The sequence below is a fragment of the Pseudophryne corroboree genome, chromosome 12 (genome assembly GCF_028390025.1).
Source record: "Pseudophryne corroboree isolate aPseCor3 chromosome 12, aPseCor3.hap2, whole genome shotgun sequence".
Classification (NCBI taxonomy): Eukaryota; Metazoa; Chordata; class Amphibia; order Anura; family Myobatrachidae; genus Pseudophryne; species Pseudophryne corroboree.
In genome coordinates this window covers 18,004,017-18,076,105 of record NC_086455.1, presented here as the reverse complement: position 1 = coordinate 18,076,105, position 72,089 = coordinate 18,004,017, and the positions used below count along the sequence as shown (strand labels likewise).

The window sequence follows — 72,089 nt, the reverse complement described above, 5'->3', positions numbered from 1 at the left end:
CTACACAGCGGCCAATCAGTCTGCATAGAACAGAAATGTGAGGCATGCCTCACAGTGGGGGCGTGTGTGAGCTCTGATGGGCAGCTCAGATTGGTCATGTGACCAATCCAGGAAGTGAAGAAAGGCAGACACCGCAGTTGAGCAGCATGGCAAGGGAGGAGGGAAATGGGGACCTGCAGTGCCAGCAGCAGCCACCTGTGCATAGTGACCGGGGTGAGTAGCAGCCAGCACCTGGACTGTGTGTGTGTGTGGTCAGGAATGTGTGTGTGTGTGTATGTAATCTGTAGTGAGTGCGGGGACAGGTGTGTGTATGTAATCTGTAGTGAGTGCGGGGACAGGTGTGTGTGTAATCTGTAGTGAGCGCGGGGACAGGTGTGTGTGTGTGTGTGTATGGTATATGTAGTGAGTGCGGGGACAGGACTCTGTGTGTGCGGCTACAGTAGTGAAACGTAGTGTACATATATGTTCCTCCTCTCTCTCCCCAGCTGCTGCTGACTATATAACTGATGACTGCATTGCCCTGTGTAACCTGCTGCACCAGGCCAGCTGAGTTTCTGCAGGTGAGGGGGCGATGGGGGGCACCTCACCGCACCAGTTTACTCACAACACTAGGTTGATGGCTGTGACCTGTCTATTACTGTATGTATGTTCTCCCTGTGTTTGTATGAATGTAGTGTAGAGACATAAGCGTTAAATTGTGTAGGGAGTGAGACAGGTTCCTGGCACTGAGAGCCTTCACCATTTGTGCCTCCCCAGCCTCTGACCTCACCGCACATCACTGCTATACTGGTGATGACAATGATGAAGATGATGATGAAAAATGATGAAGATGATGGCAGAGAGGCAGACACACCTGATGCGGAATATTATACCCCGATGTCCAGCCACTACATCGCAGATGATGAGTATGCAGATGAAATCAGTAGAGAAGAAGACGACAGCGATGAGGAAGATATCATTGAGGAAGATAATTACTACCCAAAGGTTAAATTTTATGTGTGGGATGGATGGCTGGATAACACCAACAAGAAAACATCTCCAGCCAAGAAAAGACCTCTTGACCCCACTAACATAGAAGAAGCTGAGCCACACATAAACGACTGTCATGAGGTTCTGGACAACACCACCCAGATAACGTCTCTAGGCTGGAGAAGGCCTTCCAGCCTAAATCTCATGAAAGTGGCCGAGCCACATACAAACATCTGCCATGAATGTCCTTACACCACCACCCAGAAAACATCTCCAGGTAAGAAAAGACCTCCTGGCCTCACTATTATAGAAGAGGTCAAGCCGCACACAAGCGCCTGCCATGAATTTCCAGACAAAGCCACCACGGGTGCTATAAATAAAAAGCCCAAATCCAATGTCAGGACCTGGATACAAAGCAAGCTGGGGAGAAGATGTAAGAAGGAAAACACTGCGAATGCCCACAGCACATAGAACAAATCCAAGAGAAATGTTTTCCAATGGATAAGAACAAAGCTGGGCAGAAAACCAAACTAACCTGCTTACAGCGAGATACTTACATCAACTCACCATCTTACAGATGTAAGGGGGTCATTCCGAGCTGATCGTAGCTGTGCTAAATTTAGCACAGCTACGATCATTCACACTGACATGCGGGGGGACGCCCAGCACAATTACTACCCAAAGGTGAAATTTTATGTGTGGGATGGATGGCTGGATAACACCAACAAGAAAACATCTCCAGCCAAGAAAAGACCTCTTGACCCCACTAACATAGAAGAAGTTGAGCCACACATAAACGACTGTCATGAGGTTCTGGACAACACCACCCAGATAACGTCTCTAGGCTGGAGAAGGCCTTCCAGCCTAAATCTCATGAAAGTGGCCGAGCCACATACAAACATCTGCCATGAATGTCCTTACACCACCACCCAGAAAACATCTCCAGGTAAGAAAAGACCTCCTGGCCTCACTATTATAGAAGAGGTCAAGCCGCACACAAGCGCCTGCCATGAATTTCCAGACAAAGCCACCACGGGTGCTATAAATAAAAAGCCCAAATCCAATGTCAGGACCTGGATACAAAGCAAGCTGGGGAGAAGATGTAAGAAGGAAAACACTGCGAATGCCCACAGCACATAGAACAAATCCAAGAGAAATGTTTTCCAATGGATAAGAACAAAGCTGGGCAGAAAACCAAACTAACCTGCTTACAGCGAGATACTTACATCAACTCACCATCTTACAGATGTAAGGGGGTCATTCCGAGCTGATCGTAGCTGTGCTAAATTTAGCACAGCTACGATCATTCACACTGACATGCGGGGGGACGCCCAGCACAATTACTACCCAAAGGTGAAATTTTATGTGTGGGATGGATGGCTGGATAACACCAACAAGAAAACATCTCCAGCCAAGAAAAGACCTCTTGACCCCACTAACATAGAAGAAGTTGAGCCACACATAAACGACTGTCATGAGGTTCTGGACAACACCACCCAGATAACGTCTCTAGGCTGGAGAAGGCCTTCCAGCCTAAATCTCATGAAAGTGGCCGAGCCACATACAAACATCTGCCATGAATGTCCTTACACCACCACCCAGAAAACATCTCCAGGTAAGAAAAGACCTCCTGGCCTCACTATTATAGAAGAGGTCAAGCCGCACACAAGCGCCTGCCATGAATTTCCAGACAAAGCCACCACGGGTGCTATAAATAAAAAGCCCAAATCCAATGTCAGGACCTGGATACAAAGCAAGCTGGGGAGAAGATGTAAGAAGGAAAACACTGCGAATGCCCACAGCACAGAGAACAAATCCAAGAGAAATGTTTTCCAATGGATAAGAACAAAGCTGGGCAGAAAACCAAACTAACCTGCTTACAGCGAGATACTTACATCAACTCACCATCTTACAGATGTAAGGGGGTCATTCCGAGCTGATCGTAGCTGTGCTAAATTTAGCACAGCTACGATCATTCACACTGACATGCGGGGGGACGCCCCACATGTCAGTGCCCCCCCCCCCCCCCCGCAGAAGTGCAAATGCATCGCACAGCAGCGATGCCTTTGCACTTCAAGAGTTGCTCCCGACCAGCGCAGCTTTAACGTGCTGGCCAGGAGCTACTCGTCACTCCCCGGCCCGCGGCGGCTGCGTGTGACATCACGCAGCTGCCGCGGCCCTCCGAGCTCCCCCTGCGCTGCCCGGACCGCGCCCCCTAAACGGCGGCTTACCGCCGCCATCCAGCTCCCTCCCGACCAGCGACCGCCTCTGCCTCTACGCAGTTCCAACCCAATCGCTGCACTGCGAGAAACTGCAGCGAGCGATCGGGTCGGAATGACCACCGTAAGTAACAACTTACCTATTATTTACCATCCTACAGTACCAACTATTTGACATAATAAAATAACATCTATATACAACTATAATATAACAACTTATAACAGCAATAAATTAAAATAAGAACTACAATCGTGTTTGAGTGTTTGTGCTTTGTGACTAGTGATGTGCACCGGAAATTTTTCGGGTTTTGTGTTTTGGTTTTGGATTCGGTTCCGCAAACGTGTTTTGGATTCCGACGCGTTTTGGCAAAACCTCCCTGAAAATTTTTTGTCAGATTCGGGTGTGTTTTGGATTCGTTTTTTTTTTACAAAAAAACCTCAAAAACAGCTTAAATCATAGAATTTGGGGGTCATTTTGATCCCATAGTATTATTAACCTCATTTTCAGTCTATTCTGAACACCTCACACCTCACAATATTATTTTTAGTCCTAAAATTTGCACCGAGGTCGCTGGATGACTAAGCTAAGCGACCCAAGTGGCCGACACAAACACCTGGCCCATCTAGGAGTAGCACTGCAGTGTCAGATAGGATGGCACTTCAAAAAAATAGTCCCCAAACAGCACATGATGAAAAGAAAAAAAGAGGTGCACCAAGGTCGCTGGATGGCTAAGCTAAGCGACACAAGTGGCCGACACAAACACCTAGCCCATCTAGGAGTGTCACTGCAGTGTCAGGCAGGATGGCACTTCCAAAAAATAGTCCCCAAACAGCACATGATGCAAAGAAAAATGAAAGAAAAAAGAGGTGCAAGATGGAATTGTCCTTGGGCCCTCCCACCCACCCTTATGTTGTATAAACAGGACATGCACACTTTAACAAACCCATCATTTCAGCGACAGGGTCTGCCACACAACTGTGACTGAAATGACTGGTTGGTTTGGGCCCCCACCAAAAAAGAAGCAATCAATCTCTCCTTGCACAAACTGGCTCTACAGAGGCAAGATATCCACCTCCTCCTCATCCTCCGATTCCTCACCCCTTTCACTGTGTACAGATTACAGATTATTAATTCGTCCCCACTGGAATCCACCAACTCAGGTCCCTGTGTACTTTCTGGAGGCAATTGCTGGTGAATGTCTCCACGGAGGAATTGATTATAATTCATTTTGATGAACATCATCTTCTCCACATTTTCTGGAAGTAACCTCGTACGCCGATTGCTGACAAGGTGAGCGGCTGCACTAAACACTCTTTCGGAGTACACACTGGAGGGGGGGCGGGCAACTTAGGTAAAATAAAGCCAGTTTCTGCAAGGGCCTACAAATTGCCTCTTTTTCCTGCCAGTATACGTATGGACTGTCTGACGTGCCTACTTGGATGCGGTCACTCATATAATCCTCCACCATTCTTTCAATGGTGACAGAATCATATGCAGTGACAGTAGACGACATGTCAGTAATCGTTGGCAGGTCCTTCAGTCCGGACCAGATGTCAGCACTCGCTCCAGACTGCCCTGCATCACCGCCAGCGGGTGGGCTCGGAATTCTTAGCCTTTTCCTCGCACCCCCAGTTGCGGGAGAATGTGAAGGAGGAGCTGTTGACGGGTCACGTTCCGCTTGACTTGACAATTTTCTCACCAGCAGGTCTTTGAACCTCTGCAGACTTGTGTCTGCCGGAAAGAGAGATACAACGTAGGTTTTAAATCTAGGATCGAGCACGGTGGCCAAAATGTAGTGCTCTGATTTCAACAGATTGACCACCCGTGAATCCTGGTTAAGCGAATTAAGGGCACCATCCACAAGTCCCACATGCCTAGCGGAATCGCTCTGTTTTAGCTCCTCCTTCAATGTCTCCAGCTTCTTCTGCAAAAGCCTGATGAGGGGAATGACCTGACTCAGGCTGGCAGTGTCTGAACTGACTTCACGTGTGGCAAGTTCAAAGGGTTGCAGAACCTTGCACAACGTTGAAATCATTCTCCACTGCGCTTGAGTCAGGTGCATTCCCCCTCCTTTGCCTATATCGTAGGCAGATGTATAGGCTTGAATGGCCTTTTGCTGCTCCTCCATCCTCTGAAGCATATAGAGGGTTGAATTCCACCTCGTTACCACCTCTTGCTTCAGATGATGGCAGGGCAGGTTCAGGACTGTTTGCTGGTGCTCCAGTCTTCGGCATGCGGTGGCTGAATGCCGAAAGTGGCCCGCAATTCTTCGGGCCACCGACAGCATCTCTTGCACGCCCCTGTCGTTTTTAAATAATTCTGTACCACCAAATTCAATGTATGTGCAAAACATGGGACGTGCTGGAATTTGCCCAGATGTAATACACGCACAATATTACTGGCGTTGTCCGATGTCACAAATCCCCAGGAGAGTCCAATTGGGGTAAGCCATTCTGCGATGATGTTCCTCAGTTTCCGTAAGAGGTTGTCAGCTGTGTGCCTCTTATGGAAAGTGGTGATACAAAGCGTAGCCTGCCTAGGAACGAGTTGGCGTTTGCGAGATGCTGCTACTGGTGCCGCCGCTGCTGTTCTTGCTGCGGGAGGCAATACATCTACCCAGTGGGCTGTCACAGTCATATAGTCCTGAGTCTGCCCTGCTCCACTTGTCCACATGTCCGTGGTTAAGTGGACATTGGGTACAACTGCATTTTTTAGGACACTGGTGACTCTTTTTCTGACGTCTGTGTACATTTTCGGTATCGCCTGCCTAGAGAAATGGAACCTAGATGATATTTGGTACCGGGGACACAGTACCTCAATCAAGTCTGTAGTTGCCTGTGAATTAACGTTGGATACCGGAAACACGTTTCTCACCGCCCAGGCTGCCAAGGCCTGAGTTATCCGCTTTGCAGAAGGATGACTGCTGTGATATTTCAACTTCCTCGCAAAGGACTGTTGGACAGTCAATTGCTTATTGGAAGTAGTACAAGTGGTCTTCCGACTTCCCCTCTGCGATGACGATCGACTCCCAGCAGCAACAACAGCAGCGCCAGCAGCAGTAGGCGTTACACTCAAGGGTGCATCAGAGGAATCCCAGGCAGGAGAGGACTTGTCAGACTTGACAGTGACATGGCTTGCAGGACTATTGGTTTTCCTGTGTAAGGAGGAAATTGACACTGAGGGAGTTGGTGGGGTGGTTTGCAGGAGCTTGGTTACAAGAGGAAGGGATTTAGTGGTCAGTGGACTGCTTCCGCTGTCATCCAAAGTTTTTGAACTTGTCAATGACTTCTGATGAATGCGCTCCAGGTGACGTATAAGGGAGGATGTTCCAAGGTGGTTAACGTCCTTACCCCTACTTATTACAGCTTGACAAAGGCGACACACGGCTTGACACCTGTTGTCCGCATTTGTGTTAAAATAATTCCACACCGAAGAGGTGATTTTTTTTGTAATTTGACCAGGCATGTCAATGGCCATATTCGTCCCATGGACAACAGGTGTCTCCCCGGGTGCCTGACTTAAACAAACCACCTCACCATCAGAATCCTCCTTGTCAATTTCCTCCTCAGCGCCAGCAACACCCATATCCTCATCCTGGTGTACTTCAACAGTGACATCTTCAATTTGACTATCAGGAACTGGACTGCGGGTGCTCCTTTCAGCACTTGCAGGGGGCGTGCAAATGGTGGAAGGCGCCACCTCTTCCCGTCCAGTGTTGGGAAGGTCAGGCATCGCAGCCGACCCAATTGGACTCTCCTTGGGGATTTGTGATTTAGAAGAACGCACAGTTCTTTGCTGTGCTTTTGCCAGCTTAAGTCTTTTCATTTTTCTAGCAAGAGGATGAGTGCTTCCATCCTCATGTGAAGCTGAACCACTAGCCATGAACATAGGCCAGGGCCTCAGCCGTTCCTTGCCACTCCGTGTCGTAAATGGCATATTGGCAAGTTTACGCTTCTCCTCAGACGCTTTTAATTTTGATTTTTGGGTCATTTTACTGAACTTTTTTTTTTTGGATTTTACATGCTCTCTACTATGACATTGGGCATCGGCCTTGGCAGACGACGTTGATGGCATTTAATCGTCTCGGCCATGACTAGTGGCAGCAGCTTCAGCACGAGGTGGAAGTGGATCTTGATCTTTCCCTATTTTACCCTCAACATTTTTGTTCTCCATTTTTTAATGTGTGGAATTATATGCCAGTATCAATAGCAATGGCCTACTACTATATATACTGCGCACATCTGAAATGCACCACAGGTATGGATGGATAGTATACAACAACTGGTGTTGAATACACCGTTGGCGCTACCACCCTTTAAACAAAAGTCACGTAGTAATCTTAGTGAATAGTCCCAAAGTGAGTCTTATGTCTCACTTGCAGTATTCCTCCTTCTAGATGTTAATTCTTCTCCAATTTCAAAATATTTCAAGATTTCCTTGTATGGAGATGTTGTTCATAAAAAGAAAAAATAGGGTTTCTGCCCTGAGGAAGAGTTATACACAACTCGAAACGCGTTGGCGGCATCCAGTGATCCACTTACCTGCATCTAGAACAATAGGAGAACTCTGCCAGGTCCAGTGGCCAGCGTTTTACGTGAAGGGAGGAGGGAGGAATTCCGGAACCTTCCATTTTTACTCTTTTCATTGCTCCATGCTGGGAGCTTGACACGGTACGGTTCCAATTTTATTATAGAGTGAAGCTGTCACTTTTAATTGGATAAGAACATTTTTATGTATTTTATAATTGAATAAATTTACCTTTGTCTAAAATACTACACTATATGCGCTATTTTTTCTTTTTATGAACAACATCTCCATACAAGGAAATCTTGAAATATTTTGAAATTGGAGAAGAATTAACATCTAGAAGGAGGAATACTGCAAGTGAGACATAAGACTCACTTTGGGACTATTCACTAAGATTACTACGTGACTTTTGTTTAAAGGGTGGTAGCGCCAACGGTGTATTCAACACCAGTTGTTGTCCACTAGCTATTTTGGTGATTGGGAGTCACCAGAATACACCTGGGCTGCTTTTGTTTCCACCAAGTGCTATTTTCTGTTCCGCTCACATATTTTCATGGATGGATAGTATACTTGACGACACAGAGGTAGGTAGAGCAGTGGCCTTCTGTACCGTACTGCTATATATTATATACTGGTGGTCAGCAAAATTATGCACTGTACTCCTACTATATACTACAATGCAGCACAGATATGGAGCGTTTTTTTCAGGCAGAGAACGTATAATACTGGTGGTCACTGGTCAGCAAAACTCTGCACTGTACTCCTCCTATATAATACTGGTGGTCCCCAGTCCCCACAATAAAGCAGTCTGAGCACAGATATATGCAGCACACTGAACACAGATATGGAGCGTTTTTCAGACAGAGAACGTATAATACTGGTGGTCACTGGTCAGCAAAACTCTGCACTGTACTCCTCCTATATAATACTGGTGGTCCCCAGTCCCCACAATAAAGCAGTGTGAGCACAGATATATGCAGCACACTGAGCACAGATATGGAGCGTTTTTCAGGCAGAGAACGTATAATACTGGTGGTCACTGGTCAGCAAAACTCTGCACTGTACTCCTCCTATATAATACTGGTGGTCCCCAGTCCCCACAATAAAGCAGTGTGAGCACAGATATATGCAGCACACTGAGCACAGATATGGAGCGTTTTTCAGGCAGAGAACGTATAATACTGGTGGTCACTGGTCAGCAAAACTCTGCACTGTACTCCTCCTATATAATACTGGTGGTCCCCAGTCCCCACAATAAAGCAGTGTGAGCACAGATATATGCAGCACACTGAGCACAGATATGGAGCGTTTTTCAGGCAGAGAACGTATAATACTGGTGGTCACTGGTCACTGGTCAGCAAAACTCTGCACTGTACTCCTCCTATATAATACTGGTGGTCCCCAGTCCCCACAATAAAGCAGTGTGAGCACAGATATATGCAGCACAGAAATAAATAAATAAATAATATATCAGTCCTTTAAGTTTATACTGTTGCACAGCCCAGAGCTCCTAATGGCAGTATTAACCATCATTGACCCTGTATTGATGTACAACACTGCACACGCACAGTCACAGCATGGGATGCAGTCATTACACTGGCTGTCGCGATCCAGGCGTACAGGAGACCGACGCCAAAATACCAACATCCTGTGATATGCCGACAGCCGGAATCCAGACCTCCGCCAGGTTTTCCCACTTGGTTGGTGGGTCCACGCCACCAACCAAGTGGGAATAGAAATTGTGGTGGGCGTAGCGAGCCACAGGGCCCGATGTGTGGTGAGCGCTGCGAGCCGGTGAGGGGACTCTCTGCCTCGCCACTGGGACTCTGGCAGACGGGATGCCTCTGCCACTTGTGTGTGCTGTACCCCACTGCGTTTATAAATATAAGCACTGTCAGTCTGCATTGTGAGTTATCATTTAAAAAAAAATATTTTTAATATTTTTTTATTTGTACAACTTGTGTTGGTGCCATACCCCTCTGCGTTCATAAATATCACAAGCACTGTAACTCTGCAGTGTGAGTTGTCATTCGTGAAAAAAAGTTAGACTTTTTTTTGGCACAACTTTTGTGTTCAATAAAGCACTCCAGGAGAGGGCAGACAGGTCGGCAAAACAGGTAGCGCAGCATCAATGTGTGAGGGCGGAGCGGGAGTGTGGAGGCGCAGTCCTGCCCCTGCTCTACAATGGCCAGATTACCTTATCGGCATTGAAGAATGGGGGCGGGTCTACAATGAGGTGATTTAGCGTAAATAGCATCATTGCCCCGCCCACTTGCATTAGGTAAGCAGCGTTGCAGGAGGTGTACGGGCAGCTGGGAGGGGCTGGCTGGTTGATGTGGGCAGGCTGCGGGAGACCTTGCCCTCCTTTCCGAGGGGGGGGGGGGGGCTGGGATTGCTTAGCGGTTTTCGTGAGCCTCCCGGTCATTCCGGGAGGCAGAATCTGCCCTAGGCATAGGCAAACTAGGCAAATGCAGCTTTTGCTGATTATAATGATATGCAGCATGCCTATATTCTGTGTGTGACTGCGGCTGTATCTGCAGCCGAAATGCTATGTTACAGTGTCTTCCTGGAAATTACTGTAACGTAGCACTTCGTATGCAGATACAGCCACAGTCACACACAGAATATAGGCATGCCGCATATCATTTTAATCAGCAGAAGCTGCTTGTGCATCCTAGTCAATAGCAATGCAAATAAGACACATTTTTAGAAAAAAAGGCGCACGATATTAGCAGAGCTGGCCTGGAGCTGCCAGGTGACTCACGCCAGGCATCTCCTACTGCATGGCATATTGAGGCAAGATGTATGAGGACACACCTGTATCCAAGCAGAGGCCACAGTGTTAGCAGCCGGGTGAGTGCTGTGTGCGGGAGGGCTAATGTGCAATAGTGTTCAGCATATGTGTAAGGGGCATTATGTGTGTCAATATGTGTATAAGGGCATTAATAATGTGCAGCATATGTGTAAGGGGCATTATGTGTATAAGGGCATTAATAAAGGTTGGAATAATGTGTAATGTGTATTATGTTTATAAGGACATTAATAATGTGTGTCATACAGTATGTTTATGGGGCATTACTGTGTGGTATTATGTGTATAAAGGCATTACTAATGTGTGGCATTATGTGTATAAGGTGCCCTACTGTGTGGCGTACCGTATAGAAAGAGCACTACTGTGTGGTCTAATGTGAATAAAGAGCAATAAGGTGTGGTGTTATGTGAATAAGGGGCAATGCAGTGTGCTGTAATGTGAATAAGGGGCTCTACTGTGGAGAGTAACGTATATATAAGGTAAAGTGGTACTACTGGGTGATGTAACATGAATAAGGGACACTCTCGCATGATATAATGTGAATAAAGTTGCACTATTGTGTGGCGTAATTTGATTTGGGGGTACTATTGTGTGGCCATGCCTCTTCCCAGCAAGAACACGTTCCTTTTTGGGCTGCGCACCGAATGTGCGCACTGTTCCTATTTAAAATATAAGGGGTAGGAGCACCAAATAGAGGACTGCTATGGTTTAGGGGTGATGGTGCTGGGAAAGGGGTGCAGGGTCAGGGGTGCAACCAGCGGTGGTGCTAGGGGGCACCAGCCAAAATCTTGCCTAGGGCATCATATTGGTTAGGGCCGGCTCTGCCAGGAGGGTAAACAAGTATGTTCTAAAGTTATTTCTCTTACCTAAGTGCCTGAATTACCTAAACTTGCTTTAGTTGCTTCTAGTGTTTGCTGTGTGCTCAGTGCCTAAATTATTGCTGTGAATTCCACCTTTGCTTTGCCGGAATCTCTGGTAATTAGTACCACTATTTCTCATTGGATTACTGTGCAAACCCAACATTCCTCTCAGCCCCGGACTACAACTTTGGTTTCTTGTTTCATACTGCTGCTTTATTATAACATACCCTCCAGCTGTACCTTTTTGGTCAGTACAGTACCGTTTTTCTCTTACGTCCTAGAGGATGCTGGGGACTCCGTAAGGACCATGGGGTATAGACGGGCTCCGCAGGAGACATGGGCACTCTAAAGACTTTAGGATAGAATAAGTGTGCACTGGCTCCTCCCTCTATGCCCCTCCTCCAGACCTCAGTTAGATCTTGTGCCCAGAGGAGACTGGGTGCACTGCAGGGGAGCTCTCCTGAGTTTCTCTGAAAAATACTTTTGTTAGGTTTTTTATTTTCAGGGAGCACTGCTGGCAACAGGCTCCCTGCATCGTGGGAGTGAGGGGAGAGACCCTGAAGGGCCCTGTGACACAGTTAAAGCCATGAATTGACTCCCTGCTTTTTCCCTGGACTCTGCTTTGTCCAATCTTTTATGTAATAAAGTCACATTTGCATTTAAAACATTCCACATGTCCAACCAATCAGGTGTCGGCGTTGCCGACGGAGACACCACAATCATCTGCTCCACCTCCTCCTTAGATGAGCCTTCCGCTTCAGACATGCCGACACACACATACCGACACCCCCACACACTCAGGGATATATCTATATGGAGACAGTTCCCCCAATAAGGCCCTTTGGAGAGACAGAGAGAGAGCATGCCAGCACACACCCAGTGCCACCGGACTGGAATAAAATCCCAGTAGTACAGCGCTTTTATAGTAGTATATATTTTTGCCTTATGTTCCCCCACAGCAAAAGAAAACACCACAGTATCAGATGCAGTCCTTTCGGTCGCATAAGTCCAGAAGAGGTCGGGGCTCTTCCTTTGAAAGTATAGGAAAGGGGATGTGACCATGCCCCCTTTATCCGTGGTCACGCCTCTTTTTATAATTTGTACCGATTTTTATGTGTAAAATGTTGGAGGGTATGCTATTTTGTACCGGTTTTCCAGCATAAAATGTTGGAGGGTATGTTATAAGGGGACTGTGTATATCTCCATTGTCGTGGATATGTATTGCAAACAAAAGGAGCCATTGTGTTACACTGTTGCTACTGCATTCTAAGCTCTGGTGCGGATCTGTGTATTCAGTACTCATTTGCATTAGTGTTCTGCTGCAATTCTGTATTTATACAACTTTTACGGTTAATGTCCATATCCATTGCCTGCATATTACTGCCTGAGATATCCTTGCTACTACTTGCTCCAGAGTCGCGAGAACACCTAGTATTCTACAGTTATACTCCTGTTAATCATTGTCCTGCCATTTTGTGTCTTTCTTTAGTTACCCCTCCAGCAAATTAACCAGCGGTCTCCTGCCAATTGTATGAGTGCCTACTGCTTGAGGCCTAAGACCAGGCAGCATTCTAAGTACCAGTGTGTACATAGGGGGTAATTCCAAGTTGATCGCAGCAGGATTTTTGTTAGCAATTGGGCAAAACCATGTGCACTGCAGGGGAGACAGATATAACATGTGCAGAGAGAGTTAGATTTGGGTGGGGTGTGTTCAATCTGCAATCTAAATTGCAGTGTAAAAATAAAGCAGCCAGTATTTACCCTGCACAGAAACAAAATAACCCACCCAAATCTAACTCTGTCTGCACATGTTATATCTGCCCCACCTGCAGTGCACATGGTTTTGCCCAACTGCTAAAAAATGTCCTGCTGCGATCAACTTGGAATTACCCCCATAATGCACTAAAGGAACAACGGACGGCTGTTGTAGGTGGAAGATCCTCATAGTGGCTCTAGGGGTCTCATGCAATTGTACTGGAATTCCGTAACAAATACAGATAATTCTGTAATGGTGGATTCCAGCGGGGATGCATTAATATTGTGTAAAGATGATGGGGGTAATTCCAAGTTGATCGCAGCAGGATTTTTGTTAGCAGTTGGCCAAAACCATGGCCCTCATTCCAAGTTGTTCGCTCGCAAGCTGCTTTTAGCAGCTTTGCACACGCTAAGCCGCCGCCTACTGGGAGTGAATCTTAGCTTAGCAAAATTGCGAACGAAAGATTCGCAATATTACGAAAAGACTTCTCTGTGCAGTTTCTGAGTAGCTCGAGACTTACTCTTCCAGTGCGATCAGTTCAGTGCTTGTCGTTCCTGGTTTGATGTCACAAACACACCCAGCGTTCGCCCAGACACTCCTCCGTTTCTCCAGCCACGCCCGCGTTTTTCCCAGAAACGGTAGCGTTTTTTCACACACTCCCATAAAACGGCCAGTTTCCGCCCAGAAACACCCACTTCCTGTCAATCACATTACGATCACCAGAACTAAGAAAAAACCTCGTAATGCCGTGAGTAAAATACCAAACTTCATAGCAAATTTACTTGGCGCAGTCGCAGTGCGAACATTGCGCATGCGCAGTTAGCGGAAAATCGATGCGATGCGAAGAAAATTACCGAGCGAACAACTCGGAATGACCACCCATGTGCACTGCAGGGGAGGCAGATTTAACATGTGCAGAGAGAGTTATAGGCCCTACACACATGCCGATATCACTGCACGATATGAACGATCTCGTTCATTAATGAACGAGATAACGTTCATATCGTGCAGTGTGGAGTCACCAGCGATGAACGATGCGCGGCCCCGCGCTCGTTCATCGCTGGTGACATGTCGGCTGTGCATGCAGGCCAATATGGACGAGATTGTCCATATTTGCCTGCACGTCTATGGAGCCAGGTGACGGGGGGAGTGAAGAAACTTCACTCCCCCCGTCACTGCCCCCCCGCCGCCGGGTCGCCCGTCGGCCATATTGGCCGTCGGGCACCTTGGCGGCACATCGCCTAATGTGTAGGGCGCCTTAGATTTGGGTATGGTGAGTTCAATCTGCAATCTAAATTGCAGTGTAAAAATAAAGCAGGCAGTATTTACCCTGCACAGAAACAAAATAACCCACCCACATCTAACTCTCTCTGCACATGTTATATCTGCCCCACCTGCAGTGCACATGGTTTTGCCCAACTGCTAAAAAATTTCCTGCTGCGATCAACTTGGAATTACCCCCGATGTGAACACTGATGAGTGTAAGTATGATAATGACAATGACGTCTATCACTGTAGCATTGACAGCACTGTTAACTTAGCTGCCTTAAGCCAATTGGTAACTTGTTTTGTGGGGGCCCAAACAAACCAAGCACTTCAGCCACAAAAGTGGCAGTCCCTGTCACTGGAGTGCTTTTATTTATCTTTTTACCCTCCAGTAGTTCACTGCTTACCTCTGTAATATTTCAGGTTATTCACTGGACTTGAATTGTTTAATGTCAATAAAACTGAACTATTACATGGTCAGTATAGGACTTTAAAAAAAAAAAACACCCTTTCTCACTGGTATCTTGTCCTACCACTCTCACCCCCGCCCCTGGGTAGTTGTTATATGGAGGCTTTTTGTGGAAAAAAAACCCCTCGACATATAACACTGAAAAACAGAACCCCCTACATATAATATTTGGGGGCATATCCAACCAGGGCCCTCATTCCGAGTTGTTCGCTCGCTAGCTGCTTTTAGCAGCATTGCACACGCTAAGCCGCCGCCCTCTGGGAGTGAATCTTAGCTTAGCAGAATTGCGAACGAAAGATTAGCAGAATTGCGAATAGAAATTTCTTAGCAGTTTCTGAGTAGCTCCAGACTTACTCCTACACTGCGATCAGTTCAGTCCTTTTCGTTCCTGGTTTGACGTCACACACACACCCAGCGTTCGGCCAGCCACTCCCCCGTTTCTTCAGACACTCCCGCGTTTTTCCCAGAAACGCCAGCGTTTTTCCACACACTCCCAGAAAAAGGCCAGTTTCCGCCCAGAAACACCCACTTCCTGTCAATCACACTACGATCAGCAGAACGATGAAAAATCTTCGTTACGCTCTGAGTAAAATACCAAACTTTTGTGCAAATTTACTTGGCACAGGTGCACTGCGAACATTGCGCATGCGCAGTTTGCGACTAATCGCTCCGTCGCGAAAAAAAATAACGAGCTAACAACTCGGAATGACCCCCCATATCCTACATGGAGCTATGTGAGGGAACATGGAGACAGCTGAAGAGATCAATCCATCCATACATAGGACCTGATACTGAGTTGCAGACAAAGTGGCTGCAGTTGCGGGTAGTCGCAGAAACCTGTCAGTGTCTTACTACTTTATGCTAATTTAAGTATCCTGTCAACTATTGCTGATGTTTGTGCGTGTGCAAACGGAAACCCGCGCTCCTTCTAGATGTTAAACTCACTGCTGCAACCATCATCATTCATACCTGTTGGATATATGTGTGTACAGGCTGAGGATGTAGCAGCGCTTCTGACACACCAGCGGATGCCTGACAACTACAAACACCCCAGTTACTTAACCAGTGGAGGGGTTTGATGGCAGATAAAGCAGGTCCTGCCGTGCTCACTGTTACACACGCTGGTAGATGGAGCGGGGTGTCATACAGCTCACAGGCAGGGTAGCGGTGCAGGATGCTGGAACACCAGTTATATCAGCAGGTAATCTCAGTCTCACTGCAGCTCCACTTTTACCAATATCAGCACTTGCACCAGCCCCAAGCGAAGTGCAGGAGGGCCGTCAATTACAGGCTTCTCTCCTTCCATATGCACGACTCAGAATCGCACAGAACTTTTGATACACGCCCAGAAGTCAGGCCGGTTCCATGCGATAGCTGCGCCACTGCCCACTTCTAGCCCTATTTCACAAAAATCCCAATCTGGCCACGTAGTAGTTTACTCAGAAAAGGAGACATGCAAAAATATGTAAATTTACTTTTGCACATGAGCTGAATACAAAAACTTGTCATTTGCATCCGTGAAGATACTCAGAATCAGCCTTAGTATTTTTCGTACCATGGGGTCAGTTTAATTATCTGCAAATTGATGTGCTGTTGCGAAAGCGTTATGAAAACGGGAGACGGCACGCTAAAATGGGATTTTATTTTGCAGCCCCTTAGGGGAGGGTGTATTAAAATAAGAATTTACTCACCGGTAATTCTATTTCTCGTAGTCCGTAGTGGATGCTGGGAACTCCGTAAGGACCATGGGGAATAGCGGGCTCCGAAGGAGGCTGGGCACTCTAGAAAGATTTATGACTACCTGGTGTGCACTGGCTCCTCCCACTATGACCCTCCTCCAAGCCTCAGTTAGGACACTGTGCCCGGACGAGCTGACATAATAAGGAAGGATTTAGAATCCCGGGTAAGACTCTTACCAGCCACACCAATCACACCGTACAACTCGTGACACTATATCCAGTTTGACAGTATGAAAACAACTGAGCCTCTCAACAGATGGCTCAACAATAACCCTTTAGTTAACAATAACTATTTACAAGTATTGCAGACAATCCGCACTTGGGATGGGCGCCCAGCATCCACTACGGACTACGAGAAATAAAATTACCGGTGAGTAAATTCTTATTTTCTCTAACGTCCTAGTGGATGCTGGGAACTCCGTAAGGACCATGGGGATTATACCAAAGCTCCCAAACGGGCGGGAGAGTGCGGATGACTCTGTAGCACCGAATGAGAGAACTCCACGTCCTCCTCAGCCAGGGTATCAAATTTGTAGAATTTTGCAAACGTGTTTGCCCCTGACCAAGTAGCTGCTCGGCAAAGTTGTAAAGCCGAGACCCCTCGGGCAGCCGCCCAAGATGAGCCCACCTTCCTTGTGGAATGGGCATTTACAGATTTTGGCTGTGGTATGCCTGCCACAGAATGTGCAAGCTGAATTGTACTACAAATCCAGCGAGCAATAGACTGCTTAGAAGCAGGAGCACCCAGCTTGTTGGGTGCATACAGGATAAACAGCGAGTCAGAGTTTCTGACTCCAGCCGTCCTGGAAACATATATTTTCAGGGCCCTGACAACGTCTAGCAACTTGGAGTCCTCCAATTCACTAGTAGCCGCCAGCACCACAATAGGCTGGTTCAGGTGAAACGCTGACACCACCTTGGGAAGAAATTGGGGACGAGTCCTCAATTCTGCCCTATCCATATGGAAAATCAGATAAGGGCTTTTACATGATAAAGCCGCCAATTCTGACACTCGCCTGGCTGAAGCCAAGGCCAATAACATGACCACTTTCCACGTGAGATATTTTAGATCCACGGTTTTTAGTGGCTCAAACCAATGTGATTTTAAGAAAACTCAACACCACGTTGAGATCCCAAGGTGCCACAGGGGGCACAAACGGGGGCTGAATATGCAGCACTCCTTTCACAATGCCTGAACTTCAGGTACTAAAGCTAATTCTTTTTGAAAGAAAATCGACAGAGCCGAGATCTGTACTTTAATGGAGCCTAGACTTAGGCCCATATTCACTCCTGCTTGCAGGAAATGTAGAAATCGACCTAGTGGAAATTCCTCTGTTGGGGCCTTTTTGGCCTCGCACCATGCAACATATTCCCGCCACATGCGGTGATAATGCTTTGCCGTAACATCTTTCCTGGCTTTAATAAGCGCAGGAATGACTTCTTCCGGAATACTTTTCCTTCAGGATCCAGCGCTCAATCGCCATGCCGTCAAACGCAGCCGCGGTAAGTCTTGGAACAGACAGGGCCCCTGCTGAAGCAGGTCCTGTCTGAGCGGCAGAGGCCATGGGTCCTCTGATATCATTTCCTGAAGTTCCGGGTACCAAGCCCTTCTTGGCCAATCCGGAACCACGAGTATCGTTCTTACTCCTCGCCATCTTATTATTCTCAGTACCTTTGGTATGAGAGGCAGAGTAGGGAACACATAAACCGACTGGTACACCCACGGTGTCACTAGAGCGTCCACAGCTATCGCCTGAGGGTCCCTTGACCTGGCGCAATATCTCTTTAGCTTTTTGTTGAGGCGGGACGCCATCATGTCCACCTGTGGCCTTTCCCAACGGTTTACCAACAGCAGGAATACTTCTGGATGAAGTCCCCACTCTCCCGGGTGTAGGTCGTGTCTGCTGAGGAAGTCTGCTTCCCAGTTGTCCACTCCCGGAATGAACACTGCTGACAGTGCTAGTACGTGATTTTCCGCCCATCGGAGAATCCTTGTGGCTTCTGCCATTGCCATCCTGCTTCTTGTGCCACCATGTCGGGTCACATGGGCGACTGCCGTGATGTTGTCTGACTGTATCAGTACCGGCTGGTTTTGAAGCAGGGGTCTTGCCTGACTTAGGGCATTGTAAATGGCCCTCAGTTCCAGAATTTATATGTAGGGAAGTCTCCTGACTTGACCATAGGCCCTGGAAGTTTCTTCCCTATGTGACTGCTCCCCAGCCTTGAAGGCTGGCATCCGTGGTCACCAGGACCCAGTCCTGTATGCCGAAACTGCAGCCCTCTAGAAGATGAGCACCCTGCATCCACCACAGTAGAGACACCCTGGTCCTTGGAGACAGGGTTATCATTTGATGCATTTGAAGATGCGATCCCGACCACTTATCTAAGAGGTCTCACGGGAAGGTCCTCGCATGGAACCCGCCGAATGGAATTGCTTCGTATGAAGCCACCATTTTTCCCAGGACTCGTGTGCAACGATGCACCGATACCCTTTTTGGTTTTAGGAGGTCTCTGACTAGAGATGACAGCTCCTTGGCTTTCTCCTGCGGGAGAAACACTTTTTTCTGTTCTGTGTCCAAAATCATCCCCAGGAACAGTAAGCGAGTGGAAGGAACCAGCTGTGACTTTGGAGTGTTCAGAATCCAGCCATGCTGTTGTAGCACCTCCTGAGATAGTGCTACTCCGACCAGTAACTGCTCCCTGGACCTTGCCTTTATAAGGAGATCATCCAAGTATGGGATAAATAAAAACTCCCTTTTTTTTTTTGAAGGAGTATCATCATTTCTGCCATTACCTTGGAAAACACCCTCGGTGCCGTGGACAGTCCAAACGGTAGTGTCTGGAATTGGTAATGGCAATCCTGTACCACAATCTGAGGTACTCCTGGTGAGGAAGGTAAATCGGGACATGCAGGTAAGCATCCTTGATGTCCAGGGATACCATGTAATCCCCCTCGTCCAGGCTTGCAATAACCGCCCTGAGCGATTCCATCTTGAACTTTGTTATGTAAGTGTTCAAGGATTTCCATTTTAAAATGGGTCTCACCGAACCGGCTGGTTTCGGTACCACAAACAGTGTGGAATAGTAACCCCGTCCTTGTTGAAGTAGGGGCACCTTGACTATCACCTGCTGGGAATACAGCTTGTGAATTGCCTCTAGCACAGCCTCCCTGCCTGAGGGAGTTGTCGGCAAGGCAGATTTGAGTAAACGGCGGGGGGGAGACGCCTCGACTTCCAGCTTGTACCCCTGAGATACTACTTGAAGGATCCAGGGATCCACCTGTGAGCGAGCCCACTGATCGCTGAAATTTTTGAGGCGGCCCTCCACCGTACCTGGCTACGCCTGTGGAGCCCCCGCGTCATGCGGTGGACTCAGAGGAAGCAGGGGAAGAATTTTGATTCTGGGGACTGGCTGCTGGTGCAGCATTTTCCCTCTTCCCTCGTTTGACCCGCCTGCTTTTTTGAAGCCGAAAGGACTGTACCTGATAATACAGTGCGTTTCTTCGGCTGTGAGGAAACCTGAGGTAAAATATTTTCATCCCAGCTGCTGTTGTGGATACGAGGTCCCAGAGACCATCCCCAACCAATTCCTCACCCTTATAAGGCTCTATGTGCCTTCAGCATCACCTGTCCAGTGTCGGGTCTCCAATACCCTCCTGACAGAATGGACATTGCAATAATTCAGGATGCCAGCCGGCAAAATATTCCTCTGTGCATCCCTCATATATAAGACGACGTCTTATGTTCGCAAAATAGTATCCCTGCTTGAAAGGGGTACAGACCACGCTGCAGCAGTCTGCAGGTCTCAGTCTAGTACCTGAGTGTGTAATTACAGACTTCAGGATAGCCTCCTGCTATTTATCAGCAGGTACCTTCAAAGTGGCCGTATCCTAAGACGGCAGTGCCACCTTTACAAACGTGTGAGCGCCTTATCCACCCTAGGGGATATCTCCCAGCGTAACTTATCCTCTGGCGGGAAAGGGTACGCCATCAGTAACTTGTTAGAAATTACCAGTTTCTTATCGGGGAAACCCACGCTTTTTCACACTTCATTCACTCATTTGATGGGGGAACAAAACACTGCTTGCTTTTTCTCCCCACACATAAAACCCTTTGTTTTTAGTGGTACTTGGGTTAATGTCAGAAATGTGTAACACATTTTATATTGCCGGGATCATGTAACGGATGTTCCTAGTGGATTGTGTATATGTCTCAACCTCGTCGACACTGGAGTCAGACTCCGTGTCGACATCTGTGTCTGCCATCTGAGGGAGCGTTGATGGCCTTTGAGACGTCTGGGCAGGCGCGGGCTGAGAAGCCGGCTGTCCCATAGCTGTTACGTCATCCAGCCTTTTATGTAAGGAGTTGACACTGTCAGTTAATACCTTCCACCTATCCATCCACTCTGGTGTCGGCCCACAGGGGCGACATCTCATTTATCGGCAACTGCTCCGCCTCCACATAAGTCTCCTCATCAAACATGTCGACACAGCCGTACCGACACACCGCACACACACAAGGAATGCTCCAATGAGGACAGGACCCACAAAAGCCCTTTGGGGGGACAGAGTGAGAGTATGCCAGCACACACCAGAGCGCTATATAATGCAGGGACTAACTGAGTTATGTCCCCTATAGCTGCTTTTATATAATTTATACTGCGCCTAAATTTAGTGCCCCCCCCCCTCTCTGTTTTAACCCTGTTCTGTAGTGTAGACTGCAGGGGAGAGCCAGGGAGCTTCCCTCCAACGGAGCTGTGAGGGAAAAATGGCGCCAGTGTGCTGAGGAGATAGGCTCCGCCCCTTTTTCGCAGCCTTTTCTCCCGCATTTTTATGGAATCTGGCAGGGGTTAATATACATCCATATAGCCCTGGGGGTTATATGTGATGTATTTTTGCCAGCCAAGGTGTTTATATTGCTGCTCAGGGCGCCCCCCCCCAGCGCCCTGCACCCATCAGTGACCGGAGTGTGTGGTGTGCATGAGGAGCAATGGCGCACAGCTGCAGTGCTGTGCGCTACCTTGGTGAAGACTGATGTCTTCTGCCGCCGTTTTTCCGGACCTCTTCTTGCTTCTGGCTCTGTAAGGGGGACGGCGGCGCGGCTCCGGGACCGAACACCAAGGACTGGGCCTGCGGTCGATCCCTCTGGAGCTAATGGTGTCCAGTAGCCTAAGAAGCCCAATCCGGCTGCAAGCAGGCGAGTTCGCTTCTTCTCCCCTTAGTCCCTCGCTGCAGTGAGCCTGTTGCCAGCAGGTCTCACTGAAAATAAAAAACCTAAATCTATACTTTCTTTCTAAGGGCTCAGGAGAGCCCCTAGTGTGCATCCAACCTCGGCCGGGCACAAGATCTAACTGAGGCTTGGAGGAGGGTCATAGTGGGAGGAGCCAGTGCACACCAGGTAGTCATAAATCTTTCTAGAGTGCCCAGCCTCCTTCGGAGCCCGCTATTCCCCATGGTCCTTACGGAGTTCCCAGCATCCACTAGGACGTTAGAGAAAATATGTGATTTCTGGGCTACTGTATATGCAGCATAGGAACGTACACCTATGCAGCACATATGGAAGCCCCAAAATATAATATAGGGCCACCCCATGCAAATGAAAGATTGCAATGATTTGGGGGGTTTAATACAAAGTACTATGATGCTGGGAGTCGCTCCACTGTCCCGCTGCGCACATTTCAGGCACATACAGCCCTCATTCACACCTCTGTGGCTGCGAGGAAATGGAACGGCGCGTTACACCGATGCTCGCGAAACTGAATTCTCCCCATAATTGTCGCCTGTCCCTATTTTCACGTGCAGTCCCGGATTTGCAAGACTGTCCCTGTTTTTCCCCCACAGCACTGACGAGTACTGCAGCACAGTTCACATGGGGATGAAATGGATGAAACGCGGTCTACGCTTATCGTCTGACATTTTACTGAAGAGTCGTATGTACAACAACAAAATGGAGTCCTTCAAAGGTCATGCTGGGGATTATAGTGCACCATGGGTCCCTAAACAAGTTGGAAGACAATCTATTGCACTGCAGCCGCTGTAGTACTAACATCCCAGCATGCCATGCCACAGTGTTGCGGTTATGTCTTGCAGGGCATGCTGGGACGTGTAGTTCACCGCAGCTTCTTGTAGTGCCACACGTTGCCTACTGCTGCCCTACAGTCTACATCATGCACTCTGGGCTGAGAATATATACAAAGAAATAGACTTTATTCAAACGAAGAACTTTTCCGGGAAAATCCGAAAACCTCGCGAGATTTCGCCTTCGCGCCCAGGCGCTGTGCGTGTTGTAACTTCGCGCCTTGAGTTGCCGTGGCAACGCTCCATGCTCTCGGCGCTCTCCGTGGCCGCCTGGCCTTTGACGTCACTAGGAGGCGGGAGCCAGGCACCAGTCCCGGATATTTCAAAAGCGCCAGGCGTGCCGTGCTGATCGCCGATCCGTGGGGAAAGAGGCGGAGAGTGAGGAGGGAGGAGAGAGCAAATCATCGCCAGCGAGGAGAGATTCAAACACAAACAACTGGATGGGCACCTTCCCCTCGCCGGACACCCGCTCCCCCGCCCAGCCGCCACAGGCCGCAAGCCGCCGCCTCCTGCTCGCCTAGTCGCGTCTACCGGCTGCCAGCCCGACCGCCCGCGCCTTTCCCGCTCTTTCCCCGACACCTCGCCGAGGCCCGCAGCAGCATGTCCCGCTCCAACAGGCAGAGGGAGTACAAGTGCGGGGACCTAGTGTTCGCCAAGATGAAGGGCTACCCCCACTGGCCGGCCCGGGTGAGTCTCCCTCCTGCTTATGGCGGGTGTAGCGGTGAGGCCCGGGCAAGATAGGTGTAGTAGTGAGGCCCGGGCTGTATTATGGGGTGTAGTAGGGAGGCCTGGGCAGGATGGGGAGGGAGAGGGGGGGTGTAGCAGGGAGGCCCGGGCAGTATTATGGGGTGTAGTAGTGAGGCCTGGGTAGGATGGGGGGTGTAGCAGGGAGGCCCGGGCAGTATTAGGGGGTGTAGTAGTGAGGCCTGGGTAGGATGGGGGGTGTAGCAGGGAGGCCCTGGCAGGATGGGGGGGTGTAGTAGGGAGGCCCTGGCAGGATGGGGGGGTGTAGTAGGGAGGCCTGGGCAGGATGGGGGGTGTAGTAGGGAGGCCAGGGCAGGATGGGGGGGGGGGGGGGGGGGGGGTGTAGTAGGGAGGCCAGGGCAGGATGGGGGGGTGTAGTAGGGAGGCCTGGGCAGGATAGGGGGTTGTAGCAGGGAGGCCCGGCAGTATTAGTGGGTGTAGCAGGGAGGCCCGGGCAGTATTAGGGGGTGTAGCAGGGAGGCCCGGGCAGTATTGGGGGGTGTAACAGGGAGGCCCGGGCAGGATGGGGGTGTGTAGTAGGGAGGCCCGGGCAGTATTAGGGGGTGTAGCAGGGAGGCCCGGGCAGTATTGGGGGGTGTAACAGGGAGGCCCGGGCAGGATGGGGGTGTGTAGTAGGGAGGTCTGGGCAGGATGGGGGGGTGTAGCAGGGAGGCCCGGGCAGTATTAGGGGGTGTAGTAGGGAGGCCTGGGCAGGATGGGGGGGTGTAGCAGGGAGGCCCGGGCAGTATTAGGGGGTGTAGTAGGGAGGCCTGGGCAGGAAGGGAGGGGTGTAGTAGGGAGGCCTGGGCAGTATTGGGGTGTAGCAGGGAGGCCCGGGCAGTATTAGGGGGTGTAGTAGTGAGGCATTTGGGGGAGGGGGGGGGGGTTGTAGTAGCAATGCATATATGTGCTGTAACTAATGCATGTCCACCATTGGTTGTATATTTGTACCATAGAAATGTTGGTATCCGGTCCTTATGTCGACCATTATTGGTCGACATGGAAAAATGTTGACATGCGGTTTTCACAATTTTTTTTTCTTCAGTTTTTGAGCGTTTTCATACTTTACGATCCACGTAGACTACAGTTGGGAACGGTAACCTGTGCCGAGCGCAGCGGAGCCAGTCATCTTGCCCAAAGCATGCGGGGGGACGCGGTGCACTAATTGGGCTTCCCGGTCACTTTATGAAGTAAACGACTTTAAAAAAAACTCATGATGACCTTTTTCCATGTCGACTTTGTTCAGGTCGACCTAGTCACTGTCCTTGCTATGATCCACACCCGAAAATATTCACGACCTCCAGGTCTTCTGTGTATGTACTGTAGCAAGTGTATGGCCTCCAGTACTTGTGTTTATGGGTTGGGTATGGAATACCGATCCCGGCATCCTGACTGGTCGGAATCCAGACAGTGGCGATGCACTAAGGGAACTGTAACCATCCCTCTCTACAGCCTAATACTAGCCCGCCCCTCGCGCAGCCTAAACCTATTACCCCTTTCACAATGCTAAAAAGTAACCAGAGTTATTACATGTGAACGTGCAGCAACCCAGGTTTTTGTGCAATGTGAGAGGGGCCAGGGAGAAATGACCCGGTATTTCAACTCTGGATTAAAACAGGATTTTACGTGGGTTGAAGTGCAGGGTCGATGGACCCGTTCACTGTATAGGAAAGCCGGCGCATCTGGTCTGTAAGCACCGCCTCCAGGAGGCGTTGCGGCTGACGTCACCAACTTGGCAATATGCCGGTTAGGGCCGCCCGTCTGAAAGGGGTCTCTAGCAGTCACACCCGGGAAGGAGCTGTGTACAGGTCCCGGGTCTTTGCGGTGTGGAAGGGGTGTCCCCGGCATACTTACATATAAGATTCAGGATGTTGGGATTCCAGCGCCGATTACATCCTGTAGCTAAAGCATGGCCTCTGTTAATGTTATATATGTACTGTAACTAGTTCATGGACTACAGTACTTATTTCTTGTGTATACTGTGTTGTAGCTAATGCATGGCATCCAATCCATTCTATTTACTGAAGGTCTTACATGGGCTCCATTACTTTGTATGTACTCTAGCTGATACACACCCTCCATTGCTAGTATTTGTGCTTTCTCTGCACATGTGCTTCTAGACATAGGCGTAAGGCACCGTTGCCCTCCGTTCTGATATAATTGAGGTTTAAGATAGTATAGATCTTATCTGCTATACCTTTGGTCACATATGGAAGGTAGGCGGACAGGCCGAGGCAGTACAGCGCTTTATAATGTCACTTGGCTGCTGCTGATATTTATTGAGGTGATTAGTGGGATTGTAGTGGAATGTATTGATGGTTATAAATAGCTAGGTATGTATATATGTGTAGCTGGGTCGTCTGGTGATTGGCCCATCCATAGTTCAACAGAATTTGGTGTGATGAGTGCACTCAGTGGGGAGAATTCAATTGTTTCTCCCTGCGGCTGCCACTAGACTGCGCCCAACGGAGCAATTCAATTGATGCTCCGTTTGGGATGGCTGAGCTGCTGGGATACACACTTCAGCTTGCAGCCTTCCATGCTGGCGAGCTGATACATGAGAAAAGTGACTCGTTTGGGAGGCCAAATGGCACTTTTTGCAATCACGTCCATTAGTGTAGTCTGGTTTAGCTGCTTTACGCGCCTAAACCCGACACCTAATGGGCACGATAAACAGCAGTAATTGAATATCGCCCCTGGGGAGGGTGAGTCAGATGTTTTTGGGCCTATGTGAATAATGGGCAATATTAAATTGATCTACAGGTGGACGCATATCTGGATTGTGACCATGTTCCTGGACAGAGTTGAACAGAATAGTTTCTTGTACTTGGCTACAGTTATGGAGGGGGGGGGGGGGGGGGGAGAGAGAGAGAGACAAAACACATGTCAGAGAGCAGGAAATCCAATTTAAAGGGAACACGTGGCCTAAACCTTACCACAAACACTTAGCAAAACTACTTGGTGCTACCTTTGTTCATGAACAAAATTACTGACATAAACACTATCTGGGGGGAATTCAAAGTGACGGGAGATCGCAGATGTTAAGATAGTATAAAATAAAGACGCACAATAGGAGTACGGTTATATTGATATCCATATAAAACGGGTACAAGAAGAAGATGGCTGTATGTGAGATTTACCCCATTGCAGTGTCAGCATTTTATTTTCACAATAAAACTTGCGTTGCAGTGTGCCCACTGGGATGCTCATGTAAAGGCAGCAATATGGTTTAGTGAGACAACCTCCCTTAAGGTCCATACACACTTAACGATATAATGAGCGACGTCGCTCATTTTCCCCTCCTTGAGCGACGTCGCTCATTTTATCGTTAAGTGTGTATGCCGCCAGCGACGACTGATGCGCGGCCCCGCGGGTCGGCAACGATCGTCGCTGTCGGTAGGGCATGCATGAAGGATGTGGACTGTCGTCCACGACCTTCATGCAGGGCTGGCGGGGGCGTGACGTCACTGAGCGATATGAGCGGTCATATCGCTCAGTGCGTACAGGCGGCCGCCGACCGGCTGGCCCGGGAGGGGGAAACGTTAGACGATGTCGCTCACAGAGCGACATCGTCTAATGTGTATGGGCCTTATGGGTGTATACTGTAGGTACAGGCTGCAGTGCTGTGTCCTCTATTTGCATGTGTGAGAGCTTGCCCTCTGGACATTAGGACCAAAGTGTGGGCATTTCACAGCCAAAATGTACCTTCCTTTACTTCCCAAAGTAGTCTCATTACTGATGGGGCGGCCTTTATAGTAGACCAGGGATAAGCGGTTAGGCTTTATATTGCAGCAGTACACTTACAGGTGACCTGTTCTGTGCCTCATACCTAAGTATTCTTCCCTTATATGTTACACATGTCAATGACACAGTCATCTGTGCGTCTTTTACAGTTACTCTCTCCCAGACTGTTGCGTTGTCTTTGGTCCTGAGCAAACCACAGCAGTTCAGTTGTTTGACTTATATTCACATTTTTTTAATATATGTTTTTTTTATTACTATAGTTATTTGTAGAATCATTTTTCAGTCTTTATACATAAACTATACAGAATCGGCCTCTTTCTCATTCAGGGACAACCTATTTCAAGAAGGAGGTACAAAGTTCCTCCCTGGGATGTCTGCTGGGTTTAGTAAGTGTCATTTACTATTCAGAGAGCAAGCGGCTGGCCGTAGTAAAACAGGGCAGTGCCGGGTGGTGTGGCAGTAATATGCTGGGTAGGAGACACAATTCCAGACTTTAACAAGAGTCTTGGACAACCTCCCTTCATGACATATATACATGAATCCTCTGAGAAATGACACCTAGATGTAACCACTAAACATGGCATTATTTGGCTTTGTAGCTATAAAATGAAACCTGCTGCTGAGAGATGTGAGAATTGCCGCATGTTAATCTATCGCTGTTGTGTCTGCACTTGTATCCCCTTTTTGCTTTTGATAAAGTTTAGATTGATTGAAAAAAAAAAAAAAATCTTAATGTGCTGGCTTCCAGCTTGCAAATTCTGTTGCACCCTGAAGCATAAACTAGCTGTATTCAGAAATAGAATGGCCCGGGCCAGCATTATATTTTAAGGAGCCAAGCATGACGTGCATTCATTGGTACCAAGTGAAGTAAAATGCAATGGCTGTAACTTTGTATCTTCATGTATAGATGGCTATAGATCTATATGTATAGATCCAGATATTGTTATGGTGCATTAGCCAGCTAGCGTCTCAATTTGTCCTTCCCTGACTGTGATTGCGTCAGTAAAAGCCTGCATTTGTCCTTAATGACTAACAGCTAGACCTGTTCCCAGCTTATAGGGAGCCAGTTGGGGCAGTTAACAGATGTCTGCAGCCAGGGACAGAAGGTAGGAATCTGCCACACCTGAAAGCTGTCCAAGTGATATTGTTTGTTCTCTGGGAGCATCCGTGTTACGCTATTGGGCCAGAGATAGTTGTATGTGGGGGTGTGGCCAGTGTAAATCTCAGCATTAAATTGCTCTTAATTACTATTCAGCTTTAAAGACCCATGTTAGTAGGAGATGCTTCCTATGTGGAACACTTAAGTTGTTGCTGAACATGTTTTGAAAAGTACAGCAACAAGGTAAGTGTAACTGAGGTGCATACAACACATGTAATAGCTGGAGTGTTTCATACACACTGTGCACACCATACCATGTGGAGGGCTTCCCTGACTGACAGATGGGAACTTGCCAATATACGGAATTGGGGGAAGGAGTCGGGTCACAGTAGCGCAGGTGATTGTAGCCCCAGCGCATTCGCCATGTTGCACAAATCCCAACAGGCCACTAAAGGTGTGGAAGGGGCACCTCATAGCAAGCGTGGTGCATGTTCTGGAATGGCCCAGTGATGACCAAGTATCGCGCTTAGAGGGAACAGGTCAGTCAGCCAGCGGTCTGAGCAATCTCTCCTCACTTCTTCTTCTCCTCTCTCTCGCTCTCTCCTCACTTCACTCTCTCGCCTCACTTCTTCACTCTCTATTCCCACTCTCTCAGCTGTCTCCTCTGCTCAGACCCTGCTTGTATGGCCTTCTCAATGAATGCAAGATTATGAGATCTGAGGGCCGCAATCCTCCGTCAGAATGCATAACGGGTGCCACTCCTGGACTGATGAGTCCTTTATTTTTATTCCCCGTCTACTGATCAGTTGCCTGTTGAGAAGACCACTTGGTAGAAACTTTTGTGGACCTGTCGCCTAATCCTGGTGCAGGCTGCCATATTGTAGACTGAACTGATTATTGGGACTGTAGCATTCTCTAGGAACTGGGCATATGTGTCAGGCCTGTACAGTTGCTGCCTCCGCTGTGTGTTAGGTTACAGTCGCACTTTATTCCAGCTAAGTAGATTTTTAGATTCAATTCTACACTTGGAATCCGCCACGTGAGTTGGTGGCTGATGTTACTGATTGGATCGGTCTCAGAGTCTGCTGTACAGAGGACCCCGGCCTCCGGCAGGCTGGGTATGTGTTGTATATGTAAAGGCCGAGCAGGATTCCCAAGAATGTAGAGTTTAGTTTAGTCCCCAGTGCTGTTCCCTTTGTGTCCCCCGGGCTGACGGGATCACTATGGTGTGTGTGCAGTGTGTCAGAATAACATGGATTATGTGCTGTTTGGGGACGGTTATCTCTGATCTCTGTGGAAGCGTAACCGTTAGTCTGTCATCTGTTGGCTGGGCCTGAGTCTGGGAAAGCAGACATGTCCTAACCACTTGTAGTAATGGTCTAATGAGCTAAGAATTGCTGATGGCAGCAAGCCCTTATAACAGCGATACAGCTGCCTCTGCTCACCTGCCTTACTTTTAAGGGTACTGTACTCTCAGCAGTGTGGATGTCTTACACAATACCTCCGGCATTTACAAATACCTTCAGCAACAAGGCTTCCCCTGGCATTAATCATAATATCTATATAGTACTGTTCTCCTAATAAGAAATTCATATGTTTTGGGCGCCGCAACAACTAATTTGAACACGGCGGAGCAATTCAGTTGTTCCAGGCATCCTTTAATGCGCTTGTCGCACCCAAATAGACAGTTCCTGTGTATAGCGGCTAAACCCGTCTAAAGTGCTGGTTAGGGCATAAAAACCACGGGCTCAGGAGTCTGCGAGAAGGAATGTGTCCCTCCCGCGGTGCTCGCAGCTAAATGGCTTAATTGAATTGCTCAATCGGGCACCATCTAGTGACAACTGAGTTGGAACACAATTGAATTGCGCCACCCACAAAAAATCTTTACATTAATACTTAATTCTTAATATCTTTAAATTGATAGCTTACAAGTAACACCACGGGGGAACTGATGGCACCTTGTTCCGGCTGCCTTGGAACTGCATATCCCAGCATGCCATGCCGCAGTTTTGCTGTTACGGCATGCTACAACTGTAGCAAGGCATGCTGGCAGGGCAGCACGGCTGGTGTAATGGTTAGCATTACTGCGTCACAGCACTGAGGTCATGGGTTCGATTGCCACCATGGCCCTAACTGTGTGGAGTTTGTATATTCTCCCTGTGCTTGCGTGGGTTTCCTCCGGATACTCCCGTTTCCTCACACAGTCCAAAAATATACTGGTAGGTTAATTGGCTCCCTACAAAATGAACCCTAGTGTGAATGTGTGTGCGTGTGTACATGTGGCAGGGAATATAGATTGTAAGCTCCACTGGGGCAGGGACTGATGTGACTGGCCAAGTATTCTCTGTAAAGCGCTGCGGAATATGTGTGCGCTATATAAATGTGTAGTTCTACAGCAGCTGGAGTGCCGCATACCCATGCTCTCTGTATGTTACCCCATGTCTCTGCTTTTTAGTCAGGATCTCCCTAATAAGGTTGTTCCGATTTCTGCTGGCGGCTGGGGCCTGCATTGTAAGGGTAGTGCATAAAGTTACATCTAAGAATTGCACCATCATGTTAACCGTTGAGGTGTTTTAGACAGATCCTTGTTCCTGTCCGTGACTGAGGTTTTCATTTCCGCTACATAAAATGTCTAGTCTCTACATACTGACCTGCACCCGTCTGTTTGGTGAAATGATTGCATGTGTCAGGGAGGCAAAGTCCCGGTTTCATTCATGTTGTACTATCCCAACGCCTGTAAGATCCTGCATCTGCTGTGCTTGTGAATGGTTACAGTAGTTGTGACTTCAAAGGGCCCCTTACACTACCGCGACATGTCCGTCTGACATGTCGCGGGCAATCACCCCCAGGGGGCAGGATTGCCCAAGATGCATTGTATGCTGTCCTTTTGCATACAATGCATCTTGGGAGATCCTGGCTGATCCCAGACATGCCTGCGGGTTCGGACATGATTGAATGTGCAGCACATTCAATCTGGAGGATACGATGCTCACGGGAACACGCATCGGTTCGGAAACGCCTCCAAAATGCCCGATTTCATCCGATAAATCGGACTGAATGCATGAAATCGGGCATTATCGTCCTAGTGTATGGGGCCCATTAGGTTAGTTTGCTGTCCCTGTCGGCCCTGTGTTTATACGCTGCTTTAGGTGTCGTACCCGGCTGCAAATAGCGATCCGTTTATGACGCAGAGTGTAAGTGATTATTTGAACCCATTCTGTTGCGTAAGGGGATGAAGCCTGTGGGATTGTTCCTTCAGTGTCGTTGGCTCTGCAGAGTAAACATGTCACAGCAAGGTTATCATGATCCAGCTACTTAAGGGTCTGGGGGACTTTCGTGTCCCTCTGCAAGCTGCAGCTGACTTCTCCATGCACAAACGGTTAAAACGTATTTTAACCATGTGTGCTATATTTAATGAGACTTTTTGGTATGATCAGCCTCATTAGAGCATCTGAAACTGAGAAAAAGATGGTTTGTGGCCTTTTATCTGTTCTGATTGTGGCGATTGGGAATCAATGGAGATATGGACTACTAGATGTCCAATGGATAAGTGCCATAGGGAATATTTGCATTAATGTATTGTGTGGACTGCTTGACATGTCCAAGGCCCCTGAGAGTGTATATAACGTTCTCCAGTCTGACACACAGCCCCCTCCCTCCTCTCTGCAGAAAAGTGCTTGGTCACAGGCTTGCTGCGATACTGGGTGCTGCTGCCTAGGTAGTCTGCCAGATAGCTAAGAATACCCAGCAGCTGAATGACTGGCACAGGCTGCACAGCCGCCCTCATTACAGGCTGAGACATGGGGAACGCTGTGATGTCTCAGCACCACCTATACCCTCAGCCTAAAGGTAACGTGGCCCCTACTCCAGGCCAGGTCTTGAAGATACCCTCTATTCCTAAAATGTTCTATTTTGGGATGGATTTGGTTATGTAGTACTTTTGGTAGCCCCAGAGTCGCTGTTTTTGGTCTGCAGTCCTATAGGGCCGCGTACAAAAATCCTTGGGGGAATCCAGTTGTTTTATGGGAGCCTGTAATTGCATATCACTCAATGGGGCAGATGTATTAACCTGGAGAAGTCATAAGGAAGTGATAAACCAGTGACATGTGCAAGGTGATAAAGGCACCAGCCAATCGGCTCCAATATGTAAATTAACAGTTAGGATCTGATTAGCTGGTAACTTTGTCACCTTGCACATATCACTGGTTTATCACTTCCTTATGCCTTCTCCAGGTTAATGCATCTGCCCCATTGTTTTTTCGCACTAGTCCTGCTCTGGGTTTAGCTGCACAAAATGGCAAAACCAGACTAAAGTATTGGGTGCGACAGGAATACTGCGTGAAAAGCCCGTCTTTTTGCACATTTCTGCTCACCCCCCCAGAAGGAGCTGAGTAGAAGTAATGGGTGATCGTGCAGCTAAAATAATTGAAGTTTCCCGTTGAGTCTGGGGGGGGGGGGGGGGTTTGAGGTGCCATTGCCGCATGGCTTTTCTGTGTTGCATCACCCCGCTTGCACCTACTTGAATCAACTACTTTATCTCTTACATGTGTAGTATTTACAAGGGAGAGATGGAATTGCACATTCCCCCAAGAACTAGCATCTCTGCAACAGATCTCTGGAAGTTGCACTATTGGGACTTTACCCTGAATGTCCCAGGTGTGACAGTATTAATTACAGTGTGGTGTCTTCACCTATTGGAAAGATAAATGCAGAGCTCTTCCCTGCTGATATCTGGAGGCAGGGGTAATTGCAGGGGTGTGGTATACAAGATGTACATATAAGTCTACAGTGAGTAGGGTGACCCCATACGGTTGACATGGGCAAATGGTCGACATGACAAGGGGGTGGTTAGTGTTGATAGTTTTTTTTGTTTTCTCTTGCATCCTAGAGGATGCAGGGGTCTATTTAGTACCATGGGGTATAGACTGATCCACTAGGAGCCACTGGCACTTTAAGAGTTTAATAGTGTGGGCTGGCCCCTCCCTCTATGCCCCTCCTACCAGACTCCGTTTAGGACATGTGCCCGAAGGAGCCGGTCACAGCTAGGGGAGCTCTTAAGAGTTTTCCCGCAGCACGGCTGCCACCCCCTAACAGAGCCAGAAGAGAGAAGACTGGTGAGTACAGCGCCGGCGTCCTGGTCAGCGGGTCGCCGGCGGGTATGGCGGCTCAAGGGTTGGAGCGCAGCTCTGCGGGGCTGAGCTACGGGAAGGCTCAGCAACATCGCAGCATGTAGACGCTGGAGGGGTGTCCTGAGTCAACGGATTAACCCTACACTGGTCATACAGCTAACGGGGGCTAATCCCGGTGTTAACACAAAAATCCTCAGGCCAGTTTAAATATGAAGTGCGGGAAGCCACGCACCATTACAGGGGGCGGGGCTTCCTCTCAGGGCGGATCCAGCACTCACCAGCGCCATTTTCTCCCTGCAGATTATAGTCGGGATGCTGACAGGGAGCGCTGCCCTCCTCATAACTCCAACAATACCTCACGGTACCAGGGTGTTATAGACAGGGGGGGAGTGTTATAACAGTACTAACTACCCTATTAAGGGTAGTTTGTAAGCGCCAGGCTTTTATCATAATTGCCTACAGGGGTGCTGTGTGGCTGGCTCCTTAAACTCTGTGCTTCTCTGAAGGTACTCTGGGGGAAACTGTATCTGACATTCCTGTGTGTATATCCCACATTACCATGTCTAAGGACTCTGTGTCCTGCACTGCAGAGTGTTTTATCTTCTCCAGAGGAGTCTATTCCATGTACTCAGGACTGCAATATGCTTTCTCAGCCTTCCGAACCCGCATGGGTGGATTCTTTAAGGGGCATGATTTCCCAGATTTCAACTAGGATGTCACATACTGAGAAAGAGACGCAGTTTTTGAGGAAGACTGGAGGCTTTGCAGTACTCGGCCCCCACTACATGCCCGCAAAAATGTATGCTTGCCCAGATAATGCAAGCTGATACTGACTCTGATACAGGGGACGGTGATGGGAATATGCAGAGGATGGGGGGATGCATCCCTTGCTAAAGTAGTACAACTAATGATCGAAGCCATTAGGGATGTTTTGCACATTACTGAGAAGATACCTGAGCAGGAAGAGGAGACTTACTTTACTGTAAATAAGAAATCCTTGCTTACCTTCCCTGCTTCTAAGGAAAAATCCTGGGAAAACCAAGAGAAAAAATTCCAAATCCCTAAAAGAACTCTCATTGCTTTTCCTTTCCCTGAAGAGTACAGGAAAAAGTGGGAAAACCCACCTATAGTAGACGCTTCTGTATCTAGATTGTCAAAAAAGGTGTATTTTCCTGTCCCCAGTTCAACCGCCTTAAAGGAGCCGGCTGACTGCAAGATTGAGACTATGCTCAAGTCACTATGCACTGCTACAGGCGTGGCCTTAAGGCCCACTATTGCTTGTGCGTGGATTTCTAAAGCCATAGTAAAGTGGTCAGGCACATTACTAGAGGAATTAGATACTATGGATAGGAGTGACATTAGTTTGTTTTTATGTCACATACAGGATTCGGCAGGTTTCATGGTGGAAGCCATGAAGGACATCGGCCTGCTTAATGCATGGACTACTTACTTGGCAGTCTCGGCACGCAGCGGACTCTGGCTACGCCAATGGACTGCGGATGCAGAATCCAAGAAGAGCATGGAGAATCTACCCTTCACATGTCAGGCCCTGTTTGGGGAAGCACTGGATGCGTGGATATCAATGGCAACTGCGAGTAAGTCGACCTTTCTTCCCTCCGCAGCTGCACCGGCTCTGAAATCTTATCCTATGCTACAGTCCTTTCAGACCGCAAAATGTAAAAAAATCCAAGGGGCCCCCCACCTTCTTTAGAGGAGGTCGGGGAAAGTCCAGAAAACCTGCACCAACAGGTTCCCAGGAACAGAAACCAGGTTCTGCTTCCTCCAAGTCTTCAACATGACGGTGGACCTCCCAGCCTGGGAATCGGGCAGGTGGGAGCGAGACTAAGATTTCAGTCATGTCTGGGGGGCATCGTGCCTAGACCCCAGGGTAAAAGATATTGTTACCCAGGTGTACAGACTGGAATTTCAAGTACTCCCACCTCACAGATTCTTAGAATCAGGCTTACCAGCTTTGCTGACAGAAAGTACAATCCTGCAGGAAGCCATTCAAAACTTAGTACAAACAAGTGTCATTGCTCCAGTTCCACCTCATCTAAGAAACTGGTTATTACTCAAACCTGTTTGTGGTACCAAAACCAGACTGTTCGGTGAGGCCAATATTGAACCTAAAGTCTTTGAACCTATACTTACAAGTATTCAAGTTCGAGATGAGTCTCTGAGAGCGGTGGTTTCAGGTCTGGAGGAGGGGGAATTCCTGGTATCCCTGGACATCAAGGATGCGTACCTTCACATTCTTATCCGGCCGCCTCACCAGGCCTATCTAAGGTTTGCACTACAGGACTGTCACTATCGGTTCCAGACATTGCCATTTGGCCCCTCCACTGCACAGAGGGTCTTTACCAAGGTCATGGCAGAAATGATAATCCTCCGCAGCAAGCAGGGAGTGAACATAATTCCATATCTGGGCAATCTGCTGATAAAGGCATCTTCCAGAGAGAGGCTGTTGCAGAGTATTGCTCTCTCGGTTCAACTACTCCAGGATCATGGGTGGATCCTGAACCTTACAAAGTCGCATTTGGAACCGACAAGAAGACTGACCTTCCTGGGTATGATGCTCGACACGGAACTGCAGAGGGTGTTTCTACCAATGGAGAAAGCGTTGGTGATCCAAGCAATGGTCCGGGATGTCTTGAAGCCGGCCTGGGTGTCGGTTTATCAGTGCATTCGCCTTCTAGGGAAGATGGTAGCCTCCTACCAGGCTCTACAGTATGGAAGATTCCATGCACGGTTCAAGAGACCCACAAGCAGTGGCGATGGACACCGTGGTAACTCCGTTGGTGTTCCGGTCAGTGTATGTGTTCCCTCCACTTCCACTCATCCCAAGGATTCTCAAACTAATAAAAAGTTCAGGCGATCCTCATTGCTCCGGACTGGACCCGGCGAGCTTGGTACGCGGATCTTCTGGAATTACTGCTGGAGGGTCCGAGGCCTCTTCCTCTTCGCAAGGACCTTCTTCAACAGGGGCCGTTCGCCTATCAAGACTTACCACGGCTACGTTTGACGGCATGGAGGTTGAACGCCAGAACTTAGCTCGGTAGGGCATTCCGAACAAGGTCATTCCTACTCTGATCCAAGCTAGAAAGGGAGTAACATCTAAACGTTACCATCGGATTTGGTAAAAAGTATGTGTCTTGGTGTGAATCCAGGAGGTTTCCAACGGTGGAGTTTCAACTAGGACGTTTTCTCCTCTTTCTACAAGCAGGCTTGGATGTGGGCCTACGTTTGGGTTCCATAAAGGTACAGATTTCTGCCTTGTCCATTTTCTTCCAGAAACAATTGGCTGCTCTCCCTGAGGTTCAGACATTCTTGAAAGGAGTTCTGCACATCCAGCCACCCTTTGTGCCTCCTACGCCACCTTGGGATCTCAATGTGGTGCTGCGGTTCCTGCAGTCAATTGGTTCGAACCTTTACAGGAGGTGGACGTAAAGTTTCTTACTTGCAAGGCGGTCACACTGTTGGCATTAGCATCTGCAAGACGTGTCAGAATTGGGGGCATTGTTGCACAAGAGCCCCTACTTGATTTTCCATGAGGATAGAACTGAGCTCAGAACGCGTCAACACTTTATTCCAAAAGTTGTATCGGCTTTTCATATTAACCAACCTATTGTGGTGCCAGTGGCTACTGACACCTCGATTACCTCAAAGTCCTTGGATGTTGTGCGGGATTTGAAAATATGTGAAGAGAACTACTCGTCACAGGAAGTCGGACGCACTGTTCGTCCTCTATGATCCCAACAAGATTGTGTCCTGCTTCTAGGCAGACAATTTCTCGCTGGATCAGACTTACTATCCAGCATGCTTATTCTACAGCAGGATTACCGATTCCAAAATCTGTTCAGGCCCACTCTACCCGTAAAGTGGGTTCTTCCTGGGCGGCTGCCCGGGGTGTCTTGGCTCTTCAGCTTTGCCGATCAGCTACTTGGTCAGGGTCGAACACGTTTGCTAAGTTCTACAAGTTTGGTATTTTGGCTTCTGAGGACCTAAAATTTGGTCCATCTGTTCTGCAGGAACCTCAGCACTGTCCAGCCCGTACTGGCAGCTTTGGTACATCCCCATGGTACTAAATGGACGCCAGCATCCTCTAGGACGTAAGAGAAAACAGGATTTTATATACCTACCAGTAAATCCTTTTCTCGTAGTCCGTAGAGGATGCTGGGCGCCCGCCCAGTGCTTCGTGTTTCCTGCACAGTTACTTGGTTAAGTATTGTTGGTTCAGCCGTTGCTGAATTGTTTCACGTTGGTTAGCTTGGAGTTTTCCTTTTGTTATGTGTGAGCTGGTGTGAATTTCACCACTATCTGTGTATTTCCTTCTCTTGAAGTATGTCCGTCTCCTCGGGCATAGGTGGTCATTCCGAGTTGATTGCAGCCAGCAACTTTTTGCTGCTGCGATCAACTAGTCCATGCCTATGGGGGAGTGTATTTTAGCTTAGCATGGCTGCGATTGTTTGTGCAGCCCTGCTAAGCTAAAAAAAATTCAAGCAAATGTAGACTAGCCCTGGACATACTTACCCTGTGCAGTGATCAGTGCGATGCTGGAGCCGGCTTTGACGTCGGACATCCGCCCTCCGTTCTGCTGGACACGCCTGCGTTTTCTGCTCCACACCCCGAAAACGTCCGCCAACGGTCTGGGTCCGCCTTCTTTCTGTCACTCCTATGCGGTCGGCTCTGCGACCGCTTCCTTCGTAGGTCACAACGTAACCCGGCGACTAAATGGACCCCAGCATCCTCTACGGATATATATCTGGGACTGCAGTTTGTAGAAACGCGTCCCCACGCAGCTAGCTTCGCTCACCACAAGGTTGCTAATGGTTACGATTTGTGACATGGATAGTCAAGGATGGAAAAAGTACAAAAACATGAAAAAACAAGTGTCTGCCTTTTTCGGTGTGTGTGTGTGTGTGTGTGTGTGTCTTTTTCGGTGTGTGTGTGTCTTTTTCGGTGTGTGTGTGTCTGCCTTTTTCGGTGTGTGTGTGTGTCTGCCTTTTTCGGTGTGTCTGCCTTTTTCGGTGTGTGTCTGCCTTTTTCGGTGTGTGTGTCTGCCTTTTTCGGTGTGTGTGTCTGCCTTTTTCGGTGTGTGTGTGTGCCTTTTTCGGTGTGTGTGTGTGTCTGCCTTTTTCGGTGTGTGTGTGTCTGCCTTTTTCGGGGTGTGTCTGCCTTTTTCGGGGGGGGGGGGGGGTGTCGGCCTTTTTCGGTGTGTCGGCCTTTTTCGGTGTGTCGGCCTTTTTCGGTGTGTCTGCCTTTTTCGGTGTGTGTGTGTCTGCCTTTTTTGGTGTGTGTGTGTGTGTCTGCCTTTTTTGGTGTGTGTGTGTGTGTGTCTGCCTTTTTTGGTGTGTGTCTGCCTTTTTTGGTGTGTGTGTGTCTGCCTTTTTTGGTGTGTGTGTGTCTGCCTTTTTTGGTGTGTGTCTGCCTTTTTTGGTGTGTGTGTGTGTGTCTGCCTTTTTTGGTGTGTGTGTGTGTGTCTGCCTTTTTTGGTGTGTGTGTGTGTGTCTGCCTTTTTTGGTGTGTGTGTGTCTGCCTTTTTTGGTGTGTGTGTGTGTGTCTGCCTTTTTTGGTGTGTGTGTGTGTCTGCCTTTTTTGGTGTGTGTGTGTGTCTGCCTTTTTTGGTGTGTGTGTGTGTCTGCCTTTTTTGGTGTGTGTGTGTGTGTCTGCCTTTTTTGGTGTGTGTGTGTGTGTCTGCCTTTTTTGGTGTGTGTCTGCCTTTTTTGGTGTGTGTGTGTGTCTGCCTTTTTTGGTGTGTGTGTGTGTGTGTGTCTGCCTTTTTTGGTGTGTGTGTGTCTGCCTTTTTCGGTGTGTGTGTGTCTGCCTTTTTCGGTGTGTGTGTGTCTGCCTTTTTCGGTGTGTGTGTGTGTCTGCCTTTTTCGGTGTGTGTGTGTCGGCCTTTTTCGGTGTGTGTGTGTGTCTGCCTTTTTCGGTGTGTGTCTGCCTTTTTCGGTGTGTGTGTGTGTGTGTCGGCCTTTTTCGGTGTGTGTCGGCCTTTTTCGGTGTGTGTCGGCCTTTTTCGGTGTGTGTCGGCCTTTTTCGGTGTGTGTCGGCCTTTTTCGGTGTGTGTCGGCCTTTTTCGGTGTGTGTCGGCCTTTTTCGGTGTGTGTCGGCCTTATTGGGTGTGTGTCGGCCTTATTGGGTGTCGGCCTTATTGGGTGTCGGCCTTATTGGGTGTCGGCCTTATTGGGTGTCGGCCTTATTGGGTGTCGGCCTTATTGTGTGTCGGCCTTATTGTGTGTCGGCCTTATTGTGTGTCGGCCTTATTGTGTGTCGGCCTTATTGTGTGTCGGCCTTATTGTGTGTCGGCCTTATTGTGTGTCGGCCTTATTGTGTGTCGGCCTTATTGTGTGTCGGCCTTATTGTGTGTCGGCCTTATTGTGTGTCGGCCTTATTGTGTGTCGGCCTTATTGTGTGTCGGCCTTATTGTGTGTCGGCCTTATTGTGTGTCGGCCTTATTGTGTGTCGGCCTTATTGTGTGTCGGCCTTATTGTGTGTCGGCCTTATTGTGTGTCGGCCTTATTGTGTGTCGGCCTTATTGTGTGTCGGCCTTATTGTGTGTCGGCCTTATTGTGTGTCGGCCTTATTGTGTGTCGGCCTTATTGTGTGTCGGCCTTATTGTGTGGGTGTGTGTCGGCCTTTTTCGGTGTGGGTGTGTGTCGGCCTTTTTCGGTGTGGGTGTGTGTGTCTTTTTCCATGTCTTCATAGAGCCACTCCGATTTTTTTTAAAGTAAATAATGGTAATGTAATTCACGTGCAGGGAATCCTGGGAATGTTTCTGAGACATGGAGTAGCTTCACATACAAAACTATGCAGAACTGTGTCTTTATATTGGATTCAAATGACAGATGCATATAATTTACTGTGTGGAAAGACCTGAATTGCCGTTGGCTGTTTATGGAGCTGAGTCTGCTGACTCTGCCCTCCTCACTGCTGCCTGCACCGTGGTGGCCACGGCATTCATTGCATAAGATGTACTGTACAGGAGTGACGTTGGGCCTTGCTTCTTGCAGCAGCCAAAGCCTGGTATTTATATCAAAGGCAGATCTATAAAAGCACACACGCCCGCCCATCTGCACACCAGAGACTTGCACTGCTAGTACTACAAGATTACTGCCAGCCCGGCAGCAAGCAGCTTAAGAGGTTAACACCATTTAACATGTCAACGCTGGAAAATGGACACGAGCTGTGACACAGGGCTGTGCACAGGAGGCAGCGTGACTACAGCCAGGATCCTCCCCAAGCTGCATCATAGGACAACACAGAGGGGGGGAGGTGAAGGGGTGCATTACTTTCCAGGCTGCGTCATATGCTTGCCATATATCTGCCAGGGATACACCTATGACCTTGCCAGAACTGTACATTGTGTTTTTTTTTTTTTTTTTTTTTGCATGTATTCTTTACTGTGAATCCTGCATGCAAAGTGCTGAAAAGGTGACAGTCATTCGAATTTATCTAAAACCTGCATAGTAAATTAATTATATGTAGTTCATTTGCAATTCTATCTAGTTGGCAACTATGGACAACCTGAACACTTCACCTAAAACATTTGTCAGTGGCACTGGACTATATATGAGGAGATGGGTTTAGGGGAAGTTTGGGTTTCCTCCCCACCCCCTATGCTCACTATATATGTTTTTCTGATAGGTCAGATTGTGTTTTGGGTTTAATAGATTAAACAGGTCACCCCTCCCATCCCCCCCTCTCCCACATGGATCTGGGTTCAGCCCACAAAAGGGTAATACATCGCTGCGACGGAATATCTGTAGGCTTCATGGTAACGGCTCAGCATGTGTACAGTGCTTCTGTTCAGTCATTCCTAATATCTCAATAGAATATATTCTTAAGCAGCTACAGCGTCTCCTTAGAGGCATAGTAAGACCTGCAGCAGCCTGTGTCAGGAAGTTGCTGATCAGGCCCCGCGCTCCTCACTCTGCAGTCACACCTGTACGCTCACGGGGATTCCTGTGATCTAAGGCAGCACACGGCAGTGTGTAGTACACTGATCTTGATGGCATGCTAGATCCAGCAGAATAGTTTCTTTGCTCATGGACTGCCTGCACGTTCTGTAAAACGAATCCTCTAACTGCGTGTGTCTGTTACTACAGATCTGCCTTTCCCGACCACAGAAGTAGCAGGCCCTGCCAGACCTTATCTTGCATGTGCTTTGGCGGAATGCCAGCAAGTGGTTCCCTGGCCTATTAATATTTAGCCCTGTGGGTGGGGAATGACACACGAGCCCTAAATGACATGCGCCCACGTGCCGTGTTCAAGTCTGAAAAAAAAGGAGCTTTGTGTTTTGTTCTTCATAGGGAGATGTGTGTCCTCGGTCCTTGCAGCTGTAATAAGCAGAACAGGCTGTGTCCTGTGGTATGCCTGCTTTAAGCCCCTTTGCAGCATGTACTGTAGCTTTGTTTTACACACATTATTATTGATGAAATAGATATTTATATGTTGCAGGAAACCGTAATGCAGTATACTGGGTGTAAATGTGTTGGTTTTAAGGGCTCGTTCACATCTATGGGTGATTATTTTTGCACGCACAATCTCGTTTAAAGTGACTGGTCAATATTCACTGGTTTTTCTGATGGTAAATCCATCACTTTTTGTGCATGTCGCACAGCGGGTTTAGATGCTTAAAGCGCCCTAACCAAAGTACAGGTTGGGTCCGCACAAGCTTTCTTGCACATTTCTGCTAGCCACCTCAGGAGGGGGGTGCAAGCAGAAATAATGGGAACACAGTCGTCACATCGGTTTAATAGCCCCGTCAGGCGGCCAAGAAACAGTTTTCAAATACAGATGCTGGAGAACTGTACTAAGCATAGGATGTATGGCTTTGTTTTAAATTATTTCCCACAGTTACGTATTAAAACTTGAACTTGCTAATATTAGAGCGGGCAGCATGACTTCTTTGTCATCACTGCCTGTGTGATGGTATTGGGGGAAACGTATGTAGCAAGGAAGAAAGGTGCTGGTAAAAGCACAGATTCATTGTAAAGTGTGTAGTGTGAGGTTTGCAGATATGGAGATTATGCAAAAGGTCTTTACCTGGCCAGATCCCTGCACAGCCACCTACAGGTGACTTGTAGTACTGCAGCATATAGACACCCAGAATGACAGGTTTAACCCCTCCTCCTGTTGCTCTGGTGTAATTATGCTCCCTGTCTTAGTACAAGCATGGACAAGTCCCAGGAGCCAGGTAGCCATTGCTGCTTGACGCCTTCTGTTACCTCACTTCTGGGAGTCTCTTTCACTGAGATAGTAGGGTTCGCGTAGGGTCTTCCCTAGCTCCTTAACTTCTCTACTGCATTCCACATTGCTTTGGACCCAGTTGACGGTGGGGGGGGGGAATGTATATATTTGTTGTATGTATGTATGTATGTATATGTGTATAGATATATATATGCGTGTGTGTGTGTGTATGTATGTATGTAGTGTTCACGCTAGGCCGTTTTAGCAGGGCGCCGTGCCAGATTTTTTTTTTATTATTTTTTTATGGGCAAAACCCATCCTGCTCTTTCTGCGGCGCCCTGCTAAAATAGCCGCCCGCTTCCTGCCCTCCCAGTGTGTAAAGATGCCGTGCGCATGCACGCGGCATCCATTCACGCTGAGAGAGAGCTTGGGGGAAGCAGGTGCTGGGCACGCCTCCTTTTTTATGTCTTTGGGCTGAACCGCCCCCTATTTTGCGTGGCCACACCCCCTTCGCGCGCACACCCACTTTTGCCCCTTTAGGTCTGTCGCCCTGCCCAGTTTCTAGAGTGAACACTATATATATATATATATATATATATATATATATATATATATATATATATATATATATATATATATATATATATATATATATATATATATATATATATGACACAAACGTGTGACAGGAATAAGTCATTGGCTGTTGCTGCATTCTGTACTATAGCTCTGTGTTTGCCAGAGTGATCGGTCTTTAGTCACTACATGTAGCTGCTCTGCGGCTCACTGTGGGGTTCTAACACTCCAGAGTACATCCTACTGTACGCTGCTAGTAGGGTAGGATTGTCCACCTGTTTGTATGGGATAAGTTGGTATACATGCTTGTTAACTTAATAAGCTTTTTAAAAGGCTGTAAAGAAGTGTATATAGTGGAGCGGAAGTAAGGATTGGAGTGCCATTGTGTCTTTTCTGCCTCACCGGCTGCTGTTGTAATCTGGTGAAGCATGGGATGTTTTCCCCTACTCACTGTATAGCTTCTGGGTTTAACTCCCTTGTCCTTTTTCTTCAGATTGATGAAGTCCCGGAAACAGCCGCAAAGTCCTCTCCCAATAAGTATCAAGTGTTCTTCTTTGGGACCCATGAAACGTAAGTATAAAGAAGAGGCTATAGTGTGCGCTTCAATATAAATACTGAGAGTAAAACTTTTAATTGCAATGCTGTAATAGCGGCTTATGGGCCCTACACACTGGGCGATAATACTGAAAGATATAAACGATCTCATTCATTAATGAACGAGATACCCTTCATATCTTTCAGTGTGGAGGCACCAGCGATGAATGATGTGCGGCCCCGCGCTCGTTCATCGCTGGTGCCCCGTCGCTTGTGCATGCAGGCCAATATGGACGATCTTGTCCATATTTGCCCGCACTGCTATGGTGATGGGGGGGGGGGGGGGGAGGGAGGGAGGAGTGTGAAGAAACTTATCTGGCCGTCGGGCAGCTCAGCGGTGGATCTACCAGACTATTCTGAGGCTGTGTAATGGTATGATGCCAGAGCCCGGAATATGACTCCACATAAGCAGCTTCAGGTTATTATATATCGGAATACATACGGTCATATGACTGACACCAGCATCCCAATGCAGAGAATCCGGACAAGAGGTTGGGTAAGTATATTTACCCCCCTCCCGCAGCCTTATTCTAAGCCACCCCGCTTTGTGCCTAACCCTAACCATGCCTCTCAGCAGCTTAACCATAACACAATCCCTGTCCACCCCCCAAGCAGCCTAACCCTGCCCGGGGGTGCCTGAACCCACCCACGCCCCCTTGTGGCTGACTACTGCGGACTTTTGAAAGATACGATGGGATCCCAGCGCCAGTATTTTCGATCAATGTCAGGATGCCAACGTTGGTATTTTCGACTGCCGGGGTCCTGAACGCCGCTATACTGAATAGAGCCCCACGTATCTGCTGATATCTGAGGTGTTTATTACCAGTCCCTTGTAAGCAGTGATCTCACAAGAACGCTTTGTATTTAGAGCATACCTCGGTCCCAAAGACATCTTTCCATACGAAGAGACGAAGGAGAAGTTTGGAAAAGCAAACAAGAGGAAAGGGTTCAGCGAGGGACTCTGGGAGATTGAGAACAACCCACAGGTGAAAGCGTCTGGATACCAGGTACACCGTATGATTTCCGCTTTATTTTCACTTTTAGATTTCGTCATTATGACTATTTGCCTAGTCCTTTGTAATGGGCGCATACAGGTTTTGGTTTGTAATGGCACCGACCAGTTGACTGTGTTCCTAGTGCAGCTTACTGCTCTTGTGTCTGGAGAGGTTACCATAACTGTCATACGTTTTGCTTTCTCAGCCTTCAGGGAAGAAGAGTGCTACCCCCAAAGCTGCAGGCCGTGCTGGAACTAAAGATGGGAAAAAGGTAGGTACAGACTGCGATTATTTGTGTCGGTAAAATGAACTCATGGGTAACTGCAGTTTCTTAATCACCCCCGTACCAAATGACCAGTTTAAGAAAAATGCCCCCACCAAAATAAAATTAACTGCCTTTACTTTGTGTACGAAGTAATGTTCTTAATTTGACACACAAACGTTGTTGTTGTGTGAGTAGTCTCCTTGGTATAATACTGAGGCATAAGAAACGTCCCTGAACCAGGCGGCTTAGACGTGAAAGCTATGTAACACACCCAAATGGCAGGAGTAACATTCCCTTATTCTTTATGAAGCAGAAGCCCAAGAAAAGCTCAGAAGCAGATGAAAACGCAGATGAGGAGGAGGAGGAAGACGATGACGATGATGATGTGAAGTCTGAGGCTGACGGTGAGAAGAAGGGGACAGCCGACGGCAGCAGTGATGAAGAGGGGAAATTAGTGATTGATGAGCAATCGAAGGAGAAAGGTGAAAAGGCGTCTGCCAAGCGGAAAGCAGAGGATGCTCCGGAGGTAAATCTACGGGGCGGTTCTTATCGGGCTGTTACAGCTGTACCGTTTCAGCCTTGCAACCTTTATAGCAAAGTATAATCTGTTATTTGGGTATCCTATTTAGTTTGGTAATAGTGCTTTGAAAATGACCTTATTTACCCAGTGAAATATGATCATAAAAATGGTGTAAAGGTGGGGGTGGGTCTGTGTTCGTGTCCCTGGGTACGGGGAACAGTTTGGTTCGGTTCTTGGCCCTGTGATGTGTACTGCAGTGCACATGTTTGTGTGATGTAGAAGAGTAAAGTTCTTGATGAGAAACCGCCTTCGGTACAGTAGCACAGTGCACCCTTGTTGTCCTTATGCATTAAACAATTTGCTCAATCTGGGAGTCACCCTTAATGTCATCCTAGTGTGTGTGTGTTAAGGGGAGAAATAAGTTAGGAACTAGACACTTGAAAGCATTGGAGCAGTCATGTTACAGGTATTTCTTTTCTCTGCAGAGTTCCCCCAAGAGAGCTAAGGGAGAAGGCGATAAGGAAACCGAAAAAATTGAAAATAAGGAATCTGCAATAGAAGCCGCCGAGCAGAAAGCTGAGGCAAAGAAAGATGACAAGCCCGCCGAGACAAAAGAGCGAACAGGGGAGGAAAAGGCAGAGGAGAAAACGGTGCTAGAAGAAAGCAGTGATAAGGAGGAGAGGTAGGGAAGCCTCATCACAGATGTGTTCCTATATACCCGTTTCTCTCTTGTGTCATCTGGGGGACACTGCCGACTGTGGGTTTAGACAGAGGATGAAGACTCCTAGGGGTTGATTTACTAAACAGCAGCTATTTCAAAAGCCGCCAGCTATCAGCGTGTTTGCAGAAATTAAAACCTCGATGCTATCGAGTATGCCACAAATCTGCTTTTTCCCTTTTATAGTATTGCCATTTTCTCTAACGTCCTAAGTGGATGCTGGGGACTCCGTCAGGACCATGGGGTTTAGCGGCTCCGCAGGAGACAGGGCACAATAATAAAAGCTTTAGGATCAGGTGGTGTGCACTGGCTCCTCCCCCTATGACCCTCCTCCAAGCCCCAGTTAGATTCTTGTGCCCGGCCGAGAAGGGTGCAATCTAGGTGGCTCTCCTGAGCTGCTTAGAATAAAAGTTTAAGTTAGGTTTTTTATTTTCAGTGAGTCCTGCTGGCAACAGGCTCACTGCTACGAGGGACTTAGGGGAGAGAAGTAAACTCACCTGCGTGCAGGATGGATTTGCTTCTTAGGCTACTGGACACCATTAGCTCCAGAGGGAGTCGGAACACAGGTCTCACCCTGGGGTTCGTCCCGGAGCCGTGCCGCCGACCCCCCTTGCAGATGCCGAAGTTGAAGAGGTCCAGAGGTCCAGAAACAGGCGGCAGAAGACTTTCAGTCTTCATAAGGTAGCGCACAGCACTGCAGCTGTGCGCCATTGTTGTCAGCACACTTCATACCAGCGGTCACTGAGGGTGCAGGGCGCTGGGGGGGGCGCCCTGGGCAGCAATGTATTATACCTTTTCTCTATCGTCCTAGTGGATGCTGGGGTTCCTGAAAGGACCATGGGGAATAGCGGCTCCGCAGGAGACAGGGCACAAAAAGTAAAGCTTTTTCCGATCAGGTGGTGTGCACTGGCTCCTCCCCCTATGACCCTCCTCCAGACTCCAGTTAGATTTTTGTGCCCGGCCGAGAAGGGTGCAATCTAGGTGGCTCTCCTAAAGAGCTGCTTAGAGAAAGTTTAGCTAGGTTTTTTATTTTACAGTGATTCCTGCTGGCAACAGGATCACTGCAGCGAGGGACTGAGGGGAGAAGGAGTCAACTCACCTGCGTGCAGGATGGATTGGTTTCTTGGCTACTGGACATCAAGCTCCAGAGGGACGATCACAGGTACAGCCTGGATGGTCACCGGAGCCACGCCGCCGGCCCCCTTGCAGATGCTGAAATCAGAAGAGGTCCAGAATCGGCGGCTGAAGACTCCTGCAGTCTTCTAAAGGTAGCGCACAGCACTGCAGCTGTGCGCCATTTTCCTCTCAGCACACTTCACACGGCAGTCACTGAGGGTGCAGGGCGCTGGGAGGGGGGCGCCCTGGGAGGCAAATGAGTACCTATAAAGGCTAAAAATACCTCACATATAGCCCTAGAGGCTATATGGAGATATTTAACCCCTGCCTAATTTTTCTAAATAGCGGGAGACGAGCCCGCCGGAAAAGGGGCGGGGCCTATCTCCTCAGCACACGGCGCCATTTCCTCTCACAGCTCCGCTGGTCAGGACGGCTCCCAAGTCTCTCCCCTGCACTGCACTACAGAAACAGGGTAAAACAGAGAGGGGGGGGCACATTTATGGCGATATTTTGATATAACAAAGCAGCTATAAGGGAGCACTTATTATAAGGCTATCCCTGATATATATATAGCGCTTTTGGTGTGTGCTGGCAAACTCTCCCTCTGTCTCCCCAAAGGGCTAGTGGGTCCTGTCTTCGTTAGGAGCATTCCCTGTGTGTCTGCTGTGTGTCGGTACGTGTGTGTCGACATGTATGAGGACGATATTGGTGTGGAGGCGGAGCAATTGCCAAATATGAGGATGTCACCCCCTAGGGAGTCGACACCAGAATGGATGCCTTTATTCATGGAACTACGGGATAGTGTCAACACGCTAAAGCAGTCGTTTGACGACATGAGACGGCCGGACAATCAATTAGTGCCTGTCCAGGCGACTCAAACACCGTCAGGGGCTGTGAAACGCCCTTTGCCTCAGTCGGTCGACACAGACCCAGACACAGGCGATGACTCCAGTGGTGACGGTGACGAATCAACCGTATTTTCCAGTAGGGCCACACGTTATATGATTTTGGCAATGAAGGAGGCGTTACATTTAGCTGATACTACAGGTACCACTAAACAGGGTATTATGTGGGGTATGAAAAAACTACCTATAGTTTTTCCTGAATCAGAAGAACTAAATGACGTGTGTAATGAAGCGTGGGTTGCCCCTGATAAAAAGCTGATAATTTCAAAGAAATTATTGGCATTATACCCTTTCCCGCCAGAGGTTAGGGAGCGCTGGGAAACACCTCCTAGGGTGGACAAGGCGCTAACACGCTTATCTAAACAAGTGGCGTTACCCTCTCCTGAGACGGCCGCACTTAAAGATCCATCAAATAGGAGGATGGAAAATATCCAAAAAAGTATATACACTCATGCAGGTGTTATACTACGACCAGCTGTAGCGACTGCCTGGATGGGCAGTGCGGGGGTAGTTTGGTCAGAATCCCTGATTGAAAATATTGATACCCTGGACAGGGACAATATTTTACTGTCGTTAGAACAAATAAAGGATGCATTTCTTTATATGCGTGATGCACAGAGGGATATATGCACACTGGCATCACGGGTAAGTGCTATGTCCATTTCGGCCAGAAGAGCTTTATGGACGCGACAGTGGACAGGCGATGCGGATTCAAAACGGCATATGGAAGTTTTGCCGTATAAAGGGGAGGAGTTATTTGGAGTCGGTCTATCAGATTTGGTGGCCACGGCTACAGCCGGGAAATCCACCTTTCTACCTCAAGTCACTCCCCAACAGAAAAAGGCACCGACTTTTCAACCGCAGCCCTTTCGTTCCTTTAAAAATAAGAGAGCAAAGGGCTATTCATATCTGCCACGAGGCAAAGGTCGAGGGAAGAGACAGCAACACGCAGCTCCTTCCCAGGATCAGAAGCCCTCCCCGGCTTCTACAAAAGCCTCAGCATGACGCTGGGGCTTCTCAAGCGGACTCGGGGACGGTGGGGGGTCGTCTCAAAAATTACAGCGCGCAGTGGGCTCACTCGCAAGTAGATCCCTGGATCCTGCAGATAATATCTCAGGGATACAGGTTGGAATTAGAGACCGATCCACCTCGCCGTTTCCTGAAGTCTGCTTTACCAACGTCCCCCTCCGAAAGGGAGACGGTTTTGGAAGCCATTCACAAGCTGTACTCTCAGCAGGTGATAGTCAAGGTACCTCTTCTGCAACAAGGGAAGGGGTATTATTCCACTCTTTTTGTGGTACCGAAGCCGGATGGCTCGGTAAGGCCTATTCTAAATCTGAAGTCCTCGAACCTGTACATAAAGAAGTTCAAGTTCAAAATGGAGTCACTCAGAGCAGTGATAGCGAACCTGGAAGAGGGGGACTTTATGGTATCCTTGGACATCAAGGATGCGTATCTCCACGTTCCAATTTACCCCTCACACCAGGGGTACCTCAGGTTCGTTGTACAAAACTGTCACTATCAGTTTCAGACGCTGCCGTTCGGATTGTCCACGGCACCTCGGATCTTTACAAAGGTAATGGCCGAGATGATGATTCTTCTTCGAAGAAAAGGCGTATTAATTATCCCATACTTGGACGATCTCCTAATAAGGGCGAGGTCCAGAGAACAGCTAGAGATGGGATTAGCACTGTCTCAAGAAGTGCTAAAACAGCACGGGTGGATTCTGAATATTCCAAAATCCCAGTTAATGCCGACAACTCGTCTGCTGTTCCTAGGGATGATTCTGGACACGGTTCAGAAAAAGGTTTTTCTCCCGGAGGAAAAAGCCAAGGAGTTATCCGAGCTTGTCAGGAACCTCCTAAAACCAGGAAAGGTGTCTGTACATCAATGCACAAGAGTCCTGGGAAAAATGGTGGCTTCTTACGAAGCAATTCCATTCGGCAGATTCCACGCAAGAATTTTCCAAAGGGATCTGTTGAACAAATGGTCAGGGTCGCATCTTCAGATGCACCTGCGGATAACCCTGTCTCCAAGGACAAGGGTGTCTCTTCTGTGGTGGTTGCAGAGTGCTCATCTATTGGAGGGCCGCAGATTCGGCATACAGGATTGGATCCTGGTGACCACGGACGCCAGCCTGAGAGGCTGGGGAGCAGTCACACAAGGAAGAAACTTCCAGGGAGTATGGACGAGCCTGGAAACGTCTCTTCACATAAACATTCTGGAACTAAGAGCAATATACAATGCTCTAAGCCAGGCAGAACCTCTGCTTCAGGGAAAACCGGTGTTGATCCAGTCGGACAACATCACGGCAGTCGCCCATGTGAACAGACAGGGCGGCACAAGAAGCAGGAGTGCAATGGCAGAAGCTGCAAGGATTCTTCGCTGGGCAGAGAATCATGTGATAGCACTGTCAGCAGTGTTCATCCCGGGAGTGGACAACTGGGAAGCAGACTTCCTCAGCAGACACGATCTTCACCCGGGAGAGTGGGGACTTCATCCAGAAGTCTTCCACATGCTGGTAACCCGTTGGGAAAGACCAATGGTGGACATGATGGCGTCTCGCCTCAACAAAAAACTGGACAGGTATTGCGCCAGGTCAAGAGATCCGCAGGCAATAGCTGTGGACGCGCTGGTAACGCCTTGGGTGTACCAGTCGGTGTATGTGTTTCCTCCTCTGCCTCTCATACCAAAAGTATTGAGAATTATACGGCAAAGAGGCGTAAGAACGATACTAGTGGTTCCGGATTGGCCAAGAAGGACTTGGTACCCGGAACTTCAAGAGATGATCACGGAAGATCCGTGGCCTCTACCTCTAAGGAGGGACTTGCTTCAGCAGGGTCCCTGTCTGTTTCAAGACTTACCGCGGCTGCGTTTGACGGCATGGCGGTTGAACGCCGGATCCTAAAGGAAAAAGGCATGCCGGAAGAAGTCATTCCTACTTTGATTAAAGCAAGGAAGGAAGTAACCGTGTAACATTATCACCGAATTTGGCGAAAATATGTTGCGTGGTGCGAAGATCGGAGTGCTCCGACGGAGGAATTTCAACTGGGTCGATTCCTACATTTCCTGCAATCAGGATTGTCAATGGGTCTCAAATTGGGATCTATTAAGGTTCAAATTTCGGCCCTGTCGATTTTCTTTCAAAAAGAATTGGCTTCAGTCCCTGAAGTCCAGACCTTTGTTAAGGGAGTGCTGCATATACAGCCTCCTGTGGTGCCTCCAGTGGCACCGTGGGATCTCAATGTGGTTTTGGATTTCCTAAAATCTCATTGGTTTGAACCACTAAAAAAGGTGGATTTGAAATATCTCACATGGAAAGTGACCATGCTTCTAGCCCTGGCTTCTGCCAGGAGAGTGTCAGAATTGGCAGCTTTATCTTACAAAAGCCCATATCTGATTTTCCATTCGGACAGGGCAGAACTGCGGACTCGTCCGCATTTTCTCCCTAAGGTGGTGTCAGCATTTCATCTGAACCAGCCTATTGTAGTGCCTGCGGCTACAAGTGACTTGGAGGACTCCAAGTTACTGGACGTTGTCAGAGCATTAAAAATATATATTGCAAGGACAGCTGGAGTCAGAAAATCTGACTCGTTGTTTATATTGTATGCACCCAACAAGATGGGTGCTCCGGCGTCTAAGCAGACGATTGCTCGTTGGATCTGTAGCACAATCCAACTTGCACATTCTGTGGCAGGCCTGCCACAGCCTAAATCTGTAAAGGCCCACTCCACAAGGAAGGTGGGCTCATCTTGGGCGGCTGCCCGAGGGGTCTCGGCATTACAACTTTGCCGAGCAGCTACGTGGTCAGGGGAGAACACGTTTGTAAAATTTTACAAATTTGATACTCTGGCTAAGGAGGACCTGGAGTTCTCTCATTCGGTGCTGCAGAGTCATCCGCACTCTCCCGCCCGTTTGGGAGCTTTGGTATAATCCCCATGGTCCTTTCAGGAACCCCAGCATCCACTAGGACGATAGAGAAAATAAGATTTTACTTACCGATAAATCTATTTCTCGGAGTCCGTAGTGGATGCTGGGCGCCCATCCCAAGTGCGGATTATCTGCATAAATTGTACATAGTTATTGTTAACTAATTCGGGTTATTGTTGAAGGAAGCCATCTTTCAGAGGCTCCGCTGTTATCATACTGTTAACTGGGTTCAGATCACAAGTTATACGGTGTGATTGGTGTGGCTGGTATGAGTCTTACCCGGGATTCAATATCCTCCCTTATTGTGTACGCTCGTCCGGGCACAGTACCTAACTGGAGTCTGGAGGAGGGTCATAGGGGGAGGAGCCAGTGCACACCACCTGATCGGAAAAAGCTTTACTTTTTGTGCCCTGTCTCCTGCGGAGCCGCTATTCCCCATGGTCCTTTCAGGAACCCCAGCATCCACTACGGACTCCGAGAAATAGATTTATCGGTAAGTAAAATCTTATTTTTTATGGCTAAAATACATCACATATAGCCCTTGAGGCTATATGGATGTATTTAACCCCTGCCAGATCTCACAAACTCCGGGAGAAGAGCCCGCCGTTTTAGGGGGCGGGGCCTATTCTCCTCAGCACACGGCGCCATTTTCCTGCTCAGCTCTGCTGTGAGGAAGGCTCCCAGGCTCTCCCCTGCACTGCACTACAGAAACAGGGTTAAAACAGAGAGGGGGGGCACTTATTTGGCGATATGATTACATATGTGAAAATGCTATAAGGGAAAACACTTGTATAAGGGGTTGTCCCTGTATAATTATAGCGTTTTTGGTGTGTGCTGGCAAACTCTCCCTCTGTCTCCCCAAAGGGCTAGTGGGGTCCTGTCCTCTATCAGAGCATTCCCTGTGTGTGTGCTGTGTGTCGGTACGTGTGTGTCGACATGTAGGAGGACGATGTTGGTGAGGAGGCGGAGCAAATTGCCTGTATTGGTGATGTCACTCTCTAGGGAGTCGACACCGGAATGGATGGCTTATTTAGGAATTACGTGATAATGTCAACACGATGCAAGGTCGGTTGACGACATGAGACGGCCGGCAAACAAATTAGTACCTGTCCAGGCGTCTCAGACACCGTCAGGGGCTTGTAAAAACGCCCATTTACCTCAGTTGGTCGACACAGACACGGACACTGACTTTAGTGTCGACGGTGAAGAAACAAACGTATTTTCCTTTAGGGCCACACGTTACATGTTAAGGGCAATGAAGGAGGGGTTACATATTTCTGATACTACAAGTACCACAAATAAGGGTATTATGTAGGGTGGGAATAATCTACTTGTAGTTTTTCCTGAATCAGATAAATTTAAAGTGTGTGATGATACATGGGTTTCCTCCGATAGAAAATTATTTGAGGTATACCCTTTCCCGCCAGAAGTGAGGGCGAGTTGGAAAACACACCTTAGGGTGGATAAGGCGCTCACACGCTTATAAAAACAAGTGGCGTTACCGTCTCCAGATACGGCCGCCCTCAAGGAGCCAGCTGATAGGAAGCTGAAAAATATCCTAAAAAGTATATACACACATACTGGTGTTATACTACGACCAGCAATCGCCTCAGCCTGGATGTGCAGCGCTGGGGGGGCTTGGTCGGATTTCCTGACTGAAAATATTGATACCCTTGACAGGAACAATATTTTATTGACTATAGAGCATTTTAAGGATGCATTTCTATATATGCGAGATGCGCAGAGGGATATTTGCATTCTGACATCAAGAGTAGATGTGATGTCCATATCTGCCAGACGATGTTTATAGACACGACAGTGGTCAGGTGATGCAGATTCCAGACGGCACATGGAAGTATTGCCGTATAAAGGGGCGGTCCATCGGACCTGGTGGCCATGGCAACAGCTGGAAAATCCACTTTCTTTTTCATCCACTAGGGGTCACTGGAGTACTCTTGGGATATGGACGGGCTTCCGTAGGAACAGCACTGAATATTTAAATTTAGTAACACTCCACCCCTCCATATCCCCGAGCACATCTCAGTGTTTTTTCTGTGCTGAACGTGGCAACACCTGATTAACTGAAGTCACGTTTTTTTGAAGAAACTTTTTATTTTTATTTTTTCTACTATTTGGACACATCCCTTTCCCCCTTCCAAAAGGCAGGGTCAGGGATAGTGCAGCTGCTGATAGCAGCACGGGCGTGTCGGGCCTCTCTGAAAGAGCTCCCTCACAGCCCACACATCCTCCTGCACAGGCTGGCCGGCGCTTGTTTAAGAAGCCCCGTCGGAGCCTCCGCACGTCTGCAGGAGTAAGGTATGTGAAACGGGGCGGTCAGCTCCCGCTGCCGCCCCGACGTGGGGGTACATAGTGCTTGGTGACGCCGCTGATCTCCCCTCTCAGGCGCCGCACGTTCGGCCACAGACCTCCGTGCAGGCACCGCGGCTCTCCCCTCTCAGGCGCCCGCACGTTCGGCCACAGACCTCCGTGCAGGCACCGCGGCTCTCCCCGCTCAGGCGCCCGCACGTTCGGCCACAGACCTCCGTGCAGGCACCGCGGCTCTCCCCGCTCAGGCGCCCGCACGTTCGGCCACAGACCTCCGTGCGGGCGCCGCGGCTCTCCCCGCTCAGGCGCCCGCACGTTCGGCCACAGACCTCCGTGCAGGCACCTCTGATCGACTCTCACAGGCCGCCGCAGCGCTAGCTTGATTAGCTGACGCTATTATACAGGAGCCCACCGCTGGGAAACACGAGGCACATAGCGCTCTACGATACCCGCTGGGGGCCCACACGCTGCGCTGCCGCTGTACTAAGAGCAGGCAGCCATTACAGGGGGGACAAATAATAATGAAGCAGAGAAATACTGCAGCAGCAGATAAGAGGCTGCAGGGATTGTTACAGTATAATCAGTGAATGTAACCAGCACTAGGATTATATGTATAAGTTAGCAGGGCAGCCATTTTTAACCATGCTTCCTGTGTCTTCCTGCTGTGATTCCAGAACGTTCCAGTACTACATCTCTACTCCACCGGAGGCGCAGGGGTGTTAGTGGGAATTTGGGATCACATTTCATAGTACTGGCCACGTGTACTGCACTGGGCCAGATATATATACAGAGACACCTTATTGCTATTTTACTGAGTCGTGCAGGTGTCTGTTTTTTGTGTATTGTCTGTCGCCATAATGAGTAAGGCACCAGCAAAAACTAAAAAGCATATTTGCAAAGTATGTGGCAGTGTGTTACCGGATGCATCTACCACATGTAAAGTATGTTTTGTGGATTCCGTTCAGAATACCATTTCTGCTCCGGTTTTACAACCAATTTCCTCACCTCTGTGGGGTATGTTAGTAAATGTACTGGAGAGATTTCAGACAGAAATGACCGCGGCTCGTCTGGAGCGAGAAACGTTAAGATCTGAGTCTAGGGTGAGCCCGCCAGATCTACCGGAGGCGTCTCAGCCTTGCGTAAGGTCCAAATCCATTTTGGGCAAACGGGATAATTTTCATATGTCTTATGATTTTCCAGTGTCTGCTATGTTGCATTCTGACGATTCCATGCCAGACCTCACGGAAAACGATGAGGGTGAGGAAGGCGAAGTGGAGTCAGATAACGAGGATGTTAACAGTTCCGGCATAGATGATCTCATCAGAGCGGTACGGCGGTCTCTAAGGTTTCCTGAAGCTGAGCAGCCTCTCACCAATGATCAGGTCGTATTTACTAAACGACGGAAGACGCCAGTAAGTTTTCCTGTGTCGGATTCTCTAAATCAGATGTTAGTAGAAACACGACAGAATCCAGATAAACGGTTTTCTATACCTCGCAGATTTAAGTCTAGTTATCCGTTTCCAGACTCGGTAACGTGTACATGGGAGAATCCACCAATAGTTGATTCTTCAGTGTCAAAGCTTACCAAGAAATTAACCATACCAGTGCCAGCAGCTACTACGCTTAAAGATCCTTCAGATCGCAAGATAGAAACTATGCTAAAAACCATGTATGTAGCAGCAGGTGTGATGCTAAGACCTGGATTGGTTGGCATTTGGGTAACTAAGGCGCTCATAATATGGCTTACAGAACTCAAATCTGCTTTACAGGACGAAAACCTGATAGTTCTGGTAAATCAAATGATTGAGGCTGTAGAGTATCTCTGTACAGCGTCTACTGACGTCTGTCAGCTCACTTCTCGTATTTCATCTTCGCTAGTTACGGCACGAAGAGCACTCTACCTGCGTACTTATCAAGCGGAGGCAGAGGTCAAACGAAGTATAGAGGCGTTGCCTTACGATGGCAAGAAGTTGTTTGGTCCAGAATTGGACGCATGGATTAAGGAGGCTACGGGAGGTAAGTCTGTTTTCTTACCATTGCCTCCACCTGCGCCAAGAAGAAGGTACGCTGGACCTTCGTTCAAATCCTTTAGACCTCAGCCCTTTCGAGGACGTGGCAGAGGATCAGCCACGCCTGCTAGACGTGGTCGAGGACGTGGTTTCCATCAAACCAACACAACTCGCCAAGACGCTAAGGTTACCGACAAGCCAGTGGCATGACGGGTTACCAGCCCATCTCGGTTCTCCAATTGTGGGAGCACGCCTTCAGACGTTCCATGGGGCGTGGTTCCACACATCCGCGGAGGGCTGGATTCGCAATTTAGTGTTAAAAGGTTACAAAATAGAGTTCGACTGTCTGCCGCCTCTGCGGTTTTTCAAGACAGGATTGCCTCTGTCGGACGACAAGAGGAGAGTTTTGCAAATTGCCATTCAGTCCTTACTGGATTCGGCAGTGTTGATTCCGGTCCCTGTACACCAACAGGGTCAGGGTTATTATTCAAGCCTGTTTGTGGTCCCGAAGCCGGATGGCTCAGTCAGACCAATATTGAACTTAAAGGGCCTCAATCAGTACGTAACTTACTACAGATTCAAAATGGAGTCTCTACGTTCGGTGATTGCGGGGTTAGAGACCAAGGAGTTTATGATTGCCTTAGACCTCAAGGATGCGTACTTACACATTCCAATTTGGCAGCCTCATCAGAAATTCTTACGGTTTGCAATACGCCAGAACCATTACCAGTTTCAGGCTCTGCCGTTTGGCCTGTCATCAGCGCCTCGGGTATTCACCAAAGTAATGTCTGTGATGATAGCTCACCTCAGATCCCTGGGAGTGACAATAGTTCCGTATTTAGACGATCTGCTCATCAAAGCTCCGTCTCAACAGATACTTACCCAACATGCGCTGCTAACATACAATGTACTGGTTCACCACGGTTGGATTGTAAATTTCAAGAAATCACATCTAATTCCGTCTCAACGCCTTCAGTTCCTAGGTATGATTCTCGATACGGTCAATCAAAGGATTTACCTACCACAACAGAAAGTACAAATGCTACGCCATCTAGTACAATTAGTGCTCAAGCCACGCACAGTGTCGGTACACTTGTGCATTCGCCTGTTAGGCACAATGGTGGCAGCGTTCGAGGCGCTTCAGTTCGGAAGATTTCACTCTCGTCCATTTCAGCTGAACGTGCTTGCCCAGTGGTCGGGCTCGCATCTGCAGATTCACCACAGGGTGAGGTTGTCACCAATAGCAAGAGTATCTCTGCTATGGTGGCTCAAGGAACACAATTTAACCGCAGGAAGACGGTTCGGAGTTTGCAATTGGATAATTCTAACTACGGACGCCAGTCTCAGAGGTTGGGGAGCGGTAATTCAAAATTGTCAGCTCCAGGGTCTCTGGGCGGATCACGAGAAATTGCTGTCTATAAATGTTCTAGAACTCCGCGCAATTTTCAATGCGCTACGACAAGCAGTGCACATGATTCGCTCTCAGCCTGTCCAAGTGCAGTCGGACAATGCGACAGCGGTCGCATACATCAACAAACAAGGAGGAACGAGAAGCCGCATGGCAATGCGGGAAGTAGCTCGAATCCTCAATTGGGCGGAATGCCACCAGGTGATATTGTCGGCCGTGTTCATTCCGGGAGTGGACAACTGGGAAGCGGATTATCTCAGTCGTCGGGATTTTCACCCAGGCGAATGGTCATTAAATCCAGAAGTGTTTCACATGTTGGTTCAGCGATGGGGTTATCCTCAGGTGGACCTGATGGCATCTCGACACAATCATCAAACGCCCCAGTATGTGTCCAGAACGAGAGATCCAAAGGCAGTCGCGGTGGATGCTCTCACTGTCGCGTGGCCGTACAGTCTTGTGTATCTGTTTCCACCGTTTCCGCTGCTCCCTCTGGTGCTAAAACGGATCAAAAGAGAGTCGCTCACAGTCATACTAGTGGCGCCTCATTGGCCTCGGAGAGCTTGGTTCTCGGATCTTCGAGGATTACTCGCAGACGATCCGTGGCCGCTCCCAATACGTCCAGACCTGTTACAACAGGGTCCGTTTCTTTACCCCGATTTAGCGCGGCTGCGTTTGACGGGGTGGCTGTTGAGACCGCCCTCTTAAGAAGAGAGGGCATTCCAGATTCAGTTATACCAACCATGTTACGAGCTAGGAAGCCGGTTACGGCAGCTCATTATTACAGAATATGGCGTGCATATATAGGTTGGTGTGAAGCTCGGCAATTTCCGACATCAGCTTTCAAAGTATGCCGCCTGTTGTTGTTTCTACAAACAGGGTTAGATGGAGGATTGCGTTTATCTACACTAAAGGTGCAGGTATCTGCTTTGTCAATTTACTTTCAAAGACGATTGGCTCTATTGCCGTCTATACGCACTTTTCTCCAAGGTGTACTCAGGGTACAGCCTCCATTCATTCCACCTACAGCGCCATGGGACTTGAATCTGGTTTTGGAGTTCTTACAGTCTTCATATTTTGAACCCTTACAACAAGTGGATATAAAGTTTCTCACTTGGAAAACAATTTTTCTCTTAGCCTTAGCTTCGGCAAGGCGTGTTTCGGATTTGGGTGCCTTGTCATGCAAGCCACCGTATTTGGTGTTTCATGATGACAGAGCGGAACTTCGGACGAATCCCGCCTTCTTACCAAAGGTAGTGTCATCTTTTCACATCAATCAACCAATAGTAGTTCCTGTGTTGACAGCACATTCTGGAACTCTGGATGTGGTTCGCGCATTACGCGTTTATGTATCCCGAACGTCTTCAGTTCGTAAGACGGATACGTTATTTGTTTATGATGCTGCCAAGATTGGTTGGCCAGCATCTAAACAAACTTTATCCAGATGGATAAAACTGACCATACGTCAGGCTTACCTTCATGCTAGGTTACAACCGCCTACGTCAGTAACCGCTCATTCCACACGTTCTGTGGGAACTTCATGGGCAGCTGGTCGTGGGGCTTCTGCGACGCAGCTTTGCCGGGCGGCTACATGGTCTTCAGTGCACACGTTTGTGCGCTTTTACAAGTTTGATACTTTTGCGGCATCAGCATCTAGCTTTGGCCGCCTAGTGTTACAAGTGCCAAACAGCTCTCCCGCCCACGGGGGAAGCTTTGGTACGTCCCAAGAGTACTCCAGTGACCCCTAGTGGATGAAAAAGAAAATAGGATTTTGGTACTTACCAGGTAAATCCTTTTCTTTGAATCCATAGGGGGCACTGGACGCCCACCCAGAGCAGTTTTACCTACTTGTGGTTAGTTCTGAGGATCTTATGGTAACACACTTTCACCGACTGGTTCAAGTTACAAGTGCTGGTTAGGGTGTCAACTGTTTAGTTGTCAGTAACGTTATGTGTTAACAACGTTAGTGTCAGTTATGTTATATGTAATACTCCATTATCAACCTCTCTTAATTCCTGTTCGGCTCAGTAAAAAACACTGAGATGTGCTCGGGGATATGGAGGGGTGGAGTGTTACTAAATTTAAATATTCAGTGCTGTTCCTACGGAAGCCCGTCCATATCCCAAGAGTACTCCAGTGCCCCCTATGGATTCAAAGAAAAGGATTTACCTGGTAAGTACCAAAATCCTATTTTTGTTACCCCAAGTCACATCTCAGCAGAAAAGGACACAGTCTTTTCAGTCTCAGTCCTTTCGTACCCATAAAGGCAGGCGGGCAAAAGGCCAGTCATATCTGCCCAGGGTTAGAGGAAAGGGAAGAAGACTGCAGCAGGCAGCCCATTCCCAGGAACAGAAGTCCTCCACAGCTTCTGCCAAGTCCGCAGCATGACGCTGGGGCCATACAAGCGGACTCGGGTGCGGTGGGGGGTCATCTCAAGAGTTTCAGCACGCAGTGGGCTCACTCGCAAGTGGACTCCTGGATCCTACACGTAGTATCCCAGGTGTACATTGGAAATTCGAGACGTCTTCCCCTCACAAGTTCCTGAAGTCTGCTTTACCAACGTCTCCCTCCGACAGGGAGGCAGTATTGGGAAAAAATTCACAGGCTGTATTCCCAGCAGGTGACAATCAAAATACCCCTCCTACAACAAGGGAAGGGGTATTATTCCACACTATATTGTGGTACTGAAGCCAAACGGCTCGGTGAGATCTAAAAGATTTGAACAATTACATACAAGGGTTCAAATCAAGATGGAGTCACTCAGAGCAGTGATAGCGAACCAGGACGATATGGTGTCACTGGATATCAGGGACGCTTACCTACATGTCCAAATTTTGCCCTTCTCACCAAGGGTATCTCAGGTTCGTGGTACAGAACTGTCACTATCAGTTCAGACGCTGCCGTTTGGATTGTCCACGGCACCCCGGGTCTTTACCATGGTAATGGCCGAAATGATGATTCTTCCTAAAAGAAATATGGACGCTTTCCTGATAAGGGCAAGGTCCAGAGAACAGTTGGCGGTCGGAGTAGCACTATCTCAAGTAGTTCTACGACAGCACGAGTGGATTCTAAATATTCCAAAATCGCAGCTTTTCCGACGACACGTCTAATGTTCCTAGGAATGATTCTGGACACAGTCCAGAAAAGGATGTTTTCTCGCGGAGAAGAAGGCCAGGGAGTTATCCGAGCTAGTCAGGAACCTCCTAAAACCAGGAAAGGTATCAGTGCATCATTGCACAAGGGTCCTGTGAAAAATGGTGGTTTCTTACAAAGCGATCCCATTCGGTAGATTTCACGCAAGAACCTTTCAGTGGAATCTGCTGGGAAAATGGTCCGGATCGCATCTTCAGATGCATCAGCGGATAACCCTGTCTCCAAGGACAAGGGTGTTTTCTTCTGCGGTGGCTGCAGAGTGCTCATCTATGAAAGGGCCGCAGATTCGACATTCAGGACTGGGTCCTGGTGACCACGGATGCCAGCCTGAGTGGCTGGGGAGCAGTCACACAAGGAAAAAAATTCCAGGGAGTGTGATCAAGTCTGGAGACTTCTCTCCACATAAATATACTGGAGCTAAGGGCAATTTACAAGGCTCTAAGCTTAGCAAGACCTCTGCTTCAAGGTCAGCCGGTATTGATCCAGTGGGACAACATCACGGCAGTCGCCCACGTAAACAGACAGGGCGGCACATGAAGCAGGAGGGAAATGGCAGAAACTGCAAGGATTCTTCGCTGGGCGAAAAATCATGTGATAACACTCTCAGCAGTGTTAATTCCGGGAGTGGAAAACTGGGAAGCAGACTTCCTCAGCAGGCATAACCTCCACCCGGGAGAGTGGGGACTTCAGCGGGAAGTCTTCCACATGATTGTAAACCGTTGGGAAAAACCAAAGGTGGACATGATGGCGTCCCGCCTGAACAAAAAACTAGACAGATATTGCGCCAGGTCAAGGGACCCTCAGGCAATAGCGGTGGACGCTCTGGTAACACTGTGGGTGTACCAGTCAGGGTATGTGTTCCCTCCTATGCATCTCATACCAAAAGTACTGAGAATCATAAGAAGGAGATGAGTAAGAACGATACTCGTGGTTCCGGATGGGTCAAGAAGGACTTGGTACCCGGAACTTCAAGGATGCTCACGGAAGAACCGTGGCCTCTACCTTTAAGAGAGGACCTGCTCCAGCAGGGGCCTTGTCTGTTCCAAGACTTACCGCGGCTGCGTTTGACGGCATGGCAGTTGAACGCCGGATCCTGAAAGGGCATTCCAGATGAAGTCATCCCTACCCTGGTCGAAGCCAGGAAGGATGTAACCGCAAAACATTTTCACCGCATTTGGCGAAAATATGTTGCGTGGTGTGAGGCCAAGAAGGTCCCTACAGAGGAATTCCAACTGGGTCGTTTCCTACATTTCCTGTAAACAGGACTGTCTATGGGCCTAAAATTAGGGTCCATTAAGGTTCAAATTTCGACCCTGGTCGAATTTCTTCCAGAAAGAACTGGCTTCAGTGCCTGAAGTTCAGACGTTTGTAAAAGGGGTACTGCATATACAGCCTCCTTTGGTGCCCCCAGTGGCACCTTGGGATCTCAATGTTGTTTTGAGTTTCCTAAAGTCACATTGGTTTGATCCACTCACCACTGTGGAATTAAAATATTTCACATGGAAGGTGAAGATTCTATTAGCCCTGGCTTCAGCCAGGCGTGTGTCAGAATGGGCGGCTTTATCATATAAAAGCCCTTACTTAATTTTTCATTCGGACAGGGCAGAATTGAGGACTCGTCCTCAATTTCTCCTTAAGGTGTTTTCTGTTTTTCACATGAACCAACCTATTGTGGTACCTGCGGCTACTAGGGACTTGGAGGACTCCAAGTTACTTGACGTTGTCAGGGCCCTGAAAATATGTTTCCAGGACGACTGGAGTCAGAAAATCTGACTCGCTGTTTAGCCTGTATGCACCCAACAAGAAGGGTGTTCCTGCTTCTAAGCAGACGATTGCTCGCTGGATTTGTAGTACAATTCAGCTTGCACATTCTGTGGCAGGCTTGCCACAGCCAAAATCAGTAAAAGCCCATTCCACAAGGAAGTGGGCTCATCTTGGGCGGCTGCCCGAGGGGTCTCGGCTTTACAACTTTGCCGAGCTGCTACTTGGTCAGGGGCACACCCTGACTGAGGAGGACCTGGAGTTCTCTCATTCGGTGCTGCAGAGTCATCCGCACTCTCCCGCCCGTTTGGGAGCTTTGGTATAATCCCCATGGTCCTGACGGAGTCCCCAGCATCCACTTAGGACGTTAGAGAAAATAAGAATTTACTTACCGATAATTCTATTTCTCGTAGTCCGTAGTGGATGCTGGGCGCCCATCCCAAGTGCGGATTGTCTGCAATACTTGTACATAGTTATTGTTACAAAAATCGGGTTATTCTTGTTGTGAGCCATCTTTTCAGAGGCTCCTTCGTTGTTATCATACTGTTAACTGGGTTCAGATCACAGGTTGTACGGTGTGATTGGTGTGGCTGGTATGAGTCTTACCCGGGATTCAATATCCTTCCTTATTATGCACGCTCGTCCGGGCACAGTATCCTAACTGAGGCTTGGAGGAGGGTCATAGGGGGAGGAGCCAGTGCACACCACCTGATCCTAAAGCTTTTATTATTGTGCCCCGTCTCCTGCGGAGCCGCTAAACCCCATGGTCCTGACGGAGTCCCCAGCATCCACTACGGACTACGAGAAATAGAATTATCGGTAAGTAAATTCTTATTTTAAACTTTGACAGCTTTGAAAGGCCCTTGCTAATAACGAGCCTTTAGTCTCTCCAGGCTTGTACAAAGAGGTCATTTCTCACAACATTGTTCTGGTGACTAAACGCTAGTTGTGTAACATTTCTCCTTCCGCAATCTGGAGGACACTGACACCATGGAGCAGGCACTTGATAGGTTACGTTTTCAGATATAAAGCTCCCACCTACCTCAGATGTGTAAGTGCTTAGGGAGTATAGATCTGCCAGGTTATCCCAGAGTGCTGCCTTTCGCTGACAGCCCTCACTACCAGGTGCAGCGGTCTGTTTCGGAACACAAGCCATGGTCACAAACTATTTAATCTGTTCAGAAACGGCAGTTCTTCGGGTTCTGTCCCCTCTGATTAAAGAGAGTGGTGCTACCTGGAAGGGGCTGGCAAAGCCTGTACCTATTAGTACCCACACCTGAGCGAAACAATTTGTGGGTCCCAGGGACCTTTCACTTTCCAAAATTGGAGTCCTGCTCCACTGTTTCACATATTATGGAGGGTGAGGGAAGGCAGCAGTTTGGATAGTACTTTGGTTCGGCAGCAGTTGGGTTAGAAGGGAGTAAGGGACAGCCAGTGCTGGGATAGGGAGGGGTTAAGGGTAGGCAGCAGTTGGGTTAGAAGGGAGTAAGGGACAGCCAGTGCTGGGATAGGGAGGGGTTAAGGGTAGGCAGCAGTTGGGTTAGAAGGGAGTAAGGGACAGCCAGTGCTGGGATAGGGAGGGGTTAAGGGTAGGCAGCAGTTGTGACGGTGCTGGAGGGGGTGAGGTGCAGACAGTGCTGGTGGTAGAGAGGGAGTAAGAGTAGATAGCAGCAGCTGGGGCAGTACTGAGGGCAAGGAGGAGGTTAGGGGCATGCAGTGCTGGGGGTAGGGAGGGGGATAAGGGTAAATAGCAACTGAGTCAGTACTTATGGGGACATGGGGGAATTATTGTCAGGCAGTGCTGGGGAAAGAGAGGAGGTCTGGATAGATGGCAGTTAAGGCAAGGAGGTGGTTAGGGGCATGAAGTTCTTAGGGTAGGGAAGGGGGTAAGGGTAGATAGCCTAAATTGCTGCAGTACTCCCATATTCCAGCCCGCCACACAGCCTGTGTGTTATAGGAAGCCCCCACCCTGCTACCCACTTGCACTCGAATCCTCTCAGCGCGCACAGTTTTCCCTATACCTCACATAGTACGCTGGGTGCTGCCAGAGCCATCTTCACACTGATCAGAACCGCTGCAGGGTGTCGCCTGCTGTCACATCATTGCCCAGTGCCCACTGCCGCTTCACACGCTGTCTGCCTGCAGCGGCACACGGGGAGGGAGGTCTCATCCTGCAGTTTCAAGAGGAGAAAAGGTCAGCGGCGATTGCATGGGGAGACCAGGGATTCCTATTGACTGAGGCGCACCCATGCCCGTGAGAGACGGATCGTCCTGTGGGACCTGCTCAATTTCCAAAGTGGATTCCTCACTGCCTATAGAGTGTATTTTGCGATCACTTCTTACTGTTACATCTGTCATTCTGATTATGTACAAGGGACACAGAGTTTCCTCCCTTCTGAGTGTCTGTCATCTTTCTCCCTATTCTTGGAAACTTTGTAAATTACAAAGTCAATAAAAGTTGAGAGGGGCGGAGCTCTTAGAGGGGAGTAACCTATTAAGTGCCATCTCCTGCAATACAACCCCATGGGATCAGTGTCCCTCAAATGGAGTCGGAGTGTGATGGGTTTAACAGTAAGTGCTAAAAATCATGTCTTTTATACCCCAGGCCAACCCTTTTGTGGAATCACCTAGGGAGGCCAATCCCGGGCCATTTTATCAATCACGGGTATCGGGATTGAAAAATGGCCAATCTCAGGATTCCCGGGATTGGCTTTTAACTATGTCGCCCCGCACACATAACTAACCGTATACCGCGGGCGAGTGGGGAACTCCACATTCTCTCTCCCCAGCGGCGGCTGATTGGCGCAGCGTGACCTCACGTTGCGCCGGGGAAGGAGGAAGCCAGGCAGGGTTGAGCTGTGGACGCTCAACGCTGATTCCTCAATCCCAGGGATTTGAGCATTGAATCCCGGCTGTTTTTGGCCCTAAATCCCGGGATTGGCCACCATAGAATCACCCCATTCCCTGCCATCTACTCAAACCTTCATCCTTCAGTGTGCAATGCCTAAGGGACCACGTAAGAAGGGTCTGACACTATGGTATTGTATAATGTAGCTGTGCTGTTTTTAAAGTAGTAGCTGTATTAATCAAAGATTCTTTTTTTGCTAACTATACCTAAATAATCTAAAGCTTCATATCGGAATGTGACGGCCAGGGATGCCTCGGTTTACTTGAAATTGAAAGTATATTTCAACTGTATTTATTTTTGCAGTGTTTTAATTCTTTATTCTGTTTTCTTGTCCCCTCTCCTTTAGCTAAAATGAGTTTCTCCTTCGTGACTGGGCAGAATCCTGATCTTTTTGCTTTTACTGGGAGACGTGGGTGCTTTTTAAAGAAAAATACTTTGAAAAAAATAAATAAAAATGGGGAATAAAAACATTTCATCGTCGTCATCCACTTTTGTTCTATCTGCAGCCCAATCAAGCAAACGGCATTGATTCCAACTGGCAACGTCAGCGCAGGATCATGGGCTTTTGCTTAGCCACATCTTAGGCCACTAATAATTGTAATGTTTGTAGCGTACCTGGGTCGTCTCAGCCAGTGGCAACCAGCAAAATGGTTTAAAATCTGAGGTTTTGTTTCCAGAACGTTTTTAGCGATCCATTACTACGTTTCGTGAGCTAATGCTTCTTTCCTGATCATTATTTTTTTTATTTGCTTTTCTTAAAGTCTCTTGCTGTGCTTCTACGCTGAAACTTTTATTTTTTGGGGGGGGTTACAGCCTTTCTCATTCTCTTGCTTTGAACAGCTAAATTAAAGGTAGATCAGCGGCAAGTACATGACCCAAAGTGTATGACCTCAGTGGGCGGATTATGGTTTGTTTGCACCTGTAGACCCAGTAGTGCACTATTGAGTAGCTGCTTCTACCTGAATTAGGATCTTAGGCCCAGATTTATCAAGCCTTGGAGAGTGATAAATAGCACGGGATAAAGTACCAATCAATCAGCTCCTGTTTTTCAACCCCAGCTTGTGACATGGGCGTTAGCTGATTGGCTGGTCACAGTGCTATTTATCACTATCCAAGGCACGATTCTTCTGATCTGATTAACAGGAACGGGTAAAACTGGCCTCTGTAAGATGTGTGAACGGTAGTTGGGATCTCCTCGTGCCGCACCAAAGATGTTTAATCTCCCCCCGCAGTGGCTTCCCTCAGCTAGCATTTACGATAGTTATTTTGTATAAGGTGGGCAGTATCGCTAAGTATCTTGCGGGGTTATGTTTGTTTTTTCTTTAAGCCTAGCAAATACTTTGTTTTAATGTGTGCATTTAATTTTTTTTTATCTGTTCCTTAATATAATGCATAAAGAGAATGCAGTTAGTCAATAATGTTATTTTATTCTCTACAATTGTCTGAACTCTCAAACTGGATATCTGCGTGCTCTGCCTTGGCTCTTTCTACAGCCCCCCCAATGTTTTGCTGGAAGCTAAGAATCTTCATTTTCTGCTGCAACTCTTATCGTTCATGGCAAAAATCGATCTGGAATTCTTTTTAGCTTGTAAAAACAGCAATAGTTTAATGTGTGTACATGTATATATTTTGCGTCAATGATTTTAAAGCAATAACTGCTTAAAATCTGTTGCACTAGTATTAAACATTAAACACTAAAATTAAAAAAATAAATAAACGTGTAAGCTTCTCCTGGGATTAATGCGGCCACTTTAGTAGAAAACCAAGTAACTTGTCTGCTGAAAATAAGATGGCATATTAGAGTTGTGCTTGTTTTTGATAAGGCCTTATATTCTTTTACTTCTTGGCTTGGCCGCTGCTTGATAAGTTAGTCTATAGGCTTCCATATAGCGTGGATGTACCCAGCCAGAGCTTCAGGCTAGCGACCATAGTGTATGAAGCACAGATAAAAGGAACATCATGGTGCATTTGCTATTCCTACATTCAGATACAGGGACAACACCTGGTTTTAGGTGTGATCTGTTCCTTTGATAAGTGGCTTCTTGTAAGGTGTATGTTGCTCTTATTGCAGCTTCGTCCGTGCAGTGTCTTTGCTTGCATTTTAGCATTTTGCTTCTCGGCCATTACTTTAACCAGCATGTTTTGGATACTGGTTAAATCCCTGCTGTCATGCAACCTATCATATAATATGTAATCTGAGAGTTTATGGCTATGAAGTACAGTCTGCTTTGTTGATTGGTGACTACGGGGGAGATCTGTCAAACCTAAAGAGGACGAGTATAGAAGTTCCCCATAGAAACCATTCCGATGTGGTGCCTAGGGGTAGTGAGGGTTTAGTGGGTGCAGTCTGTACCTGGTTCTGGGTCAGCTTCTCACCTGAGATACTCTTGCTGTTCCACACCACAGAAGAGAGGTAAGAACAGTAGCCGGAACAGACAAAGAGAGATACCATTTGAGTGGTTGTGGTATTTATTCTGTAAAACCAGTGCAGAGCAATTATTCAAGGCTATAAATACTGTATAGTGTATGTAATAAACCTTGCAATAATATGCATTTACACACTTCAAAGGACTTTTGCTCAATAGAGAGAAACACTCCTAAAAGATAATTAACAGATGTGACCAAAAGTATTAAAATGAATGGAATATTCTCCAATACACTATAGGAGTAATAACCGATTACTTATTAAATCATTTTACTTGATTATTGATATCTGGAAGCTGGTTGCTGTTGGGCTTCTCCACCTGTCCTCGTAGAAGGTTTGACACCTCTTCTCCATAGTCTCCAACCACCGTCCATGTGATTTTAGAACTGTAGAACGAGACCAGACTATGACCAGATGAGGCTTGGGGGGGAACCGGCAGCACTACAAGTGCCAGCATACAAGATACTGGTAGAGCATGCTTTGACCTATGACAGCTAGAGGACCCTAGGTTGCCTGTTTTTATGACTTAAGACTGAAGATGGACTGGTTTATAATAGTACCGCTCTGTCCTGCATTAGAGGCACATGGCTTTGTGGTGGTGAAGGCTTTGGTGAGCATTGCTCTGATTGGTGAGCTGCCTGCAGCGTGACTTGTAAACCATTACTGCATGGCATACAGTTACCGGTGGACAACTGTCATGGAGAGAGCCACCAAACAGTGTGTGTCCCCCCCCCACCCTCCTCCTGAACTTCCCTCTCTAAGGAATGCAGTTCAAAATGGAGTTCACTCTGCTACCTGCTCATAACACGTGTACATCGACTGAATTTCAGAGTAATTTTGTAGCTAATGTTTTTAATAAAATAGAAAGTGGCATAAAAAAAAAAATTACCTACCAGAAGCATAATTTTATAGGTAGTTTTTATATTCATTTTTCGTTGGCCAGTTGTCTTTTTACCCACTCCCATCTTGCTACATGAGACCATTACACATGTAATATAAGCAGAGACATACATGCCCTGTCAGATTTATTACTTTATTCTCGCGGCTGTGATGAAAGCAATTGTTTAAAATTTTAGCTTTTGGTAAAGTTCTAAAAACTGTAGCCTGCAGTTCTTTTGGACAAATAAACAAATTATTATAAAAAAAAATTATTCCAGTCTCTGGCGTCATTTTGTGCGGTTTGTTTCAGGGGGCACCTGGTATTTTATTCTGGGAAGGAGGTCTTCAACATTTTATTTTGTCTTCTAAAAAGCAGTCTGGGATGCGGTTTGATGTAAGCAATTATCAGGTTATGGTTTCCCTATAGGTTTTGTTTTATTATTTTATCCCCTAGTATACCTGCCTAGTCTCAATCTGGTATTCAAATAACCTCAGTAATTTACTGCAGGTAATTGACCCACCCGAGGCTATTCAATTGTCCCCGAAGCTGGCAGTTATCAGGGATTTGGTTTTGCCTGACTCAGATGAAGCAGAATCCGCAATAAGACTGTTTCATTTTTTTCACCACAAAAACAGATAGGTCACGGATTCTATAGGTGGGATTCAAATGATATATCACGCCCAATTTCCTTTCTAAATGGATCTCTGTTATTGCGATTATAGTGATCAGGTTTAGCTGTGTAAACGGGTGCCTCCCTACTCCGGTGGTAGCGAGCTGAAATGATACCACGCCCATGAGGGCAGAAACAGAACGGGTGTGGAAAGGGGTGAAAAGAATTGAATCCCGCCCTTTGTGTTTTCGCTCAAAAATGGGGTATATTTCATATGCAAAAGAAACGGTATAATTGAATAGCCCAAAGAAATACATTGGCCAAAAAGTATGAAAGCCCATACTTTGTTTTTTGTGCGGAAATTTATCCGATAAAATTGAATACGCCACAAAGGGTGGTATTAAATTCTTTTCACGCCCGTTCTGTTTCTGCTGACGGGTGTGGTGTCATCATTTCAACTCGCTACTGCCGGGGTAGCGAGAGCCCCCAACCCTTCACGCAGCTAAACCTGATCACTATGGGCACGATAACAGGGTTTACTTTAGAAAGGAGATTGGACATGATATATCATTTGAATACCGCCCTTAGTGTTGTAATAAGCAGCTTACAACTGTACTATGGTCTTATGACCTCCTTTACGTACTTCATGATGAAACATGCAACAAGGAATTAACTACCAGCCACTGCTAGATTTGTCTGCCGGAAAGGAGAAAATATGCTGGGCATGCGCATTTCATTGGTAGTCATGTGGCAGAACAGGTCTAGGCTTGTATCACTGGACTATATACTTTTATCTGGTGTCAGGTTCTAAAAGCTGCTGCTAAATTGGCAGTGCAATGAATCCTCTAAAATTGTCCAGAATTACTGTAACACTGCGGGTGGGCAGGAAAATCTGCGTTTATACTGCTGCTATTGAAGTTGTAAATCAGTAACCTTAATATTAAGTAAGTCAGAGGTTGGTATTCTTAATGAAGTCCTCCTTTCCGTTTGTACCTTTTTTTTTTTTTTTTTTTTTTTTTTTTTTTTTTTTTTTTTGGGAGTTTGCAGTTTCCCTCCCGTATTGTAGTAAGGCTAACATTTTTGGTATCATGCGGTTGGTGATATAGGGGTCTATGTACTAAACTTTGGAGAGAGAGAAATTGGATGGTGATAAAGTACCAACCAACCAGCTCCTAACTTATTTCAAACACAGCCTGTAACATAGCAGTTATGAGCTGATTGGCTGCTACTTTATCTCCGGCCACCTTATCTTTCTCCAAGGCTTAGTAAATAGACCCCGTAGTATGTCTTCCACTTCCTTGTTCACTGTATGATCCTTTGATTAAAAAAAAAAGTTTGACCACAAATGGAATACTTATGAGAAAATGCATATATAGCAGCTATTATCGCAACTACAGGCCCCTTAAGCCTTAGTTTATCTTCAGCACTTCACGGCAGCCCTGATGGGTTAAAGCTTATTTGCTGATGTTTCAAACCGTCTAGCAAGGATGTCTGGAGAAGTTGCTCATAGCAACTAATCATATAGTCTATATCAGGGCTACCCAAACCAGTCCTTGAGATCTACCAACAGTTTTCCAGGCCACCTAGCTGGTGCACAGGTGTAGTCATTACTAATTAAGATGTGCTGCATTCATTCCTAACTCACGAGTCAACAGATCTCCCAGAAGGCCTGGAAAACATGAACTATTGGTAGAGCTCGAGGACCGGTTTGGCCAGCTCTGGTCTATATCATTTGTCTAGTAGTTTCTATAAAATGTTAGAATTTGCTTTTGTTGCTCTGTGTAACGCTTGGTCCTCATTAGAAGGTCTGAATGGTCCACCCCACCCTCATAGAGAGATGTAGAGGGTCCTAAAACTGTTTCCATCTTGGACGGCCACCGGAACGGACAATAGTACCTGGGGAATATTCTCTATCATAAGATGTAGGTTGTGAATGCAGTTACTTTGTTTGGCGGTACCATGCATGACCTTGTGCGGTCAGAATGACAGTCATCGCACAAAGAAGGAAGCTGAGCATGCGTTGGGCTTGCAGCATCGCTGTCTGTAGCTGGAACCTGCCTCCAGGGACACGTGTTCTGGGAGTAAAGAGGTCAGCTTTTCTATCTCCCTTGTATAGTACTCTGTCTGAGGGGGTGATGTACTAAGCCTTAAAATGTTATAAAGTGGAGAGAGGTAAAGTACCAGACAATCAGCACCTACCTGCCATGTCACAGGCTGTGTTTGAAAAATTACATTTAGGAGCTGATTGGCTGGTACTTTATCACTTTCCCCTTTATCACTTTTTAAGCAATGGAACCAGACTGTGAAAGGACAGCAATTTTCTTTCATATCATTTGTGCAATACTGCTGACCTGTAGAGGGCGTTGGAGTAGGCACTTGCCTCTAGCTACAT

At 47.9% G+C, this 72,089-nt stretch overlaps 1 protein-coding gene across 2 annotated transcripts; it reads left to right on the top strand.

Annotated features, from left to right (window-relative positions):
- Positions 1-22,999: 22,999 nt before the first annotated feature.
- On the top strand, positions 23,000-66,252 carry HDGF (heparin binding growth factor). 2 transcript variants are annotated; one of them, XM_063947130.1, is made up of 7 exons: positions 23,000-23,381; positions 43,672-43,748; positions 44,641-44,779; positions 44,973-45,038; positions 45,346-45,558; positions 46,038-46,234; positions 66,129-66,252. In XM_063947130.1, the coding sequence occupies exons 1-7, from the start codon at positions 23,295-23,297 to the stop codon at positions 66,130-66,132; spliced, it is 783 nt and encodes a 260-aa protein (XP_063803200.1). In that variant the 5' UTR covers positions 23,000-23,294; the 3' UTR covers positions 66,133-66,252. The 2 variants fall into 2 exon arrangements, with proteins under 2 accessions (XP_063803200.1, XP_063803199.1); XM_063947129.1 differs by having other exon boundaries at positions 23,001-23,381; positions 45,343-45,558.
- Positions 66,253-72,089: the final 5,837 nt, after the last annotated feature.

Coding starts and splice junctions, on each gene's coding strand:
- HDGF (XM_063947129.1), top strand. CDS start 23,295: ATGTCCCGCTCCAACAGGCAGAGGGAGTACAAGTGCGGGGACCTAGTG. Junction 23,382..43,671: donor ACCCCCACTGGCCGGCCCGG/GTGAGTCTCCCT, acceptor CTTTTTCTTCAG/ATTGATGAAGTCCCGGAAAC. Junction 45,039..45,342: donor GAACTAAAGATGGGAAAAAG/GTAGGTACAGAC, acceptor TTCTTTATGAAG/CAGAAGCCCAAGAAAAGCTC.